Raw genomic sequence first — 71,674 nt, 5'->3', positions numbered from 1 at the left:
CACCAGCAGCCCTCACATAAATACTTCCACAATCATTAATATTTAACAACAGGATATTTGAGAACCCCTCAGATCAAATGCACTTTGATCTTGTAAACCCTTTATTACACAGAGAAATATTATCCCCACTTTATATAAATATGGAGCTGCACAGGTGGAAGAGCAAAGGCCTGATGCCCATTTATGGGCTTAAAGTCCCTCCAGTTTCACTGGGAAATAATTTTGCACATCTAGGCATAAGTGGCAGAGCTGGCCTGACACCTGTCCTGCTGCATGTCAACCTGTTCCCTGGCATTGGAGGAGCATCTCATGAGTCACTGTCACATGTCTAAGCATAAATCTGCTGGATGGAAGCTGATTCCTTACCTCTTTCCTTGCTGATTTGCCTAGAGAGGAGAAGTAAGCGCAGCTCCAGCTCTTTCTGCCCCAGTAGAAGACCTGTTCTTCAGCAGGGAAAAGCCATGGAAGCTCAATGGATAATCCAACCAGCTGAGAGCAGACACCTGGATTTATCAATGCCTGCTATGGCACTCACACCATAACCTCTTGAAGCAAGTCCCGTATTTTCTGGAATCTGGCTAAACTTACAGCTTCCTCCAGACTGGAGTGCCACCAAGTCTTCAAGAGCTGATGAGAGAAAGCAGGACCCCAGCCATGCTGCTCCCAGTCACTTTGGGCACTGGTGATGGGAGCAAAGGTCAGAAGAACCCACACTAGCTTGGCCTCCCTGTCAGGAGAAGCAAGGCTGGCCACCTAAAATCAACACGTTCATCTACCAGGACCACCCCTGCCCCATGTCTTCTGGTGAATATTTCTTCAGTGGGTTGATGTATTATCCACCTCAGGCCCCCTTCCTTTCTTGCTGCCACTGGGATGATGGGAGCTATCAAGTGCAACATGTAGACCTACACCCTGCAACATCAGCCCCAAGACTATGATGAGCACATCTGTGGGAGGACCTGCCTTCTCCTCCATCATCTCCTCCCGTTTAGGAATGCTGAAACCTCCACTGGAGAGGGAGGAATATACAAATCACTTTCTGTCAGATTCAGCAGATGGCAGCTACCAAAGCCCTCTGGCACCACAGTCCTACCAGGTGACAGTGAACTGCATAGGGAAATCAGACTTTGGACAAACCTAGCCCTTGCACCACAGCACATGTCCATCAGCTGTGTTTGAATGACCCATTCACCATCACATCAGCACGTGGAGCCATTTGGCATTAAGCAATTTTGTCCTAGAGTTCCACAGCCATGCTTAGAAGATGGCAGGCAGGGATGTAGCTTCAGTTGCTGTCATGCAGCCAAATCTCCTCTGAAGCAAACAACCCAGCAAGTTTCACATGCTCTGGAGTTTTGGAACAAAAGTTTCACACAAACGTAATTGTCCCCAGATTCCTAACACTAGTAAGTAATTATAATTCCTTAAAAGGAGCTATTTCTTATCAACCACTTCACACTGATACGTTTTCCAATGGGTGCTCATAATACACCTTTAGAAAATGAACAAGAACTCTACACCTTCAACATATAAGCCATTTCTCTTTTCCTTTCCATGTAGCTTGCCATATTATCATAATTAAATTTCAAGGCTCACGTCTGCAGTTGTTTTCCTTTACTGGTCTTTCTTCTCATCCAGTAGATGTACAGCTGAGAACAAACCAAAGTCACCCATCCTCAGGTTAACGGACTCTTTTCTCCGAGCAGGTGTCCAGACCTGCTGCTGAAAGAGAAAAGTACATGTTGTTAGATGACAGCATAATTGAGCCCTAGTCTCCTACAGTAAGTTAACAATAGCTCAAGTGTCTCCAAATAGGTCATGGCATCTCCAGCTCAGAGCCAACGGACTTCTCTACAGCTAAATAATCCATGTAGCCTTGTAGATAATCCTTGGCCATAATATTATACTTTGGTGATTTGTTTTTGGTCATGATTTCATAAGTCCCCAGGCTGCAGGCTGTAAATTTCCCTCTCAGACCCTTTCTCTCCAGATGCATACCAGTACAAGGGTTTCATGTCACCTAGGCCTCGTAACGCCGCAGCCAGCCATGATCATTTGGAGTCAAGGCCTGTACAGCTCTGCAGGCAGCAGCAGGGAGAGGGAGCGCACTTTGCTACGTAGCATGGAGATCTCTCATCCCCTTTCCAACAGGAGTTACACCTGGAAGAGGTCAAGGCTTGCTCTTCCCTGCTGACAACACTATGGTTTCTCTCTTCATCTGCAAAGCAGCACATGGGCTCTTCAGCATCTGACCTACAGAGCAATATATGCACTTCAACATGAGGTAGAGCTGCTGCACTTAACGTCCTATAATGCTTTCCAGGCGAAGGTAGGCTGAAAACACTCCTAACCATTACAGAGCTTCCCGTAAGAGGTGGGAAGCGGGCAGAGGAAACTTCCAATTCCTGCATACCCATACCTGATAAGGAACTGCATTCCACAACCACAAATAAAACAAAGGTACTGCCTTCAGCTGATTACAATTACTGGAGCTCCACTGAATTGAGCAGAGCCAGAATAATTTATGCCAGATGAGCATCTGCCCTCAACATATGTTGCATTATGGTTCATCAAGATGGTCTTAGTTTGCTTTGGGGGAGGAGTGGCAGGGGAGTTAGATTTGCTCCTGTCTAGGAACAATGGGCTGCAAAATCCCCGAGAGTGAGGAGGTGAGGAGGGAATTAAAGGCATTTTGTTATTAGACCTTATTTCCAATGATTGGTGTGGGAAGGAGCAGACTGTGTGGGAAACAGGCTTCCCTACACCCATTTTGGCAGATTTGATTGGCCCCTGACCAGACGTTTATTAAAACAGACTCATAAGCTGTGGTCTCACTAAAGAACAATACAAAAGCAAGCTAATGTTAATGCCTTCAATCTGTTCCTGCAGAGATTTCCGCCTCCCCATCTCCCTGATTATTAGAGAAGAAGGGAAAAAAAGGGAAAGAAAAAAAAAAAGAAAAACGAGATTGCATTTTCAGCTTCAGCTGAGATGTGTTGTAGCCTCCTGGAGTTTTTGTAATTAGAACAAAGGGTCCTCAGGACAGCAACTGTAATCATTCTTGAGTGCTCACCCAGTTTAACTGAGCCCAGGTTAGGCATCCAAACTAAGCACTGACAAATGAAGCACTGACAGAAAGAACATGAGACCTAAGTAAAATACTCCAAGGAAGGAGTATAAGGGCTTTCAAAAGAATATATCTGATACTTAAAAATAAATAAAATAATTAATGAACTCAGACCATTTGCCTCCACAAGCCACTAGAAAAGCTGTGCTACAAACACTTGTCAAGCGGAAATCTGGGTTGGTCTTCACTTAGTCTGCTGGAACTTAACTAATGGGAGCTTGGAAGAGAGGAAATAAATATTTTGGCAAGTGAAAACCCCAAGCAGGATATGCAAGAGAGCTTCGGGATGCTGATAATGAGTGAGAGGGTGTCTCAATCCACTGCTTTTGGGTTATGAGGAATGAGTCCCCAGCCCACTGCCAGAATGGGCCCACTTTCTACTAACACCTGAACCCGTCCCAGAATCCATCTCCATTGTGGTCAATCACCTCTGTTTTTCTCTGCCCTAAAACTTATTTCACTGGAACAAAGATAGTACTGCATACTTTCAGAAGATTCCTCCATCACTTCCCAGCTCCAGTGACAGCAATGAGCTTCTCATGAACAGTGTGCAAGCGATCAAGACTATGAAGGACTGCAGCCTACCTACATTTTGTTACAGGCTTTTCCTCCGAGGGGGGGCGGGGGGGGGGGGGGGGAAATAAATAAATAAAAGGGAAGCACTTGCTAGGGCAAATATTACTGAAAACTGTTTATACAAATAAATCCATGTGGCAAAGGCAGTAGTTAAACTAAAAGCAAGAATGATGTCAACACTGGAAGTCAGTTTGTTCTGAAGAGCAGTCACGAATGTTCCTCTGCTGTCTAATTGGGAAAACATTCTCAATATCAAGCACTGGCTGCTTCATCAAGTTTTGGAAGATGTGAGGGGCTGCAGGGCTCACATCAACACCAAGCACTCACCTCTATGAGTTAGGAGGCAGTGGCTTACAAGAGGATGTGGCTGGAACAGGTTTTCTGGTGGGTTCTGGGTTACTTTTCTGCTCAGTGGGCATTATCTACCACAGCATCAATCAACATGGCATCCTTGTCCTACAGCTGCCCTGCTTCCCTGTTTGGAGGGGCACAGAACAGCTGTACAAGACAAGTTCTCACTGTTGTGGTGCAATTTAACAACATTTTTATTTCCATGGTTGTTTTCATATATCAGATCTTAAAGGGTGACCTTATATCAGATCTGAGGGGAGACCTTATTGCCCTCTTCCAATATCTGAAACGTGCTTACAGCAAGAGTGAGGTTGGATTCTTCTCACTGGTGACAGGTGACAAGATGAGGAGAAATGGCCTTGAGTTGTGCTGCGGTAAGCTTAGGTTGGATATCAGGAAAAACTTATTTACAGAAAGGGATGTTAAGCACTGGAATAAGCTCCCCAGGGAGATGATTTGAGTCACCATCCCTGGATGTGTTTAAAAGCCATTTGAATGTGGTGCTCAAGGACATGATTTAGCGGAGGGTTGTTAGGGTACTATGGTTAGCTTGTGGTTGGACTCAATTTTTAAGGTCTTTTCCAACCTGAGCAATTCTATGATTCTATGAGTCTATAAGTTATCCTTATTCTAAGAGACACTGTTGTATCTTCCAGGAAAAAAATGCCTTCCATAATGTGTTAGGCCCATCGGAAAAGTAACAAAAAAAGGAACACAGGATCAAAAGTAGCAGTTGGTATGCCACACTTTAAAAAGCCACTGTGGTTTCAAAGCCACTATCTGTGACATGCCAGTGCCTTTCATTCTCTTAGCAGCCTGTATACCTGTTTTAAAAGCTTTTTCATCTTCAGGAAATTGTCATTTTTCGTAAGTCAGGAACAGTACATGCAAACAGACAGCTGACTGTTACCACTATGATTGTTTTTTTGGTCACTAGATCCCAAAGCCCAGTTTCCCAGGAGAAGGCCTCATAGTACGCATGCAGGTCCCAATCCAATACTGAAATTTCAAACTGGCTAGGCTTCCCAGACCCAGAAGCAGCCCATTTGGGGGGCATTTTTTCTGTATAAACTGGACTTCTCAGTATGATAAGGAAAGTTACCTGGTAGAAGAGCTAATGACTTAAATGAGGATGGTGGTGGAGGTGCAGAAATAGCTGTAAATAAACCGACAAAACACACTAGTCCTTGACAGTCTCCTGCCAGCTGCAGGTACTTTCAAAGAAAGTGTTGCTTTCCTATAATAAACATAGGTATTGTAGGATCACAGCTGCTGGTGGATAGTAACCAGACATACAGGAGCATCCAGATTGCTCTCAGCTGGGCGATCCAGACACAGATCTTGTATTACCAGATTACAAAATACAATTTCTACTCACTTTCTACAGGAAAAAAAAATCACATCCTAGCCACTGTATGTATTTTTCCCCCAGCCAAACTATCCAGTACTGTTTATTTATCTATTTATTTATTTTGGCAAAGCACAATAGATGTAGGAAAAATACATCTTACATAGAACATAACTTACAAAAGTAACTCCACTGAGTGCAAAAGCAACGGATCTTGACCCTAGAACACAAATCAAACAGATGCTAAGGTAAGAAAATGGGCTAGCTAGAAGTTTCAACCATCTTGACAATGTTTTACTAAGCACTGAGTAAAAAGCAAATCTGCTTAGATATTTTGGATGTTCCTGCATACTCCAGGTATAGCATTTAAGTCAAAATGCACAGTGTCAGTGCATTTCTACTAGTAAGATGAAAACTAAAGGGAGGAGACTGGCATGGATCAACAAGGAGATTATGAGAAAAATAAATGTACACAGAATGTGTAAAAGGTGCCAGGTCACTTGGGAGGAATATAGGAATGTCAGAGTATGCTGTGATGCAATAAGAAGGGCTAAGGCCCATTTGAAATTCAATCTGGCAAGGGGTGTGAAGGACAACAATAAGGACTTCTTCAAATATATCAGGAACAAAAACAAGACTATTGAAAATGATGGCCTGCTAGTGAATGGTACAGGGGTCCTGGTGACGAAAGATTCAGAGAAGGCAGTTACTGAATGCTTCTTTGCTTCAGTCTTCACTTCAGAGATGAGCCCTCTGGAATCCCAGACCCTGGACATCTGGGAGGAAGTTCAGAAAAAGGAAGACTTTCCCTCAGTGGAAGAGGCTTGGGTTAAAATTAATTTGGGCAAATTTAATTCACAGAAGTCCATGGGCCCCATTGGGATGTACTCCTGAGTTCCAGGTAAACTGGCAGATGTTACTGTTAGGCCGCTCTCCATCATTTTAGAGAGGTCGTGGAGAACTGGAGAGGTGCTTGAGGACTGGAAGAAAGCCAGGTTCAGTCACTTCACTTCTCAAAAAGTATGGAAAGGAAGACCCAGGAAACTGTATCCCTGTATCCCTGTATCCGTGTATCCCAGCATACATCCCAAGAAAGGTGATAAACCTGGCTGCCGTCTCTAAGCATGTGGGAGACAAGAGGATGATAAAGGGCAGCCAGCACAGTTTCACCAAGAGGAAATATTGCTTTACCAATCTGATAACCTTCTCTGACAGAATAACTGACTGAGTGGATGACAGGAGAGCAGTAGATGTTGTCTACCTGCATTTCAGCAAAGCTTTCAAGACATCTCCCATTAGATCCTCACAATTGTGCTCAGAAAATGTGGGTAATATAGGTGAACGGCAAGGAAGATTAAGAATGGCAAGACAAAGAATGTAGTACTGAGTCTGGTTGGAAGCCTGCAGCCCCTGGAGTCTGTATTGGGTTCAGTATTGTTCAATTTTTCATTAATGACCAGATGAAGGCACAGGGTGCACTCTCAGCAGGTTTGCTAATGATAGCAAGTTGGGTGGAGTGGCAACAGAGGACTGTGCTGCCATTCAGAGAGACTTCAGCAGGATGAAGAGATGGGCGGAGAAGAACATCATGGAGTTCAACAAGAGCAAGTCTCCTTTTCTGGAAATATTCAAAATCCACCTGGATGTGGTCCCAGGCAATGCATTCTAGGTGATCCTGCTTGAAACAGAGGGAGTTGCACTAGGTGATCCTAACTGTTCCCTTCCAACCTCAAGCCCTTCTGTGATTCTGTGAAAAGCCTCTTTACATGTTCAACAAAGCCTGGAAGGTTTTGCTTTCCATTCAATACAGAAACAGGCATGTTTATAAATCATGATTCCCTGTGCCACCTCTTCAGGAGAAGTTATGGGCTTCAGGCATCTTGCTGTTCTGCACGATCCGGTGCAGTCTGGCAGTTGACACACTAACTCTATGTAAGGTGTTCTGAAACAACTTAGGGAAGAGAGGCAAGAGTGGGCATTCCTCAGTGGCCAGCAGCAATTCATTTCTTGCTAGAAACTGGCTGTGGAGGCTGAAGGAGAGTGCTGGGAAGCAGCTGTTCCTGTGAGCAGGTTCCTGTTGCTTCAGCCTGACAATCAGGTGGCCACCCCAACACATTACTTCTTACCCTTTGTGCAACCAGGCATGTAATGGTAGGCAGTTTTCTAAACAGAAGGCAGGGTTAGGAGGACCAGGGAAGCTTCCAGCTGGTTACCACAGACAGGATGGCATCTGAAGTATTTTATAGAATTCTCCTCTACTAGAGCAGTTTTAGGGCTTTAGCCATCTTTCACTGTCTAAGAAAGTGGGTCTGCTGAAATTAACATATTGTTTGGGTGTTTATTCCCTGGAAGGAACTGTTTTGAGCTGTGGTCAACAATGGAAAATAGGATAAGAAGGGCTTTGAGTTTTACCAGTCTCATAATTCCTGTCAATATTTCAGTTAGCCAACCATTCTCTTCTTTTCATCCTTAGAAGAGTGCATTTCAGGATTTTTCAATTTTTCCAGCATCCTGCAGGAAAGAGTTCTTCATTTGCATAAGTAAAGTGCCAGGTTGCATCAATCCTGAAATGCTAAAACAGGCCATTCCCTCACCTCCAGTCAGAGATCTTCTCACAGGGACTGTATGACTGTCTGGCTGCAGACCGCAGCATCTGAGTTTTGTTGGATTCCCATTTCAGCCTGTGGCTGCACCTAGGATGAATTTTGGAGTTTTCGAGAACAAAAAAACTGTTTCTCAGAAAACTGTTTTCTCTAAACTCCTATTTTTGTTTGCCGAAGGATATTGGCGCTTCTTGAAGAATTGGATATATAATTAGAAATTAATGTCTACTGGCTTTAATGCATTTTGCCTCTTTTCTGAATCCTGAATTATCCACAAAGCTGTTACAAACAGAATAGAATGTATTTGTTCATCAAAAATGATTCACCAGTTTCTTCAGGGATTAATTCTCAGTTTTGTTCATGAGTGGCTTATTGCAAATAGTCATAAATTCTACCATGTTGGGTTCCAACCCCGGAGTGATCTTTGTCTGGACTTCAATGGAGCTTTGCATGGGGGGGGCCTGGCCACACAGATCTCATTGCAGGATTGGGCAATGGTTAGTTACATAAGTCATATGATGTTGTTTCTGTTCTCTGACTGGCTGACTTATGTAACTACAGAACAATAGCGAGTATTTGAATATAAAGGCAAAGATCGTGCCTCATATTTGTTCTTCGTGAGAATCTGTTTAAGGGCTAGATTATGCTGTCCGTGCAAGCTATGCAGATATTTTCTTTCACAGTCTCTTGGCTGGTGAGGCCATCTGGAGTAGGTGACACTAGAGAAGCAACTAAGATGCTCTGTGTGAGTTCATCTAAGGACTATTTGCAGACATTGGGCTCACATATTCTCCCCAGAAGCAGATGAAATAATATTTAAAAAAAGAAAGAAAGAAAACCAGTCATGCAAGTGGACAACCTAGTGGCCCAGGCCCTTGACTGCAATGCAACAGCACTGATTTACGCTTTATAGATATCTAGCCACTGAGTTTACTGTTTCCTTTACTCCACTGTAGAAGTATAAAAAGGCTGAAAAGCATGGCTGAGGATAAAAATGGTCAGCTTAGGGCAAAACACTATGAAATTCATGGGTTTATTTTTCCCACTTGTTATATTGGTTAAAATCTGAAGATGATTTCTACTCAGAGAGGGAAAATAGGAATCCATGGCTCCTGTTTTCAACTGATGTTCTATTTTTATTCATCTATAAGATTCAGCTCCAGATTTTATCACAGTCTCCAGGAGATTTTATCACAAGTTTCCAGTTCTAGTTTTATTTTGCTTATTTTTTTTTTCTCTTAAGGTCTCAGTTCTTAAAGTCATGTGATTACACAAACATTCCCTACTTCCAGTATCTTAAAAGTAATTTTCTAGTCGGCATTGTTGCAGAGAAAAGACTGAAAACATAACCCCTCAAGGCTGAGAAAAAGAACATACAGTTTACAATTTTTTTAAACCCCATGATTTCTCAATCTTATGTTTTCTGAGGGTAGCCTAACACATTCTAAAATCTCAAGGTTGACAACCTTGAAGCAGAATCAGGGGGAGATAGTTGCTTAGGTTTGCATTACATGACCCAGTAATTCTCCAGACTCTTGTGTATCATTACATGTAAAGGACAAGTACCATTTCTAAATCACTTGTGAAAGTATAAGACAACCATAGCCTATTCAAAGTAATTTTCTCATTTATACATGCTAGCTTTTAGCACAGTCCCACAGAACACATTATTTATGTGGTGAGCTTCAGTAGCTCAGAAAACATCACTGCAATCAAGAGTGTAAATGCCTGTTCTTATACTTTACGGTTTCCAGTGTAAACATGGATTTTGACCTGGACATTGACTACAGCAAGACAAAATTCAAGATGTCACAGCTGAAGCTCACATGCCATCTTATAGCTACTTGGAATCCGCTTTATAGTTAATTTCTCACCCAATCAATTCCTACATTTTCATTTTATAACCTGCAAGCAGAAAGCCATGTGCAGCAGGTTATATCTTGGAATGTGCAGCATAGTTGTTGAAGTGTTTCTCTTCATTTCCTTGAACACATATTGAAGGCACTCTCATGTTCTGGAACTTGAAATTTGCTGAGAACTTGTTCTTCAGTATCTTTTGTTCAGGTGCCACCAGTCTATTCAAGCCATTTTGCTGGTGGCAGAAAGCACAATTCAGCTAAACAGTGGGCAGCTTCAGCTTAGCTTAAGAGAAGCCTGTGCCAGTCAAGATCAGAGTGAACTGTGTACACTGTGGTCTGAGGACTTTCACTGCTAAATATTAATAGAGCAAATCCTGAGGATCACAAATGCTACTGAAAGCCTAGATAGAGATCACAACGTACCATTTGAAGGGTTGAGTGCCTGCCCTGCCTGCTCCTTTGAGGATCTCTTCTGTGTTGTACTTGCTAGAAGTAGCACCACTGCAATGGAAAAGAATGTAAAGCCTTTGTCAGGTGCCTTAGGCCCTTTGTACTAAAACTGGTCGGTGGAGATCACTGCATCTATGCGTGTTCCAGAATACTGTTATGTGAATGGGTGAAGAAATTACTAACTGCATTTCGTCATTGCTTGGACATGCAGTCAAGCTACAGCATCTCTACCAGTTGACTGCATGCACTGGTAGAGTGACAAACATTGCAGAAAATGATAGAAAATGCACATCAGCTAAAGCCTTCCTGAAAGACCAAGACTGCTTGTGAGGGACTACAAACACGTTCTGCTGACGTGCCATCCTTTGTCAAGTCACGATAACTCATGAAGGCAAAGTCCCAAGGAAAGATACACAGCTGGCACTGTTCAAAGGAGACTATCATGTGTGATGGACTAGTAAGAGTGTTGATGGCGGGGGAGTTGCTCAGTACATTGCTTCTGGACACCTGTGAGACACTATGCAGAAGAATGAATGGCTTATCCCACCTGAATGCTATTTTAATAATTTTGAAACATCTTCCTTAGATGTCCCCTCATTATTCCCGTAGTTAGAAGCTGATTAATGACATGCCTCTCAAACACATATCTGGGCACATGTACAAAGACTTTTTAATAGTCCCTAACAATGGCCAACAGCTGGCCACAAAACCAGATGATTCTCCACCCTCATAAAGCCATGCTCGCCAACAATAAAAAATCCTTCTGGCTACTAAAAAGCCTGATGGAACAGATGAATCTTGTTATGAACTGGTTTTTATAAATAATAATTAAAAAGAGGAAAACATTTCAGCTTGTGCATTTGCTAGGCTAAGAACAGACAAAGATTTCACATTCTGGAGCAATCAACTGCAGAGGTCTAATTTTCAGAACTAGATTTAATCCTCCAAAGCCTTCTTTAAATATACTGCTGGGTTGGGTTGTAGGGGTTTTTGTTGTTTGAGTGTGTATTGGTTTGGTTTTTTTTTTTTCAAATATTGTTGCAGCCCCAGTATGGCACTTTGTCTGTCCTCTGAGACATCAGTAGTGTGTCTGTGCCACTTGCAGACAGAAATCTCAGGAGCGATCTGAGAAGTTTTGTCCTTCTGGCCCTGCTATAGCATCAGGCAAGCTGTCAGGAACATCAGGCTAGTAATGCATTGTGCCCACATCCTGTCAGCAGCATGTGCTTGCCACAGTGAGTGCCTGGTTTTCTCTCTGCCCCTAAGGAGACAGCAAGGTGAGTTTGGAAAGCTGCCCAACTCAGTGGCTGAGGAAAAACCCTGTGAAGCAAGAGACGGGGTGCCAGGCCAGTCCTGTTCTCCCTGCAATTTGCAATAAATTTCTCAGCTGGATCTATTAGCTTTGCATCCGTCATGGTTGCATTGTTCCTGGAGCAGAGCTGGCCACCTCAGGTTAGCACCAGGAGCCCAGCTACACACCTCAAGCCATCTGCACAGACAACCTTGACCGTGGTGGCCCAGCTTCATGCAGGAAGCTGCAGCCATCCCAGGATCAAACACATATCTCCACAAAGAGCACCTTCTCTCAAGTGCAGTCCTTCTGTTCTGCTGTCAAAGGACAGAGAGAGAGAGAGAGAGAGAGGCTTCCCTTCCCTTCTTTTTTTCCCACATCTTCGATTTCCTTGTCTTCAGTTGCCTTCCCACCCATTTCTCCTGGAGCTGGCATGCTGAGCCACAGAGAGGAGCAGTGGCCAACCCACTTCAGAGTGAACAGATCCACACATACACAGCAAAAAAGTCTGTAAAGGAGCTCTTTTTGTTTGTTGTTAACAACTATTTAACGTCAAGGCTAATTCACAAGCTTAATAAAAGCAGGCTTTGTTGAAGATTCAACACCTTCAATTACAGCATTAAGAGCTCACAATAATTACTCCTCAAACCTTTCAGAGATCCTTCAACTGAGCCTCTGAGTGAGGGGGAGGGGGACAGCCTTGACATCCTTAATGTCTTAAAGATTAAAAATACAAATAAACAAAGCAAGTAGAAAAACCCTAATTCTAATAATGATGACGAATACAATGTCAGGCTCTCATTAGACAACAAAAAACAGCAAATGAAAGAGCAGCCTAATTCTCGGTTAGTCACCTTAAATATGACTCCTCTGCTAGTGAATTTCTGTGGGGATAAACAAGGGATTTTCACAGCCCAGGTATTCACAAAATGAGATTTCTGGAAGTAGGAAAGCAAGGAATTTGAAACCTTAGAATAAGCTTTATTTTTATTGCCCTGGTCAAGATTTACAGAAACTTCAGTCTCTGCTTCACCAGTTCCTGGCATAGCTGAGCTCAGCTCTTCACCTCATCACATCATAGACACTTTTTGGTAGGAAAATGGGAAAATGGCTGATTGTTTGCATTCCTGGAACCACATAGGAAGCGGCTGATATGGTGAGAAGAGAAGGCAGGGGGAAAAGACTTAGCTCCTATGGAGAGTGTTTCTTCCTACTTTAGAGGCTGGGCAAGGTTTTTTAAGGAATAAAAATAAGCAGGGAACAATTCAGCAGAGTTAAGGCATGGGTAAGGGTGAACAGAACCACCCTTACCCATGGAGAGCAAGGGAATTTTATAAACAGTCCTTTATAAACAGAGAGATTAGGTTTGGGGTACCATTCCTCAAGGCTTAATCCAGCTCATGTAGCTTTTTCAGAGGTAGATCCAAGGGCTTAAGCATTTGACAAGAGTTAAGTGAGGGATTTCCTGCTCAGTAACAGGACTCTGTAGGTCTAATTTCAGGTGAGCAAGAGATCCTGCAGCATACAATGCCATGGCTCATTACAGCTGCAGTGCCTTCCTGAAAAGCCTTAGCATGAAGTAGATCTGGATCACCCCGAACTGCAGGAGACATTTCAACCTCTGCACTTTCAACAGTACCAGTAAGTATTTCAGATCACATTTTCTCCCTCCTGCAGAGGATCACCACTCTAAAATTTCTTTCAGCTTATGAAATGTACAGCTATGCTCTCTTTTTAAAACTCAAAGACATCTTGGTGTTTAGCACAGCTCGTAAATACCTTTCCCCTTTTTGAGTTCATAACAAGTCTAGTTCAGGAGCAGAGCAAAGGAGTGACAAATCTCCAGGCCAAATGAAGAGCAAGAGGCAGACTATTATGTTTCCCTTGAACAGCAGTGAAACAAATAGGAGCAGTTGCCTGTCATCAGTGACAATTTCTCTGAAGTTCAGAACGTCTCACTGAATAGACACAAAAAGCATACAACTCAAACACTGACTGTGCAAAGGCTATGTTCAAAGCAGAGGGAAGCCCCACAGCCAGTGCTTACCAGGGCAGGTTCCCCATAGCAGCCACCACTGCTTTTTTTTTTTGCTTCCTCCCCCCCCCCCCCCCCAAGCAATAATACTCCATTTTGTTCCATGTTCCATGCTGGCATACATAGGCCTTTTTTTAATACCAGTTGACCCAGTGACAAAGCACCTGTGTGTACAGAGAGGTTTACAACGAATAAAGATTTACTCTAAAGTATCCTAGAAGGGATTTCTCACTTGCTGTGTGTATGCACTGGTGGTACATAAGGGATGAGCATCAAGCTTGTGATGACAAGATTTCTGAGCATGGGTTAAGCAACAAACTTCTGCAGAAGTATGCAGGAGCTCATCAAAGCTGTGCTGTTCACCCAGCAACCCAGCAGACTTAGGTGAAGGAATTGGTGTCAGCTGCAGAAAGTGAGAGCTTTTTCAGTTAAGCACTGAGTATTACCTCCAGGCCTGTGAACTGTTCATCAGGACAGCATCGTCTCCTCTCTGGTGGAATCAGACACCTCACTTTTAGATGATTCAGCACACTTACAGGGGTGATTCTCACTTTCATGTGGTTTCAAACAACAAAATGGGGGTGGTAGTACATTGCTCAGCACTCTTGTGTTCTTCAGTCGTTACTCACGTTTCCTCCAATTGGAGATTGGTACAGCACTTAGGACATGCAGCTGGGTTGCTCCAAAGGAGAGGGAACTTCTGACCTGTGCCAGCTTTGCAGCATTGCAGCTTTGGTGTTGGGGAAGATGCCTCTGATGTCCAAAAAAAGGAGGAAGTGGCAAGGTAATGCCCCCCTGATACAATCTCACATGAGCTGGTTTACAGCCAAATCATGAGCATCAAAATAAAGAGTCAGCTAGTTGTAGCTGCAGATACCCTTCAAGTTCAGTTCATGCTTATTGTTCGCTTGCATCATTCTAAATTAGGTGCTGATGTGCTTTATTCACACTGAATTAACTTCATGTGCTTGCTTGCTAACTTCCTGCTTATCTGGATACCACAGATGCATATGCCCAATCCAGTTAGGGAGAGAATGAGAAACACAGTGAATGCTACACCTTTTAAGTAAGCATAATGAATGACCAGAGATGTGGTACATATCTGTGCATGTGAGGGAGAAAAGTGAATTAAATGAAGGAAAAAAAAAAAAAAAAAAAAGGAAAAAGGAAAAAGAAAAAAAAAAAAGAATATTGCTGACTTCCTCTAGCTGTTTAATTAGAAGTAACAGCACCTCTCTTGCAAGACTTGCACAGGGCTTCCAAGGTGAAACTCATCCTTTAGCAGCAGCTGGAAATTTCATGTCAGGTTAAATAAGGAAGAGTTGTTTTACACAGGAGCGGGTAGGAATATGGAAATTTGGCAATAAGCAGGCTTCTGCAGGCTGTGCAAAGCATGATGAGTGGCTAGCTGAAAGACACGGCACTCTGTAATGAGCAGCTCTAGCTCCCAGGTCTTCCAAAAAACATACTTAGTGGAGAGTTTCATAATTTTCCACCATGTGAATAAACTAGTTTGGATCGCAGTGAGGGAACAATGCTTGTGTGAGATTGGGAGTGGCACCATATGTGTCTGCAGTGAAAGGAACAGGGTCACACTCAGAGGCTTAAACGATTCTCCAAATGAATCAGAACTTGAGGGATGACAGAAGACAAGTGAAAAAGCTTTGAACGGGGCCAAGGAAGATGCAGAGGGAATATGAATAAAACAGAATAGAAATGTTGTTGTAAGCTGTTACTAACAACATTTTTGTTTTAACTACCAGAAACAATCAGAAATACATTTAATGTAATATATATGTATTTTGGATACATAAGCAATCAGAAATGCATAGATTACACATAGCTTGCATAGCATATATTATAAATTTCTGCTCTGTGCACGTGGGCAGAAGCAGAATCTTCACGCAGAATTTGCCCTCTGCCACGCGTGGGGCAGGACAAGCGTGCCTTACAGGACTTGCGCTGGGCAAGGGCTGGCCCTGCAGACCTGGGCATGGTTTCCATGCTAAGCCGGGCACGCGAGGGAGGTTTCCCATGGCCGTGGTGTGCTGCGAGCCAGAACAGGAGGAGCAGCCCAGATCTGCTTGCAGAGAGGGGAGTGAGAGGCTGGTGGAGAGGGATCCCCACCGTTCGTTTGTGTTAATTTCACCTCCTCCGCCCCGCACCTAGATAAACACAAGCAGTGCTGCCAGCCTCTAATTACATTCTTATAATCCTGTCAGGTCGCGAGGATATGATGAGCTCTAATTGTGGAAGAGCGTTTAGGGAGGCTTGTAATTACACAGTCATTAAGCCGCTTGAGCACACCACGGTCTCTTTTGCAAGGCTGTGTCAGTTGGCTCCCTCCCAGCTGTGGCACAAACGAAGCATTAAGCTGGCAATTAGCAGTCAGCAGGTACCAGGCAGCAGCTCCGCACTCCGCCAGACAGTGATGCTGCTCCTTTGCAGGGCCAGAGCATGAAGAGAGGCTTTCCTAGTGCTTCCCCTTGGAAATGATGGCCTTTGCCATCATACTTCTGCCCAAAATTTGCCCATGCATAGATTTATTCTTTTTGTCCCTCACGGGCGTAAAATAGGAATTACAAGACAGACCAGCTGAAAAGTTAGCTTCTTGTCACGAAACAGTTTCAGACATCTTGAAGTGGGATGTCTGAAGTTGGAAACTTTCCCGGTGCTCTAAGAAGCCCAAAAAGTTTGCCTGAAGAGAAGCAGACAGATGATGGGAAGTAGAAAGCTCTCCATCGGAGCCATGCCAAGGGAGGGACCCAGCACTAAGCCTGGGGAGGAAGGGTCTGCACAGAGAAAAGCAGGGACCTGTGGCAGCTCTCACGCTATGCTGCCCCATGAGGCCTCCAGACTCAACGCTCTGCCACCAAAGCCTTCCTGACAGACTGTTGAAAATTGCTTTGTCCTTAAAAACACTCGAGGTTGGCTGAAAGTGGCTATTTTATTATTTTTTTTCTTAATAGTCCTTTCGCTTTCTACGAGGAAACACTCCCCAGTCTTTTTTTAATCACTTCATTTATTAAATGAAATGACTGTAGAGCAAACAAAACAAAACTTCTCTTGCCTGTGTGGGAGGAGTAGTGAAGAGAGGTCATTAGAACAAACTCTCCTTCATCTGCATCTCAGAACTCGTGGCAAACTGTAGCCTGTGGGTTTTACTCAGCTCTCTTCCTTACTTTGAAGATGAGTTTCATAACTGTTCACCTCCATAAAGGTCAGTTATGCACACAGGATCCAGACGGCCCAATCCAGACTGGGATGGAAGGAGGTCTATCAGGGTGCATATCTCAAGGACTGTACAAGCAATGTGCAGAGAAGCACAGCAACATGCAGAGTAGGAGGATTTTCCTAAGGTCCACCTGGCCCCAGGACCAGTCTATCTGGTGATGTCAAATAACACAACTGTGACACTTGAATATAGTGGAATCAGATCAGTTTAGATGCCTGAATTAGCCTCAAAGATTTGGTCAGAAGGTGTTCCAAGCAAATTTTTGGCTTTCAGAGGAAGGGAATGCCTTGGCAGTTGCTACATCCAGAGCACATGATTTATGAGAGCAGACTTAACTCTGAATCGCTTGCCTTTCTGCCACTGCTGAAGTATGATGCCAGCCCTTTGCCTTAGCAGAATGACAAGGAAATGCCACTATAGCAATGTGGGGCCAGAAGGCCAGGCAGGGGTGAGGTGACAACCGTGGGCACCCTACCATCCCATCCATGCCAGCCACCTCCAGCCCCGCGTGACAACCTGACATCAGTGAAGGTGAGCAGGGAACCTGGGATGCGTCCACAGAGGGGACATGCCTTGGGTATCAGCTCTCCCATTCTGCCCAGCAGCAGAGCACTGCTTGCATCCAGTTTCACTGCACATCACCACATCATCCTGGTGGGTGTGGGCAGCAGGACACGTGCATGGGAACTGCTGCTGGAGAAGTTAGAAGCAGTTCCCTGCCAAAATGGCAGTATGCCCCATGCATACCATTCAAAAAACACACTCAGCCAGCCAGTCCTCAGGTAAACCGAGGTTACCCTTTATCCTCACTGTTCCCCATGTTGAAGCTGTATGTATGACTTCAACAGCCCTGCAACACAGGAAAAGTGTCACGTCACTTTATTTGTTTACTTTGTTATCACTAGAGCTGCCTCACTGAGCAATGCCAGGAGGAAAGTCCTCTTTTCATGCAAATCTGTTATGAACCAGAACATAAAGCTCATTTAAAAAAAAAAAAAAAAAAAAAAAGACTGCATGCAATCCAAACTCACAGAACAGAAACAGAAGATTGCACAGTCTCCTGCATTATTCCTGCATGTGTAAGAGTATTAAATTGACTGGTGACAAACTTTAACCAGAACCACAGAATTACTCAGAGTGGCTTGTCCAAGCATGTAGAAACTGTGGTCAGAGAGTCTCCCGATCAGTGGAGGAGATGCCAAGGAAGACAAGTCTTTGCTGGTCCTGCCTTTATGTGAAGGATTCTCTTACGAATGATTTTAATAAAAACTTAATTGATTGTTCTGGAATCCATCAGGGAAATAAATGTTTATGGCCCTGCCTCAGTCATCTAGGATATATTCCACAAGGCACTTAGAGGTAACCATGGAAGACAGCCAGACTCATGTCTGTCATATGATGATGAAGTCCATTAATCTCACACGAATCAAGCACGAGTCAAAGAGAAAGTGGGATCTCTGTATTTTTTTAACCAGCCAGGAGCTGGAATAATCATACTGTGCTTGTAGCACCTGACCAGCATTCAGATGTCAGTTCAGATCCTGGTTCTGCAACAGGTTTCCACAACTGCCCTGGAGCATATCACTTCAGGATGTCACCACTGTGCTGATCAGAGCTTTCAGAACCCCTGTTTCCCGGGCACTGACAGAAACAGGCAAATACAAGGAAGACATGACCATAAAAATACAAATTAAGATAAAGCCAGATTCCCCTGCTGCTTAATCATGTAAACCTACAAATATAGCTTGATGACAGTGACTCAAAGGAAACAATGACCATATCAACATGCTTAGATAGATCTGAACCATAAACGAAAATAAATCATCTACTGACATTCCTTATCATCTCCCAGAGTCTGCTGGACAGCCACCTGTACCTCAGCATATCTGTTTCTTTCAGCACACTCAGCATCAGGAGGCTCTGCTGTTCCCTCGGGGGCTCCCTGGGCCATGGCATCAGCACGTTGCATGGTTTCCAGCCATGGCACTCACTTTACCTTGGAATTTAGGGGCAGGTATAGATCTGAACTATGTAGCAGAGCATGGCCAGCAATGAGGCTCACCTCTCTTTACTTTTTGCCTCCTGATCTGCAGCTGTACCTTGGGGAGAAAACAGAAGGACAAATGTCATTGCTTGGAAGCTCATGTTGAAATGACCTTAGGCTGGAAGGTCACTGGAAGTTTGAGCATTTGACACTCTCCTTCATATTTACCTGGAGCTACGGCACACACATTATTTAGTTTCCTGAGAAAGGCAAATTCTAAACTTTATTACCAAGATTCAGAATATGTCCTTAAAAGAAAAGAATGAACCTCCAGAAATTTTCCAGAATTTTAAATTCCTCTTTTTCTCTCTCTGACCAGGGGACAGCATTGCTGAGAGTTGAGACATTTTAAAAATAATTTTTATTTAAAGAGAAACAAAAATCAACCCTGCACTCCCTTGTGATTAAAACTATTAATAGTGACAAGCGTGACATCATGAAGACTTGCACAGCAATTTTAAAGAGGTACAGAGAAGGGTGTTGCCTGCTTTTTAAATGATAAATCAACACCACCACAAATAAAGCCCTGTTCCTTCCTTGGAATTAAAATTCAGTAGCAAAGGAGAAAAGGAGCTCTCTGAAACAAACTAGCCGATCGTGGGTTCGGCCAGATCTGGTCAGACCTGAGCCAGCTGGGCTGCAAGAGCTTCAGCCAGTGCTGGCAGGCTTGCTTGTGACAGAGCTGGGCTGGCCCTGCTGCAGCTCTCATCAGCACAGCCTCCATCACCTGTCCTGGGTGACAGCACCCTTCTGAGGCAGGCTGGGGGTCAGGGTTTGGCTGCCCGGGCATTTCAGCACTGATGCCTAGGAGAGCAGGGTGCTAGCAACTCTCAAACCACACGAGACCCAGCTCCAACCATCTTTTATCTTTGGCCATCCTTGCATTCTTTGTGTGCCAAAGAAACTTGCATTTTTGTGGTGCCAAAGAGGTGCGTTCTGGCAGTGTTTGACACCATGGGCAGAGCATGAGCTGGGACAGAGGACTGGGAATGAATTCACTATCATTTTCCTATTTCTTATCCCTTCCCACCTCTTTCATCTCACCTTTCCACATAGGAAAAAATAATGGAAATAACTTTTCTACCATTTGAAGAGAAGAGTGAGGATTTTATTAATATATATATATATATATATAATCCTGTTACAGAAAATAAAATCTATTTCTGTCCAAAATTAGGTTCTGCTAGAAACATTTTTCAGCAGCTGTGGCCCATAACTAACTTCTCCCGCCTACAGCATTTTTAGCCATATTGGCCAGAAATGTGTGTGAGCATAAGAATAATGTTTCAGCAACAGCACTGAGTCTTTCAGGTTGAGCTACCTGTGAGATGCCCTACTTCCTCAGAGCATTTAATGTGATCCTAATTGGGTTATGGCAACTGTTGACAAGGGAAAGCCTGGTGAGACCTCAGTAATGAGTCTGAAGTTAGAGGAACAAGGGACTCCCACCTAGGCAGGTGTCCTGCTCTTTGCCATGAGCAGTCTTCTGCTTTGCCATATTCACTTACTATATCTATGCATCTGGCAGAGAGCAGGCAAGACCACTGACAAATGTTAAATGCTCGGGCTGTTGTTAAATGGATGACTCTGAGAGCTGAGTAGAAGCTTGCATTGAGGGTTCAGTTGAGTCGAGAGCCGAGTTTAAAGCCTGAGCTTGAAGTTTTTGTTGGACCGGGTCCAGTGCAACCAGGGAGGCACAGACAAGGACTGTATGCTTCAGCTCTCACTCAAGCACGTGGTGAAGCCATTGCTCTCCTTCCCTCCAGAACCATCTGTCACTCTGTGTGCTCATGCCTGCAGATGAGGACAAGTGTAGAAGGGAGAAAATGAGGCAGAGTAGACATATACAAATAAAAGCCACAGGGAGACAGTAAAGGCAGGAGACACCCTGAAGACAGAAGTCTGTGTGTCTACTGCCAGTCATTATAACAATACTGGCCATCAAGTGCAGACACGATTACTCCACTGTCTCCCGCCTGGCTGCCCACACAGCCAGGACTTTAGTCCCACACATCAGGAGAGAGTCAAAGACATTGAACTTGGACCTCACTTTTTCTGATAAGGAGAATGTGCGACAGCCAGACCAAGGCTAGAAGCTTGCTACCTTTTACACACTGCAAGTAATCCCAGCTTCATGCTGATATTTAAAAGATCTTTGCCCTTTAGCTTGAACAGGAAATCTTAAAATAGAAAATATGCAGCTTAAAGGAAGGGGTGAGGCTCACTTGAAACATAAGAATGTACATTGGGATAGGAAACAACAGGTTGTTAAGAAACTACAATTCAGTTGTTACAAAAAAAAAAAAAAAAAAAAAAAAGTGAGTCCTAATATAGATTTATTCCCCTCCTCCTTTATTAGGGATCAGCAAAAATTATTCAACTTTTTCTTTTTTCAAGGTTTTGACATAAACAGAGGGAAAGTAGCTCAAAGGCACAGAGGAAAGAGAGAGGCTGCATGCAGCGTTGCATGGACAATATCTGCTTTCAGGTGATGTCAAGCCATGCCACAAGCCCAAGGGCTCTACTAGCCAGGTACAGGTCAGTCCCAGCCCTACTGAGGGAGGAATATTGAGATTTTCAGATCCTCAATAGCTCCTTGATTCAGGCACCCTACAGCTAAGGCTGGAGTTGTTTTCAGTGTGGAACAGAGACGAAGCTGTTACCACGCTGAGCTTTGCTGCCTTGAGGATAAATTGCAGCAAAGCCAGGAGAATCTCCAGCAGCCAGCACTGGGCTGAGACACCATTTTGCCTCCCAGGACCTGCCCTGGCATCCAAAACCCTTTTGCCCTTGGAGCTGCTCTCCAAAGGTAGATGTCCTCCTGAGAACTGCCAGAATTGTGGTACCAGTCCAAGGCACTTGCAGAGCTTGATCCAAAGGCTTGAGCTCCTGACATGCCATGTACAGCGATTGCTCTGCGCATCCCAGACGGCACCACTGACGCCAGGTTAAACTTTTGCCTGCCCCAGTTCCTTGCTTAGTAAACATTTTCTCTCTTTATTATGCTCCAATGTCAGATGGCAGGAGAGGAAAAAATTAACTTAGTACTATTAGCAGTATTACAGCCCTTCAGCCTTGCCCTTTCAGTCTAATTAGGGAGAGCAATTACCAAGACATACTGTGTCCACCGCCAGCTGCACTCCCCCTGCACACTGGCATGCAAAGTGGGCAGCACATGCATGCAAAGCCTAATCGAGGCCTGCAAACAGGGTCTAAGGGCACAGACAATATCTCTCTTCCCTCCCATCACTGCCCAAAGCATGAGTCTCAAGGGGAGCAAAGCTGAAGGCGCAAGGCACTTTGGGTGAGCAACAGCAGCGCTGGTATCTAGCAACCTCTTGCACTCCTTCCTCCTCACTGTCATGACAGTGGGAGACTTCTCCTGCCTTCCAAAGAAAACCAGATACTGTGCTAGACTTTCTTTGGGATGCTGAATTTTCACAGCTTCACCAGCTTCCAGCAGGAGCCCCAGCCTTAGGCTGAGCAATGTGTAATGGCAGTCAGCTCTGACCTTTAAACGGAGACCCAAAATGTCTTTGTGCCACCATGTCTTGTTATATGACCTATACTATTTCCTATAGTATATACATATAGTATATATATACTATGTGACCTAACACTATTTCCCAGTGTGTCTGACCCTGATGTAAGATCAGCCCTTCTCTTGCTTACCCCAGTGCTACAGTGGGGTAGGCAGGGAATGTTTCTCACCAACATTACGGCCAAAAAAGTACAGCAGTGAAGTCAATTCTGGGGAAGAACTAAGGAACTGCGCAGAGCCAGCTGCGGGTTCCACAGCAGTTCAAGCAAACTTAGATCTCACTGTTCAGGACCCACCGCAAGCAGGATGGTGATGACAAATTGGAAGAAATGGTTGCTTTTTGGAAGGTTAGATACACTCAGCTGCATTTCCCCACCACCACCACAGTCTTTGATTACTGTCTCCATAAGCAGCCTGGAATGAGTAAAGATGAAAGAAAGGAAGGGCATCCTTTGGCAGCCCAGGCAACCCACAGCCCAGATCTTTCTTCAGCTCTGAAGCTGGAATTGAGTCCTCCAGTCCCATGCTAAGGTGGATTTATCAGGAGGTTTCTCCATTTCCTTGGGCTGGACTCTTGGCAATCACAGGGGCTGTTCACTGCGTCTGCTGTTAATTCAGTGGTGGCTGGAGAAGGAGCAAGGAAAAAGCAATAAAATACCATCAATGGGCCTTGGCACCTGCCATTGCAATAAAAGCACTGCCAAGGACGCTTTATCAAGAGTTCATTTGCATGGACATAAATTGCAAGATGCTCCTCAGAGTTCATCTCACCCAAGAGAGAAGCAGACTGCCTATCTTGGAAAGGTACTCAGTTAAGGACTGGAAGCAGGTGAATCTTGCTGGAGAAATAACTGTATAAAAAGAGTCAGGTGTTCACCACCCTTTTCTCTCTCTCTTCTACTTCCACCATCAGCAGTGATTCCTCATCTAGGCCAGTGAATAAATAGACCAGGGTAGTTTCAGTACATATCTCTTCCATATGCCTTTCCAATCATTTGCTGCTGTTCCTTCACCTATCTAAATGATACACAGGGTTGTCAAGTGCAAGTGCATCCAACAAGGAGAGCATTTGAGGAGCATCCTCAGATTGGAGATCATGCTGTAGGGAAGGCATAGTCCTGGCTGCAGCACTGGAACTGATTGCTCATTGGCAGTGGCACTAAGTCCAAGGTTGTAGAGCATGGTTTGTATTAACTGCAGTTTATGGACAAATCAACCCAGTGCCTGGATAGAGAGGATATGTCAGTGCTATTGTTCCTTTGCCTTCTTGGTCACAGAAGGCATCTCCTCAGGAACATAAAACATACAGGAATGGACATGAGTGGATGGGATGCTTCATGCTGTCAGCCTTAGACTGGCACCTGTACTCTTCGGACAAGTGGTCACAAAGCAGGGATTTCTCACTCAAGTATTGTGGAATAATTCAAAAGCAGGTGTGTTTTGGCTGCAAGCAGAGATGACTGAAAACATTCCAGCTACCTTGTAGTAATGTGTACTCTGCTAGTTTGCACTAAAGCAAACTCTCAGCCTCTCGTCTGAAGCCAAATATGTTTTTTCCCTCCAAGGGATGAAGTAACCCATCTTACGGCATTATTGCCTTACAGCCTGTAGTGTTCTGTTTTATTTTACAGATTGTACAAGACAGCATTATGTTCTCACCCACAGTAATAAAATGTTTGCTCCACATTAGAAAAAAATCCCAAACTGCTTGGTGTGAACACAGACTGCCTTGAGCAAAGCTACATCTAGACTGCTGGGCGCCCTAGGTAAAAGTTAGGACCTTTCTTCTGCTTGTGCAGTGGCTGATTTGCCCTCATCTTTTAGCTTAGTTATCTTCCTTCATCCTGCGGCAGTGACTCTATCAGTGCCTAGCACTAGCACCTGGTCTTGCCTTAAGCAGGTAATTTAAGCTGCTGTTGTTTGCATTAGGTGCTAGTGACATACTTCCAGAAGCCATGGTTTACATTGGCAGACATGTCTCATTCTTGGGCTTAACTCTCTACGTGCAAAAAAAAAATTGCAACCTGCTGGCCTATGGGCCTGCACTGAGGAGATGGGTCAGGACCTAATGAGCTGCTGGGAGCAATAAGATATGCACCTATCTCAGAGCAGGCCCCTGTCAGCTGACCCACTGGTCTGTAGTGAGGCTCGTTCTTCTAGGCAGCTGACCGAGTGAAAATGCCTCCTGCTTAAATGATGGTTTTACTGCATGGCTGGATAGTCACTATGGGATAGATTATAGTGCTGATCCTCTCCAATTAATTTTATTAAAGAGCAGAAATCGCAGACCACCTAACCTCCTGTGGGACATAGGTGGATGGATTTTCCAATGTAACATCCCCTAAGTACTCAGCATGGCTTGAAAATCTGGCAAAGATGTGCTGGTAGCCTCAAATAAACTGTCCTCCTTTGGAAATCCAGCTGGGTGGGTTCTAGACACTGTCAGAGTCAAGCAATGTAGAAAGGGAGTGTGAAAGTCTAGTAAAGAAGTCACCCTTTAGAAGGCAGAGGTCTCCCGGGAGAGAGACATTTCTACTACCATCACTGAACATCAAAGGGCTGGAAGGAAGACACTCCCGCCACATAGAGATCTCACCTGGGCTAGGTTGTGCTCTTTCAGATCTTCCAGTGTGGCAGATCCCTGCAGTCCCTGAAAAAAAAAAAAAAAAAAAAAAAAAAACAAAGAGGACAGTCGAGAGAGATAAGACATGAAGACAATATATTTTGGAGGGACAAGGAAGCTTTTAAGTCAGATGAAGAATAGCGAATTTTTTTTTTCTTAATTTAATGCAAACCTAGCAAACTTTATAAAGATGTTTCAAATTCATTATAGAGTGGGTTCATTTTTAAGCCAGATACATTTTGGGAAGCCATTTTTAAAAATGAATAAGATGGAATACAGAATTCTTAAAACTTTTGATCAAAGGTTTTAAATAAAGCCTTTGGTTTCTTCTAGTCTACCTGATACGATAATTATGATCACAGTAAGTTGGTTAATAGATCCAAAAATGATAGAGATGGCTATTAAAAATACAGCTGAAGTGTAATGCATAAGAGAAAAAGCTTGTAATGCAATCAATGAATAAAGTAAATGAAATGTAAGAGACATTCAGAATAGGTAACTCTGAAGCCAGCATCAAAAAGGAGAAATATACATGCACCACTTTCCTTCAGTCATTCTATAATATAGTTCAACTAATTCCATGTGTTAAAACATAATGTTTCTCAAGGAACCCTGCTTTTTCCTCGCATACTTTGTATTTCTGTCCAAATCTACCTATTGCACCAAAGCTACTCAAAACTTCACTATCAGGTGTTTGAATTAAACAGTGCTGGAGCTGTTGACCTACCTTGCTTTCTGACAGAATGAGTGCTGATTACAATACAATAATAACTGGTTTAATTATCAACCAGCTTTTACAAATGTAGCCAGTACACACAGTTTTGATGGGTTTAGCTGTATGAAAAGTATGAAGGGTGTGGTTATTACCACAACTCTTCAGGGCAAGGAAAGATCGCCTTGTGAAACGCAAATGAGATCTAATTGCTTTGGGCTTTGATTTAGATACATTAAGAAAAATCCTATCAAAGTTTTGCTCTCAAAATTTTGAGCAAATTGAAATTAGAAAGAATTCGATTACAACTAACCCAAAATAAAACATCCCTGCCTTTTTGCTCCAAGGTTATTGAGACTATTCTTAAAGGAGTTCTACAATAAAGTCTATTCAGATAAATGCATCTTCCAGTAACTATAGCTCAACGCAAAGAACTTGATGAAAATGCACTGAAGTCATTAAGTGGTTTAGTTTTGTCTAGTCTGAAGAAAAAAAGTCTGCAGGCAGTTTCCTCAAATCTGTCAGTTAACTTTGGGATTCTACTGGTAGGACAGAGCTGTAAATTGTCCGTAGTCCTCAATCCGATAGTCATCAACAGCAGGTAAGCAGTACAACAAAGTCACTCTGGATCACTCTCAATTGCAGTCAACTGCACCTCTGTTTGTGGAGCCGGTGTACTCAACAGAAATCTTAGTTCAGCTTGTACAATTTTGACAGCCCTACAATCTGAACCTTTGCCTACAACATTAATCCACCAACCTTTCCCAACAGATTTGAACAGCAAAGTACTTTTTTGCTGAATCAGTGTACTGTATCATGTGGCCACATCATTCTTTATCTGATATTAAGAAACCTGAAGAGCTGAATTTGCTGCATCAAAACACCACCTTGGAGTTGATCCTGTTAATTTAGTAGAGTGGAGTCTTCATAATTACATTTCCCTATCTTGCAGAAGTTAAATGCCTGGTTATTTGTCCCCTTGCAGATATCCCCCTCTGCTCTACAGGCAATAGCTGACTCATTCCCCTGCTTGTCTAACTAGTTAGTATAATTGAATCAAATCTAGAACACTTGTTATCAGCAGATATCAGCCTGAAGTTTCCTGCTTTTGGCCTGAAAAGTGGCTTGCGTGCTGATATTTTTTCAGTTTTTCTAGCTTATTTAGTTCAATAAAATGGATTACCTCTCACCATAAACCTTACATTCTTAGACCTGCACAGCTAGTTACTTCCTTTGAAATAACAAAGCAGCAGAACCTGTGCTTTTACTGCAAAGCCTCCTGATATAAAATAAGTCTGGTGTCTTTCACTGATGCATATCTTTGTATCATGTCCTCTAGCAAACAACACAGCCTGCAGATCTGAGCTGTACAATGCTAGTTTGATGGGCTATACCAGAAACTTTCAGCCATGGAACACTCACCAAGTGACAACTGTCCCTGAGGGCAACAGGGCCATCATACAGGGCACAGAGGAAACCTTCTGAAAAGTGGAAATAATGATGTGGAAATAACAGTTAAGAGTTGGCGTGGGGTTTCTAGTGTCTTTCTAGAGCCTGGTGGCTTGATGCACTCACAGACTGTTATGGAGGAGACGTAAGGCCTTCTAGAAACTCAGCTACAGACTAGATGGGTCACTCTCAGGCACTTCTGGTGAATGGCACCAGATACCTCTGTACAAACAGCTGACTTTCCTATCCATCATCCCTGCAGCCCTCAGAGGGTGTGAGCCTTTCATCACTGCTCAGCCTCAGTGCAGGAAATCACTTCCAGCACTTTCTGTTGAGCCATTCACTTCAATTGCCCAGGAGTGACTTGTGTTCATTTCTCATTCTTGGACAGCTGCATGCTAGTTATCATAAAATGACTCGCAAGAGAAGTCTGCATGTGTTTTGCATTGCCTTGTGAGTTACACTGATATGAAGCAGGTGAAAACTGCTCTCATGTCATCTCCATCCATTTAGTACCAGTTCACCCAAGCTGAAAGGTGCAGCATAGCTTTTTTTTATTAATAGCTTCTTGTTAGAGTTCTATGGCAACTCCAAATGTCTCTACCTAGCATGGACTAGCTCAAGCTGTTCCTGTGGACAGCAGGTCAAAGTTTAAGATCCCGCCAAAGAGTCTTCTGACTACTTCACTGAATGTTTCTGCTTACATATCCTCACTGTGATAATCCTTTCCCTTTTCAGCATGTAATGTCTGTTTACCAAGTATCAGTACACCATCTTGCCTTTCAAACTGAAAATGCCAACAACATCAGGTCTTATTTTCAATTTTCCTCAGGGAAATTGATAAGCAATTCCCACCTGTTGCAGTCAAACATGACACATGAAGCACAGCTTCAAGGAACAATGGCAGAGACCATGTCAGTGCTCTGATACACAAAAATAGTTATACTGCAATAAGACATTTCTACTGTGGCAATATTTCTGTCTTTTCAGATCTGTCTTTTCAGATGTAGAAGACCAGCTTTGCTTGTGCTGAAGATGGGTAAGTCAGGTCATCCATGATCATGCAAGCTCAGGCCTCGTGTTGCTGGCAGGTGATGTGCTCTTAGCCATGCTTGGGCTCCCAGCCATGTTGTGAAAAAGGAATATTAATGTAATTTAACTAGCTATTGTCATAACACCTTGATCCCTATCAGTCTTCTGAGTCTACTATTAGCTTTGTAAATTGATACCCTTAGAAGCCATATCAGAAGGGATTTCTGGGGACACTGTATTAGACTTGGCCACTCCTATTTCCTGGCAATGACTGCCACTGTTTAAAGCAGTCCTACTCTCTTGCAGATACCTTATTTCCAGAGAAGAGAGGGATTCACCAATTTGTTTCAGCAGCTGCTCCCTCTGCTTACTTGCCTGCCCACTCCTGAGAAGCCTTTTTGCTTCAGGTCAGGGATCAAGACTCCACTAACAGAAGTGTTCCCAGCCAGTTGCAGTCCAGCCATGGCTTCTCAGGGGACAGCACTGCCTGCTATTTATTCAGACATTTTGTTCCCAACTTTTATTGCTCTGTTTTATATAGTAGGCGAGGTCAAAGCCTTTGCAATATAGAACAAGATTTGTCTCTAAAAGAGCCAGCTCTGTGGAGCAGAAGAATCAGGTCAAGAAAAAGAGTGCAGTGTTTTTTACTTGGCCTGCTATTTTAATTGCAGAGAATTAAATAAAACTGAGGGGAGGAGCTAGTACTTTCTTTCTTTTTTTCCCATTCTTTAATTACATACAAAAAAACCCATTGTTTTGATCATAAATCACTGATCCTGAGGCTGCTTTGTGGATTACTACCAATCTCTGGTTTCTCAGAGATTAAAAACACACAAAGCAAATTGAATTAACAGTCATCAACATGAATGATGTTTTTTTTTCTAAGTTAGGCAGTAAAAGAGCCATTTGATTTTAACTCATTTAACCTGCTTCCACCAACACAGCTCCCCCCAGGTAAATACACTTACCTCTCTTTCATCTTCAAATAAACTGGTTTGGCCCAAGGAGGCAAACACACAGATTAAATCCAAGGGTTGAACTACAAGTGCATCCTTCTGCAGAATTTTGTACAGTCTCCTTCTAAAATCCCTTCAGATATGTCATTAAAAGCAGCACTACAGACAAGTCCATTAGGGGCCCATCTTCCTTCTACTCTGAGGGCTTAGATATCAGAGAGACATCAGGATGAAGAAGGCATGCAGGAATAGGTTTTTACCACAGATTGAGAGTCTATATGGACCCTGTAAGCTCCTCCAGGTTTCAGCAAATAGGCATCACTGATGGATGCTCAATGCAGCTCAGCATGATTCTTAGTACTGGAGATGGCCCAAATTCAGAGTTTAAAGTCAAATCTACCTCCGTATATTCCCAGGAAAACAGTATCTTGGGTTTGCCTCAGAAAACCACCAGATATCTTCTGCCCAGTATGTCCCAGCAGTGGAAGCCATTGAATTTTGGCTGGAGCTGCCAGGAACAATGCTGTCTGCCATTTGGTCTCTGAGACTCTAATCCTAGCCTGCAGTCCTGACACACTGCTTTTAATTTAAAACAATCTCCTGATAAGGTTCTGATAAGACAAGGGAAAAGGAGAGAGGGGGAAAAAAAAAAAAAAAAACCACAGATTTTTTCATTTTGGAAATAGCCCTCTTCTTTCTTCCTCTTTTTCAAATGTTAGCAATTTAGGCCTTCAGAACATTTTAAAGTATGACCTGACCGAGCAAGGTAGAGTCCTGAAGTCTCACCTCATCCTGAGATGAAGTACATGACAATATGAATCTCTGAACATTTCTGTTTCCTGATTTTCCTCTAGTAGCACAACAAAATGGCATCAAACTGTTAACTCCAGGAAAATGTGTTTCTATTTTATGAGAGATAATAGATCACTTCTAAGTCTTTATTACAAGACTAGTCAATCATTTTGCATTGCTTCAGAGTTGCAGAAATGAATGCGTTATCTATTACTGTGTCTTAAAATAATTTACACTATGTACTCTTGATAATACAAGCCTAGTATACGTGGTAGTCAATATTCTATTTATGGCAAAGGTTGATGTACTAATTTACAAACTACCTAAAATGCTGTAATCCAAAAAGTCATTTACTAATTAAAGTCACAGAGACAAGACTTGAAATGCACTATAGGAATATCAGGTGTCATGACACAGTAGTTTATGAAATCCCTTTTACTTCTCAGAGAAGGGAAATTTCAGAAATAATAGACTTTCTTGCCAGGTCATTCTCTATGAAACATTACAGCTATGCTATTCTCAAGAACAACCCTGCAGTAATAAATTAGTTTATTCACAGTAGAAAAAGAAAATAGTTTTACAAAACGTTCACATTGGAGCCTTTGCTTTAACTCATCTTCAGAGAATACTGCCAGTGTTTCTAGCCTTTTATTCCAACTTGCCAGGCTGTGATTTCCAGCCACCAAGCTCAGACGTGAAGGTTTTTACTGCTGTGAGACTTCCCAAGTTTTGTGCAAGGGAAAGCTGCAGGAACAGGCTTGCAACAGTGTTTGCTTATATTTTCATGTATTAAAAATGACATGCTGTACCTGGCAACCACTCAGGATTTGACTTCAGCTGTGAGCTTTCAGTAATTAACTAGCAACTGTGAGGTGACTTAAGGACAGAACAACAGCTCGTACTTTGACTCCAAGGTATGACCCAAAACCTAACTGTTCTCATCCTATTCACTGGGAGGGAATAGTGTTGAGTATCATATGTCTATGCCTCAGGCACAAGTGAAAAAAAGAGCTTTTACTACATCCCAGAAGGCCATACAAGTGTGGCTGAATTCATCAGTCAGAGTATCATATGTTCAGATGGATTTTCAGGGGATCTGACCCTACATTTTTGTGTTCAAGGCAAATAAGACACACCTCTTTGTGTTGTTATAAGGCAAAGCAAAGCCAAATATATCTTACAAGAGATGTTATAGAAGCATCCTCATGTGCTTTTCCTCCTGAAAGAGGACATTAGAATCACATCATTCCATAGGAATAGAGCTGGTTTATGCCAATAAGGAAGCTGGGGATCCTATCTTTGTGGCACCTTCCTACTGTCATACAGCTTAAAGATCTACAACGAAAAATTGCTGCTGCTGTCGGTGTGCCTATCTAGCAATGGGGATGCTCTTAGTTCACTGCTCACCATTCATGTGCTGGAACTCAGTCATAACTTTATAAATGAGAGGCCAGAAAAAACAATGATCTCCAGCTACTTTGTGCCACAGTGGCATCATGAAGCTGCCAGCTCAGCTGGAAGGTTAATGGCTGTTACATTCAACAGCAGCAAGAATATGCCTGGTTTATGGCTGGCAAAGGTAACACTGTGCCAAAAGGGGTAAACAAAATTCACAGGGAATTTGAGGTGCCATATATATTCTGGTCTGCTTAAGCTCTTCTGTTCCACATATGTAAAGAATAATTATTTTTCTAAAAAATACGTTCAGTGTTGTTGGCAATACTTGGAATGCTAAAGACTCAAAGAATGTGGAAATTCCCATAAAAGCATAGCACTGAGAAAGAGCTCAGATGTCTCAGTAGTGGGAGGGAGTGTGAAATTTTGCACAAGAAACTATTTCTTAATAAAGGTGAATCGGGTTTTTTTATGGCACTTAGAAGGGGAGCATTGAAGTCCTACATTACACTTTTCCATTCAGACACCAAAAATAGAAAGCTAAGTCATTTTGCAGAGAGTCAGCAATCCATTTAGCTAAACCAGTCCCAACCTAACGATGAGTACAAAGGGGAAATCATGTTCAGCCCTGTTTCTGCTGTGTTTGAACAGTGTGTTGCAAACGTGGAACCGCCAGTACAGTGCAGTTCGCTTCACAGGATTTTGACTACTTTGCCCATGAGATGTTTCATTTTATAGGCTTAAGATTCCCTGGGCCAGGTCTGGCAATGGCGTATTCTGGCATCATGCTTTGGCAGCTAATAGACCTAATTCTATCCCTCTGGGAAAAGGACAGCTATCCAATCTAATGAGTATTTCTCAGTAAATTATTCCAAATTCAAAATACTTCAGAAGTACTATGATCTTTTCAGTTGTAGAATACAGAAGAGAAGAAAATATGAACTGGATCAGACACAGGACCCACCTAGATCTGTGTCACATTTCTGAGAACAGGCAGTATGCTGCACACAGGGAGAGAAAATAGCACTCAGGTCCCTGAAATACCCTTCCTATTAGCTTTGAAAGGCCATACTTTCAAAACATACCTTGAAACGACTTCTTGGCAGATGCAAAAATCATCACTAAAAAAAAAAAGAAGAAGAAACTGAAAGATTAGATCTAAATTGAATAGAATATATACAGTGTAATCCTGAGACAACCAGTGGTGTGATGTCCCAACAGAAAAAGAAAACTAGAGCAGAAACACTGTTCCCGAGGAAAATGTCAATAGGCAAACCAGCAGTTGATCAGGAAATAAGCCAGGATCTGCCAGTAGTCACTAGCCCATACACACTCCTGCACTGCAGGAGAACCACTTTAGCACTTGTGAAGAAGCTCTGTTGGCATCACTGGGCTGGTGCTGGTTACTGTGGGGCAGGGATTTTACCTCTGGGCCTTTGGTGAGTGAATGAAGGAGTTCCCTCACTGTCACACTGCCAAGATGAAAAGGGAGAGCAGGAAGGCTCGGAGGGATAAGGTGGGTGGAGTAGACTCAGTCTTACGGAGAGAACACACACTGTAAAACCCAAGAAAACCTTTTCTTTTTCCTCACTGCACTGTCCTGTGCCACCCTGCCCAGGAAGTCCCTTCTGCCAGCACCTGGCATGGCAGAAGGCAGGAGGCTGTGCTGTGTGAGACCACCAGTACCTGGGCACTGGAGAAATCTGCTGGCCCGGTCATGTTTTCTCCAGGTCTTTCCCCACCAGGGAATGGCACCCTCCAGTCAAGACCCCCCCTGAGATCTGCACCATTAGCTCCCTGCCCCAAAATCCCTCATTTTGTTTGAGAGAGAGTATTTGGCTTGGCTCAGGCAAAGGTTCTCTATCTTATTTAAACAGTGCATTAAAATCTTCCAGATTGTGGGAATCCAAATGCTGGGCACACAACCGAGCAAGGAGAAACAAACATGTGTTTGTTCTTCACATGAGGGCTGAGTTTCTGCCTTGCTTAACAGTACTGGCAATAGCACTATGCTTAAGGCATAATCCCCACATGAGTGGTGGCCAGGGCCCAGCAGCAAGGCCGTCCCTCATGGCAGCCAGACAGTGGCAGGTGTGACGTTGCAACTGGTCATCCCTCCAGCATCTCCCATGAGGGAGTGGGCATACAGGCGCCCTCACTCACTGTGCAGGTGGAACACCAAGGATGTGTTCAAGGGACAAGCAATTCTCCTTCTCTCTCTCCTTCTCTCCTTGTCAGCTCACCCCAGACTCTGAAACTCAGCCTGGTCCCACCTGTGGTGAATCATGCAAAGCAATAAACTTTCTCCTAGAAGGTGTTCTCAGTAAAGGCCTCCAAATAAATCTTCCTGCAGATGAATCAAGCTACATAACACAGAAGATCCTGTTAGGCCTTGCAAGGGAGCTGTGGGAGAAAAACAAGAATGGAGCTGACTGATTTCAAACAGAAGAGGAAGCATATCTCTTATCCTCAAATGCTGCTGCTCTCCCAGCATCTCCGACCACAGCAGAACCAGCAGAAGAAAGGAAGTTAAAAAAAAAAAAAAAAAAAAAAAAGCCAAATCTGAAGAAATTAACTTCTCAAATCTAAATACACTAAATACTATAAAAAGAAGTTCACCCCTCTTATCACATTTGGCAACAGCAACAAGGCTGTGATATTTCATCCCTGGTGCTTAGCATCTTTGGATGAAATCAAGTATAGAAGGGATTCTGAGGCCTTGTCATGCAAAGCAGAGTTTTGAAGCAGGTTTGTCTTCACTCCTCCTGAAGCATCTTTGGAAACTAATACTAGCCAGATTTCTTTGTAGTTTGTTGTTTGTTTGTCTCATTTCTTCAAAGGTACAGTTTTTTCCAATGTCAATGAATCAGAGCATTGGGAGAATATCTCCACATAGTAAAAGCTGGCTTCCAGAGCACAACAGCACAATGAAGATTATGATTTGTAAGGCATATCTACGGCACTGCTCATTGCCAGCCAATCCAGAATGACAATGTTGGTGATTGTATGGTGCTCTATAACAACTGTTCTAGGAGGGAAAGAAGGAATGAAAGACAGGTAGTGAAGGAAAACATTGCCACACAGCCAATGGCAAAATCAAACCTTCCTAGGGCCTGACAGGCTGGTTTGGTATAGAGAAAAGACCTTTTGACCACAGGGAGTGAAAAACTGTATTTTCTGCCAAGAAAGTGCCATTCCTGCCCCGAAACTGAGATGTTTTGGTACTGCTAGCCTAGAATCACTGTCTGGTCTCATCTTCGACCTCTTTGATGGTCTTCTCCAGCTTAAGCACCCCATCAATTCCAGGCCAAACGTATCCTGCATCACTGCTGTCTCGCAGCAGAGGATCCCTTGGAAAACAACCAAGCCACCTAAAAATTCACTTTCACCCAGCAGCTTCTGCCAGACTTTAATGCAATCTGGGCCCTGGAAAACACAGCTTTACTTGTTTTAATTAAGACCAAATCCCTCCACCCAGACTTCCCTCTCTGTCATTCTCTCTCTCTCTCTCTTTCCCCAACTATCTGACGCATTTTTGCAGACATGTCATCAGACTCCAGTTCAAGGGAGGGGAACGGCCATCTAGTACAGCGTCTTGCATCAGTATCCCACCCTTCTCTAGGGGAACTGACATGATGGACTTGGCAAGCAGTAGAGGGACCTCAGTGTGAGTGATGGAATATGTGTACGTGTCAGCATGTATGCGCCTCAGAGGGAAAAGAGAAGGTGCACAAACATAAACATCCCCATACGAGCCCCAGCTTCACCCACTGCTCCAGAATCAGGCAACTGCTTCCCAAGCACCAGCTGGTACTGATCTTAAAGGCTGACGTGGATATGAGATAACATGCTCCTTACTGATAACATCACCAGCAGCAGCCAGCTCTCTGAGTGCAAACACGTGAATTTCTAATGATGCTATAAATTGCCGCACTTACAGAATAAACCTAACAGTATTTTGGAGTTAGGAACCAGACCGCTTCTTTTCCCAGCCTAAATGCAGCCTAAATGCACACAGCCTCCAGACAGCTTGAGTCCCTCCCTGTGCCTCCATTCTCCATTGAGCCAGCTCAGCACTTTTCACGGCTAGGTGCATCCACAAATGTGGGTGTTCAGGCTGAGATCCTTGGTGGGAAACAAGGTGAAATCAGAGCTGTCTTCCAGTGACAATACAAATGTTAAAACCTACACCGTGCACTCAGCAGGCAGCGCCTGGGTGCTCAGCCTATTAAAAATCCCAGTTGTTTATTTAGCTTACTAACAGTGACTTTAAAAGCTAATTTTAGACTCCTACCTTTGAAAAATCCTCTCGCCAACCTTACCGCATTTAAGGTAAGGTGGTAAGGTAAAACACACATTTTGCCATTTGTCTTGTGCTCACATACTTTATTTAAAAACATCACTGTTTTATTTTAAGACGTGGGAAATACCCATTTTTAGGCTACCCATTAATTATCAGAGAGTCATTAGTAAGGAGCTAATCATTATAGCAAATAATTCAAAGGTGTGTAAGTCTAATTAAGCATGTGTGTGTGCCTAACAGTTTCCGGGGAATGACACATATGCATGCTTTGCAATTCCATCAGATCTCTGAGGCTTGCTGGAGTGCAACCTGAGAGTTTAACTGGGGCCAGACTCTCAGCAAGGCCAAAATGGCCAGGGCCCAGAGGCTTTAGTGGAATAACTGTGTGGACCTCGCCCTACTTTCTTCCTCAAAAGAGTTCTGGGTTTACATTTTGAAACTAACAAGGAATAGAGTTTTTTTCTGCAACTAACTCAATTCCAGTATAACATAATGCTCCTTGTTATAATTAGTATTGCCTATTTCACTGAGTTCATTTTAAGCTGTTGCTACATCTGTGCAGGTTGAACAGCATGGGTAAGGTACAGCTTGGATTGCAAGGAGGTAACTTTCTGGTCAGCCTTAGCAAGGCTCCAAATCAGAGCACCACAAGCACCCTCATCATTCTTTGCCTGTTTTGTCCAGCTGGCAGGTGTTTGGGGGCAAAAATAATCTTTTTCCATGTGTTTAACTACCACCTATATAAATGCCAGTCCTCCAGCCACAGCGTATTTACATCTACTTCTCCTCTCCTAAGTGGAGACCAGCCAGGGATCTCACAAGGGCACCCTGGAACACCATTCCTTGTTCAGAAATCATTCTGGATCAAAAGGGCTCAAGCAATCTACTGTGCTGTCTGGCATTTTGAAGCTTGCCCACTAGTAGGTGTAATAAATAAGTATAACTCTGCTTATTAACTCATAAAGAGAAGACCATGTGTCACTGCATCATGGAAATAGCTCACAGCCTTTTGCCTGCTCTTGGCTTTTATAGACATGCAGCTACTCTTGCATGCCTATAAAAGCCAAGAGCAGGCAGACTAGCAAACCCTCAGTGTTGGCATAAGGAGGGTAAGTTTACACATCAGTAAGGTGATGCTGCTCACTAAATAGCCCAGTCCAGTAGCACCCTATCAAATGAAAACTCTGATTGCCAATGCACATCTTCATCATGCCTTCAGAACTCTTACAGAGACACTTTCCTTAGCAAGCCAAGCCATGTCTCCATAAGTGGAGGTGATGGCCCAGGAAACTGAGCTGCACAGTAATCTCATTCTCCTGCAGTGCTGCTCTGTACCATACGGCTCTGGTAATGGATACAGTGCAGGACCAGAAGCAGGAAGGCATCTCAGGGCAAGCCATGCACAAGGTGAAAAGCACTGCCTCAGAGACTGAGAGCATTTTCTTTTCAGACACCTCACCTGTGAGAACCGGGAAGGGGCCTCCAAGAGACATGTCTTAAGGAAGGCTGCACTTCCCAATTCAAGAGGCAGGCAGCCTCCTACACAAGTGGGAAGATTCTCCCACATGGCAACCTTGTCCTGTTCCATGCTACTACAGACCCAGGTATTTGGACACAGAGTGTCCTTGCTCTGGGTACATGTAGCTCAAACTGTGTGACAAAGGCATTTTGTGTCAGGGAAGAGCCAGGGGACTGCCTCTCCCACCTTGCCTGAGGTCCTCAGCAGTGTTTGGAGAGAGTCAGGAGTAAGACAGTGTAGTGCTGGCAACACAGACCAGGTCAACAGGCAGAGCCTCGTTCTTCCACGATGCCAGTCCTCAAGGTTCAGTCCAAAACTCACTGAAGGGTTTTCCATTTTACAGGTACTTTAGTGAGAAAATCTGGAAGCAACTTTCTGACCTGAAACCTCCATTTGTGGAAAACAGAGTGTAAAGGATGAAGGAGAATTTAGGTAAAACACAGACAAAGAAAAAGCACACCAGGAACTTGGGTCTGTCACTTTGGAGAGTCCTTTGAAAATCCAACCAACTTTTTTTCAGAATTAGAAATGCAGACTTCAACTTGCTATTGCTAGAACTAAGGCCAAGTCATCAAACAACACTGCTATAGAAGCAACTCTAATACTCTCTCTCTAAGCATTACAGGAAATACTAGATACAGTAGAGCAACAAAGAAATTAAGTCTATCTAAGCTGTGGCAGAAGGATCGAGTGATCTTGCTTCAATGGTGTAATAAAGACATGGCACCTTGCTCCTATTATTACAGCTCTGGTCCAAATGCATGTGCAGGGCTTCTTCCACCCCGATCTCCATCTCACTGCCCTTTGCCTCTGCTTCTTCTTCTCCAAAAGGAGGAAGAGGATCCTACAAAGAGAAAGACTTAGTCATCTGAAGTCCTCTAATATCAGCAAATGCATAGAGCTGCAGTAAATCCAGCAGCACAATTAAAAACCGAAATGACGCCTGTAACTGAATATCATGACGAACATAAGCATGCCATTGCGAAAATATAGTTTGCGTGCCAGGTACATAATTACAGACGTGCTCCAGTCTGGGAGCATTTTATGTAGTGTTGATAAGATAGTATAAACCATAAAGTTAACTGTGTCTCCACTAACTGTTAAAAGGCTACTAAGGAAGAAACTGGGTTCTTTGACCCCTGGTACTCCGGATGTCTTTCTAGATTACCAGAACAGTCTCTTCCAGCATTTAAACCTTTGTGTGACCATACAGAACTGCCATGCACAGCAATCACAAGAGTACAGCTTAAGGATCCTTTTTCCTGCTCAAGAAAAGCACTCCCACTTAACAAAATGCATAGTCACACAACATCAGTATGGCTCAAGCACATGCCTGACTGTAAGTATGCCCTCAAGGGTCTTTCTAAGAAACTATCAAGCCTTTAACCTAAGTAACTTAAGTTTGCTCACCACAATAACACATAAATGAAACAGCATTGCCCTACACACCGAAAACAGAGCTGTATTTGAAAACCTTGTCAGTAAAAGCCAGAGGCCAGCACAGACCTGTCAGTGCAGCCCCAGGGCTAGCTTCATGGCTTTCCCTTTGGAGATGAGGTTGGCTGGGCCAATATAAAAGTGGTACCAAAAAAAAAAAAAAAAAAACCAACAGAAAAAAAGAAAATGGGAGGAGAAAGCAAAGTAAAACAAAACAAAACACAAGATTAAGAAAGAGGTGAAAGAGAAAGAGAAACAATTAGGAAAAAGTCAGAGGCAGCCAAAGAAGGGTGTTGGCTGAGGAAAAGAAAACAGCTGAGGGAAGTGTATATGGTGCTGTGTCAGGACAAGGAGAAAAAAAAGGCAGATAGGCTGTTCCCTGTTTCAGGAAATGATAAAAGATTGAGGAGATCTCAGTTTATTTCCTGCTTCTCTCAGAAGCTAGATAAATTCGCTGACTGTGATTAATGAGCGACTCAAATGTTTCATTTACCTGTAAAGCAATTGTGATTTAGAGAATTAAGCATCTGTAAGGATCTATTAGCCTATTTCCCCACTAAGGAAAGAGGGGAAGGAAGGGGAATGTTTTAGTCATACTGGAGGGATTTTGGGAAGATAAATAAATGCCTACCTGGCTACAGCACAGGTAGCTTCTAGGGATACTGAGTGATAGGGGCAGGCACTGGGGATGTATTCTAAGGGGGAAATCTGGTCAACAGCTAGCCTGACCTAGCACATATGACCTCTGACCAAAGTGTCAACACCTGCAGAATCACACATGTTTATCAGTGCAGATGTAGGCACAGAGCAGGGTACAGTAATAGGGTGCTCTGGCATCCCCAGTAAACAATCCTTTAATTTGTAAAAGGAAATTGAAACACACTTGTAAACAGTAAAAAAAAAATAAAAACAAAACATTCAGAGACGTCTTACTGTTTGCTAAAGAACTCCTGTTTTCTTGGATACTATTTTCTTTCACAGTTAATATCCAGCTGGAGGTTTTTAGTTCTGATGTAATCAAAACTTTCACAAAGTTTATCAAAGAACAGGCTCAATCTCTGCCCAAGACATTCTCAGAAACTAACAAGAATTTGCAAAGAAAAGCAGGGGAGAACGTTATGATACCCAAGTAGAACATATTTCTTACTCTTTTCTTATCATTTTCTAGGTATGTTCTTTATTCAAAGCTAGTCTCCTTATCACTAATTCTGTACTGCCCTCAGAAAAGGACAGAGGGACAGAAAAGGGTTAGTGGTGGTGAAGATCAGGACATCAGGAGTGGACCTTGACCACTTCACAAGGGATGGATATGCAGCAGAAATCAGGCACCAACAGCTAAAGTGATTTTCTTGACAGGGAATAACAGACACCCCCAGACATTCAGAAAACTGTAAATCCCAGGTGCTATAACATGCCAGTCACAACTGAGCTGTTTTTAAAGTAAGAAACTTTCCTCAAGGAGACACTGCTTTGCGTTATTTTCTAATTTACTGTGATCATCTTCCATCATGCGTATTCCCTCCCTTCTGTTGTATATTCCAGCCCTCTCATCAGATGTTTTGTTCCAGTCAGAGACTCGGGAGACTTGTGTTTCAGATCAGTGACTGGAGCTTGGACAAATCATGTGCTCTCTACTTTTTCTTCTCCAGCCTTTCATATGTTTTGTTTTTGTTTTTGTTTTTCCAATTTTAACTTCCACTTTCACTGTGTTAAGAGACTGTCGCTGGGGCTCTCGTACTTGAGTGGATCTTGCTCCTGAAAGTGGTATCTGCTCACAGTCAGACTTCACAATGTAACAGATGCACCATTTTGGTACCATTCCTCATGGGCTTCACTGCTACTTTGTTCTAAATGTCCCTTTGAAGTCCAGTGCTTTCAACTACTTTTCCATCAAGCTTTGCTAGAGCTAAACTTTCTAATGCTTGTATTCTTTTAATCCTCCAAGGCTACTCCAATGTTTCAAGGATCCAACAATTTTAAATTTAATTTTCTTTCTGCCTAGCCTTGTAGTCTGGTGCCCCTTAGGAGGATTAAACCCTTACTCACATAACCATCTGGAAGTCTCCCTGTTGACTGCTCTTCAAAAATAAGCCCCCAATCTCCCTACCCTAGACAAAAGAGTGCAAATTTCTGCCCCGAGACCGTAGGCAAACTCCTTTTTGTTTTAGAGGCAAAATCCAGCAGCATTCAGCATAGCCATGGTTACTTAGCTACAGGAACAATCGCTTATATTGAAGCTTTAGAAGGAGGCTGAGAGTCTTTGAAGTACTCCTGGGTAAAGATTTATCCCAGGAAGCTTCTGAGCCCTATGCCATTACATGCAAAACACACTTAAACTAACAGCATGGGAGCACTTGATGACGTCAGTATACTGAACACTAGCATGATGTTTCTTGTATCTGTTGCTCTTGAAGACAGATTTGCCATAAATATTCACCGTGAGGTCCAAGACTGGCTTACTATAACATTAGCTGTTAAAAGACTTCACATGGTGGTTATGCTAGGTGATATTTTTTCCTGAATTATATGTAGCATGATGCAGCACATGAATCAAACGGCACAAAAACATTCCCATCACCATACTGTGATATAGTGTCACACCTCTAACTGTCCACAAATACTTTAATTTATGTCAATTTTTTCTTCCAAATTTCCTTGGGAGAGAGATTGTTCACAAACTCTAGCTTTGATGCTTATTCATTAGTGTTAGCATTGAGGGCCAGCCTGGATTTAGAGACATTTAACTATCAGCACGAGAGGAACAGAAGTTTGCTATTATTAGCAAGACTGATTGCAATGATCTTTGAAAGTAAGGGTTTAAGTTTCATTTCAGTCTCTATTAGATCCAAGTCTGTAACAGTGAGAGAGAAACATAAACTATACAAGGCTTTTACCAAGAGTCTGGAGCAAAACTGCCCCCAAAAAATGGAGTTACTCAAAACCTGTGCTTTAACCAAACTGTTAAAATTTGAAGCTCGGATATGAAGACTCAGTCCAAAGCCAAAGACCCCTGTTTCCTGCCACTTTTCAACCCTTGAAAAGTTTGGGGGCAATCATCTCTCCCGGCACAGTTGATTTTGGAAAACACAGCTTTAGCCTTTGCTCAGTCCTGCAGTTTACAATACAGACTGGCCTTTATCCATCAAATGCACTGCAGCATGCTCACGCCCTACATGTCCTAAAGGGGCTTTTCTGAACTAGAACCAAGTAGTGTCTTAGAACTCAAGATGAATGAGACAGCTAATCTGTCTTACAGATTTTTTTTCCCCCTCATTGCCCTGTGCGCTCCTAAAACTAATAGAATAACAGTTGTGTGTGCATGTAAGCAGCCCTGAATCAGTGCTGTTCTGCTGGGTTCTTATGTTACATTCTTTTGTGCTACATAGAATTTCCACTAGGACATTTTGTCCCCCAGGCTTCATCAGCCAGTCTATTGCATCCACTCCCTGCCCCTCCTCCGCGTCCTTCTTGTTGCGTAATGTTAGCCAGGATGTTAAATTAACTCTCTTCCAGATGAGTTTGACATAATCTTATTTGCTTTCATAATGTCTATGCCAGTATGCAAATACATTACTCAGCACTATTGACTTTGCACTTTCACCAAACTATTAGTCTTTGTTTTTTCTAGTGATGGTTCACTAGATATCAGATAGGAACATTTCTCCGCCAAACTGCAGAAGACTCATGTCTGGCAGGAGAAATCTGGTGACATTAAAAAACTAATCCTGGCTGATATTTGTTAAGGTTTAGGGCCAAGTGAGGAAAATATCTCGTTTCCCACCTCCTTCCAGTGGCCTTTCAGTATCTCACTCTTCTCCCTTTAAAGATACCGGATCGTGTATTTGTCTTGTGAGGCAAATCTCAACCACCTTCTACTTATCTCTAGGATATAGGCAGCCACAGTGGCAGCTGCAAGGACAGACTTTGCATTCAGCAGTGACAAGATCTCTATGTTCAAACAGCTTCAAGGCTCCCAGGTTCAACCGCAGCTGTCTCCTGTGTGTCAGGGCAAGACGAGCTCACACATCACTCTCTGTTTTTGTCATGAGAAGGACAAGATGCAGAAGTCAAAATAATAGCCAGATATCCAAGAGCCTCATGTCCACATGAAGGTCTGTCTTGTGATCAAAGGGCAATGTTACCGTGGTGGAGAAGCCAGCCCTGGAAGTGCTGCCCAATGCACAGGAAGCAATGAGCAGTGCAGATGTCCATAAGGAGAAAAGCTAGTCCAGGCATCTATCACATGACAGAGCTAACATTTGGGTGAAACCTGGGTAGGCTGCATCTCTGAAACCATGGGCTTATGGCTGGTGTGCCAGTCTACCTGAGGAGCCCAGACAGATACAAGCACATTGGCATACACACGCTAAACAGGAAAAGTAAATACTCTACTTCTAATGAAAGCTAACAGGATTTGTAATGGTCCAGTGTTATGCATAGTAAAGAAGTAAGAGAAAAAAAAAAAAAAAAAAGCTGGATAAACCTGATCAAAGCAGATTTTTGTGCTTTGTATCTGCTGTGGAATACACTTTGACCTACTACAGACTTTCAAAGTGCGAAACTGTGCTCAGAGATGCATTTTGTATTTGATCCCAACACAGCTAAAGGCACCAGAAGAATTGAACACAGCACTTCCAGAGTGGAAAACAAAGGCACAGCAAGCAAACACAAGGAAGTGAGAAGTACAGCTTAAATGTCAGAGAACCAAACTGCACAAGTTGCCTTTTTCTTACTGCTCTGATGGATCTGGGGTTGATCACGGTCCTGCTGGGCTGCCCATCTTCTAGCAGAGGCTGATATATGCTCGTGGGTTGCTGTCTGCTAGCAGAGTCCAAAGCCCCTGCAAACAAATTGAGACACAAAGCAGTGGGCAGGTGTCCACAGGCTGCCTTCACAACTCCCCAGGCTCAGGCAGCTCTCTGGCTGTGTGAAAGAAGAAAAGCTCATGTTGCCCTTATTTATTTTGCTAACACCTCAACAGGGAACCACCAACATATGAGAATAGATGAAAGGCTCTTTGGCACAGTGAGAAACAGCACCCCAGCAATTCAGTAAACACTTTGATTTCAATAGAGTTGTGTTCTAACTAACCATATCCTACACCGGGCTATTCGTAGCAGAGTTAAAATAACATAAGACTTTTCACCTGGCATTACCATTTCTAGCATTTTTAACTGTTAACAAACTTAGAACTAACAATTCTTTGATGCTGACTTGCTGCATTTCTTCTTCAAATGAGAGAAGTCGTCTTTTTTTTTTTTTTTTCCTGCAGGCTCCTCTTTTTCTTTGTTTCAAGTATGACTGCATTTAGCATGGATGTTTCTGATACACTACCATGCCAAGAAAAAGTATTATTTTCTTTCATCCTTAAAACCATCCATACTCATACTAAACAACTGAAACTTGGCATGCTGATCAGTTTTCAATAAAGACTACATGTGCTTTGCCAAGGAAGTATATTTAACTAGGGATGAACTATCTGTTCTGGAAAAAATATCAGACTTGTATGGTGTGTCTTTTTCATCAAACCAAGAGCCTTAGTATCGTTTGTCATATGAATGATTTGTGAAAGTGAATTCAGCTTGGAGGGGAAAAAAAGAAAAAGGGAAGAAGTGTGGTCCTCCTCTATGCTAGTTACCCTGAATTAGTTAATCTGGATTAAAAAAATATCTCAGTGGAGAAGGGGTGAGAAATACTTTAGATGTAACTGCAGCACAGATGAAATGTCCCCAGTATTAGGGGAAATACAGACACAAAATAAAGGGGGTGATCTTTCTTTAATAAAGCAAATATCCATAAAGCAGATTTCAAATGCTGTATATTAAGAGAATCAGGAAACATTTTTATAAAGCACAAAGCTTGAGAAAGGAAAGCAGAGATCATCTGTTCAGCTAACTACACTGTAATGGTCTGGAAATTCCAATTCAGCTACAGCCGTTTCAGAAGGGCACTGCCAAGGCATTTCATTTAGTAAAATACTTTATTTCAAGGCTTCTAATTAATTGCAGTATTGAACTAACAAAAAAAAAGGGAGGGGGGGCACTACAGGGAAGGGAAGGGAAGGGAAGGGAAGGGAAGGGAAGGGAAGGGAAGGGAAGGGAAGGGAAGGGAAGGGAAGGGAAGGGAAGGGAAGGGAAGGGAAGGGAAGGGAAGGGAAGGGAAGGGAAGGGAAGGGAAGGGAAGGGAAGGGAAGGGAAGGGAAGGGAAGGGAAGGGAAGGGAAGGGAAGGGAAGGGAAGGGAAGGGAAGGGAAGGGAAGGGAAGGGAAGGGAAGGGAAGGGAAGGGAAGGTTCCCGTGGCTTTTTATTCCACTCCGCACTTGCAGCTCCAGACTGCTTCTTGCCTAGACCTGGCAGCAAATGTTCTCCTACTGGCAATCTGTAGCTGATACCCACACATTGCATCACTGAGCAACAATCCCGAGTAAGAATTAGAGATATCTATGAACTGCTAAGCAGAAGCACTTTGTAGGTAGTCACAATGGGAAGCAGGGACAGAGTCCAGCCAGGACTTCTGTTACTCCAAGCCTCAACACCTTTTAACTGCAGTGCTAGTGTTTTCTGGTTTTGGAAGACATAGCCATCAAAAAACTCTCTAATATATGAATTGGACTCTAACTCCATCAACAAGTCAAAGTCTAGAAACTATACTATAAGTTCCACTCAGACTTCAAAATTCAATACTCAAAATGCTATTTATGTTATATTCATTACTCAGTTCCTAATAAACATGAAGAAGTTACTGTAGTGGAGCATCCATTAAAGCAGTGTCTTTGTTTCTGTGTAGTCTTACGTACATAATCACCTCTAATCACAGCTGTTCCAGTCATTCCATTAGAAAAGTAAGGTATGGAATCAAAACAGTATGACCTTCACTTTAGCATCAGTTCTGCTAATGCATGGACAGAGCACAGAGGTGTTTATAGGTCTACCATGGTATGGATGACAGAGCTAGGCTTATCTCCAGTTCTTTGCTGCTCAGTTTTTGGAACTAATAACACTACCACTGAAGTCAATGACAACCAGCTTGACTGCCGTCTCATACTCATCATTACAGCTGTACTTATTTCAAATTATTTCAGCCTAAGATCTATTAGGCAAAACACCATCCCATTCATTTTGATGCCTTTTGCATAAACAAGTTCCTATGGATTCCCTGCAAAAATCTAAGGGAAAGAAAACAGAGTAAGAATGTGATATGGGACAAAAGGCCTTTCAAGAGAGGACAACAGTGAGTGAAGAAAGGTGGACTTCTTAGCCTTTCTCTGACAGTACTGGAATTCGAGTGTCTGAGTAAGTATACTCCCCACCACAAATGGCTCATTCCTGGGGTGAAGTCATGAATCTATGCTTACTCTAACATCTGTTGACACAGAGATGATTGTGACTCACAGATTCTCAACACCATGACTTGATTGCTGCAAGATATGCTAGAAAGTTCGCCTCTTCTTTGGAATTTCAATAAAAAGTACTTATTCCCATAATAGGTGCCCATTTCAATTTTGTCTATTATATTTAAATGTGCTCTAATTGTCATGCAATCACTTTCCTGCAACAGTAAAATCTTTCTTCCTTTCCTCACAATACTACACATGGCACAACAAATCCTAGGAATATTAAGATCTAGAAATGGGATCTAAATTAACAAATAAATCAATTAGAGTTTGGTAAACATTCATCTATCAAGCCATGGTAAGCTGGTGTATGTGGTCTTTAGTTTACCTTAAGAAAGAAAGAAAAAAAAGAAAACAATCTCACTTTGACTTAGTTCAGAACTCAGTAAGACTAATAATGCAGGCTGTGATAAATCAGCAGACATTTTATCTCAAAACAGTGGTATATGCGAGTGGGAACTGGGTAACCCTGCACAGCTAATGGAAAGTACCACAGAGAGCTGCTGAAACCAGATGGCTTTCCCTCATGTGCTGCTCTTTGCTGGCAAACAAATGCCGCAGCAGCAGCATGGATGTTGCTCCCAATGGCAAAATAAATGCCTTTTTAAATAGCATAGCTAACACAAGTTTGGCATGAGCTAACAAACTAAGGAAAAATAGTTAGCACTGATAGAAGCCACATTTTAACCAATGTGGCAGCGCTAAAATTATCTTTGATTCCCAAATGATACTACTCATTCGGTCCTTGCCTTAAATTTACAATGAATAATTAAATATTCCCTTACAAGTATTTACATCTGCTGTGTTATGTTTTTAACTACTGAAGCTGCCTGCCTCAGGTGCCTCTGACACGCTATAGCCTTGAGCACTGGCAAATAAAACTAAATAAAACACTGGCCATAAAACTAAACAGATGTCCTTTGGAGTCATGTTTTCAGCCACCTATGTCTTAAGGTGCTCCGCATGACTCTGCAGGACACAGAAGTTAGATACGTACCTTTCACATTTGCATTGGCTGTGCAGAAGAGTCACAGCAGAAAATCCTCTGCTGAAACAGTGCTGCTTAGGAGAGAAGTGAATTAATGACCCTGAGAGCAGCCTGTTGCTGCATAGTCCTAGAAGCAACACATGACTAAGTCCCTTTGGTAACTGCTGCATTGAAGGCTATGAACAGAGCAGTCTTGTTAACTACCAGGAACAAAATAAACACAGTCCACAAAGGAGGGGATTGGAACAATCTAAAGATGTAACACAGCAGCAGAGGGAAACTGAGTCAAGGAAACTGCAGAATGACTCCTAGAGACATTTCTTTATCATGAAGTTTGAGGTTAAAGAAAATTCTGGCAAACAACAGCTTTTGGGTCACTGTAAAGCCACAGACTGACTCAAGAACCAGGACAGGGAGGGAGGTCCTTTGTCATGATGCATCTCCTTTCTTCTGCACTCTTTTTGCACATATTACTTCCACTATAACCAAGAAAGCAGTTGACTGTGTAACGGCGCCCCAGATTGCTCTTAAGAAACATCTTGTGCAGCCTTTCGATGACTGACACACATCAGATCTATCTTGGTAGTCATACTGTAAAACAAACTTCTGGCTTCCAAAACCTTCAGCACAGATGGAGATGTTACTACTCATATCCTGTGTGCAGTAATCTGATTGTTGAGATTTAAGCCAGTCTTTTCCAAAGAGAAGGAACTGTGGGTGAATAAAGCCAACATTACTTGTTGGGGAACTTGTTACAGAGTACCAGAGGTGCTGACAGCCTTCATCAGCTTCACCAGGCAGTCAGAGAGAGTCCTCTCACACAAAGTTTGAGGAAAAAAGATATGATATAGGGTAAGCACTTTCTTGAAGAGACACTTATAGCTATCAGAAGAGTAGAAACTGAAGAAAAATTGGAGAGGAGAAAGAAGTAAAGAAAGCATGGACCTGGGACAAACTTGAAATGTGAAACAAACAGGGCAGAGAGGGAATTTTAAGAACAGACTATACCTCTGTGACGCAAATGTGAGCATTCAGATGAAGAGCATGGGACTTACACAGACATCCTTTGTTGGTGAAAGTCACTAGAAAAACACAGAGCAGAAGAGCTTCTTTTCAGGTGATGAAGCAATGTTCCATAGCTACACACACACAGATTTGGGCAAAAAAAGTGTCACTGGCTGCTTTTAATCACAGCAAAGCTCAACTCACTTTTCAAAATGAGTGCTAGCTCTGTAAACAAGAGCTGCCAGCACAATGGCATGTCCTGAGGCACAGGCACTATTCTGGAATGCAACCACATAGCTTCATTCAGTCTCCAGCCTTTATCAGCCTTAAGCACACTCTATGGACACTGAGGGCAGAGTAATTTAGTGCCCTAAGGAGAACTCCAGGCTCTCTCTACCCTGTAGGCATATAGGCTCCTAGCAGGTGCTGGTTGCCTTACTTGGAGCCCACACTTCCCTGTGTGTAACATGATGGCCTGCAAGGCTGCATAGGAGGATTTATCAATAGGAACACTCTTTGGCAATCAGATTTCTGAGGGTAAGATCATACATTCAGCTGACAGTGAGCACGTCATGGCTCATGGGATGCTAGCATCTGAAGTTTTTAACTAGCATAAATACCCTACTGTATCTTAATTGTTTATGCATTTATTTGTAGTCTTGCACCAGTTCTGCACTACAATTTCACTAACTTATATATGGAAACTTTCAAGAACTTCCTCTTTTCTTTTAGGTTTAGCTGTATCATTTATTCCCAAATGGACGGTATTAGGCCTTCTCATTAAGAAAGAAAAAAAAAAAAAAGTGAGGACGTTAATGTTGCATAATCAAGCGCACAACATTGTGTGCTAACAAATTTGATGTGACAGAATTGAAGTTGCCCATGCCGCCGTCTCTTGGCCCCTTTCCTGTGCTACAAGATTGCCAGTCACTTCCCTCAGTGGCTCAGCTTTCCTGGTTGCTCCAGGCAGATACTGCTCTGTGGCAGACAGGTTTTGCCCTCTCCTAAATTCCACCTAGGGCTTCTCATGGGCTTGGTGTCCCCGCAGACCCAAAGCTTACCGGTAGGAAAGACTTGGCAAAGAGACTTAGGTGGAACTCAGACCAGCTGAATCCGGAGCCTAATGAGCAGCTATTCCTTATTTTGTTTCTTCCTCATTGTGCAGAATGTGGCCCCAGGCCTCAGTTACTGCACGCTATTCAATCCCTGCTCAGAATGCAGCATTATTAATTTCCTCATGTTTCCTCATTACTAATTTCCTACGGCACTCCTCATCCTCACATCTCAGTGCCCTGAAAACACAGTGTGTACTGCGAGGCAGCCTATGAAGCAAGCAGTGGACTTCTCCTGCCCAGCAATGACTGCAGCTCTAAGACTGTTGCACAGGGACGTCCAGGCCAGGCATCCCTGAGGTGGTTAACATAACACACCATGTGCCAGAGAGGGTCCACCCTCGGGTACACCGCTGTCCGTGGCAAAACTTCCCTGACAGCAACAGAGCCACCAACAATTGCCTTCAGCAATACCATCAGAGCAACATTATGCAGAGCCCATGTTAAAAATCTGAGAGTAGTTACCGTACTGCTCTTATTATGAGAGCAAGAGACTGTTATCATAGAGTAATGGGCTCCTGCTGGTCCACTAACGTAGAAGCAGTGCTGGAGTCATTTATGGAAACAATATGGAAGCCTGACACTTAATCTCAGAGCAGGCAGCATTGACCCCTTCTCTTAGTGTACTCTTACAGTGTCTTTACTCCTGTTCAAATGCAGAGAATATTGATCTAATCATTTCCTCCACTGGGCGCTGGCGCAGTGGAACAGAAGACTTTCTTGACTTCAGCACAACAGATCGTCCAGAAAGACACTTCAAGTGAATTAACTGTCCAGGTCAGTGCATCTCTGCACTGCAGGGGAGGAGCCGCAGAAAGATGTCAGAGGTGTTGTTTACTGCCTTGTGACTTGCAAGCTCATTAGCACAAATACAATTTAAATACTTCAGGTTAAACTCAGAAGCACTTTACTGCTAAGCTCTCTCTTTCTTCTCACGCAAATGCAAGTCCATTATGTGCTAGAAGCACATATCTCATATTTTCTCATTTTCTCATATCTTCCACCTTAATGTACATTTTGTGAGGAAGCATGTTATCAGCTCAGGTTACACTTCTTAGAAGCACCACTTTTACTCTAACAAAAGAAACCTGGAACTTAACCATGGGAAGAGGGCTTGGAAAATCCACTGGCAGCAGTGAAAGCTGACTTCTCATGGGTGGTTGCTGAGATTGCATTGCTAATTTCAACAGTTTCAGAGCTTCCTCGGGAGCAAAATCCCACCATTTCTTGTGTTTGTAAACTAAAATCAAACAGTACAAGTGCATTACCTTCCCAAATCTATAGGCAAATCTGCCGATGTCTTGCTGCTGCTCTGCTTGTTACAAGCTCAAGGAAGCTGAAATGCGTGCAAAGCTCTCACTTCAGTTAAGCACCAGTTAAAAGGTGAGGTAGCCTTAAAAAGAAGAGCCTGAGATTAGAAATGTGGGAGAGACCTCCTCTGAAGTTTTTCCACAGGGATTGAGGGACTGGGAGATGGCTAGAAGAGAAATACCCATTCTTGTAGCAGGACAGAGATTCTTCTAGGGAGGCAGATGAGTTATAAGCTTCCAATCCTTTCCAGAGGGTACTGGACAGCAGTGCCTTAAGAGTTTCAGATGGCTAGTAATGGAAGAGCTATGGGTCCCAAGGGAGGGTTCAGGAAGGGAGATTAATAGCAATGCCAGTACCTCACTTCTTCTTCAGAGACATCACCACAGAGGAACTTGAGCTTCTCACACATACATCTCCCTGTATCTTCCGATATATGTCAAATCTATCACCAACCAATGAGCACCATCTTCTAATCAGGAAACATTCATTTTTCAAGCTTTCTCTATTTTCCCATGACTTTTTCACTGGCTCTGGGAAAAATCAGCCTCATGCACACAAAAAGTGGCAAACAAGTAAACAAACAAGAATTACTCCTCTTTGCTATATGCAAATGACTTTACCTGCAGGGTCTTTAGAAATGATGCTCTTTGTGCAGTCCTTGTTTGCTCTGGCCATGCTGTAGAATACACCTCTGTAAGTCTTCAAGCTTAGGAAACAGCTAAATTCAAAAGCAGGGCAAACCCATTAAAGCAATGACAGATGGGACAAAACTATTCAAGGAAAAAATATAGAGCCCTTGCTATTCAAAGAACAGTTCAAATCATTTTGCCTCTTAAAGAAAGACAGCAACCCGTGGACTGATTAAAAAATGAAGGGCTGCTTCATGTTGCTGTGTCCTCCTGGCCTTGCTCATGTAGGGTAGTAACTCAGTTACCAACAGGAAAAGGTGGGGCTTTCAAAAAGCATGTGGGTGCTTCCTTTCATGATCCTATTGGATTCTACCAGCAAACAGGTGCAGTGCCGAGTGTGATGGAATTGCTGCTTTTCAATTCCACAATGAAAAGTGGAAAGTTCATGATGGGCTCACCCAGCTCTGTTCATCCATGGTATCCCAGAGCCAGGCCTAGCAGCTCCTGGCCCTGTGGTCTATCTGCTGCAGTGCACTAAGGAGATAACCAAGTGCAACCTGAGATGCCAGGAGACCATCTTCATAGAGTCATACAATCAAGTGAGTTGGAAGGGACCTCTAAAGGCCATCTAGTCAAACTCCCCAGCAGTGAACAGGGACACCTACAGCTAGATCAGGTGCTCAGATTCCCGTCCGGCCTGACTTTGAGTGTCTCCAGGGATGGGGCATCCACCAGCTCTCTACTCAACCTGTGCCAGAGTCTCACCACTTTTATTGTAAAAAACTTCTTCCTTATATTCAATCCAAATCTCCCTTCTTTTAGTTTGAAATCATTTCCCCTTGTCCTATCACCACAGATCCTGCTAGAGTCTGTCCCTTTTTCTTCTATAACTCCCTTTTAGATGCTGAATCACATCATCCCAGAGCCTTCTCCTTCTCAGGCTGAACAGCCCCAGCTCTCTCGCCTGTTCCTATAGGTGAGGTGTTCCACTCTTTCCATCTTCTTGCCTGCCCTATCGTGGTATGTGCGGAAGTCTGCAGCCCCTGGCTGCTCTTGCAGCCAATCAGAAGTGATATGCTGTGCACCATGGCTCCTGCTTTCCAGATTTGGTCCTTAGATGAACAGGTTGGTCTTTGTCCCAGGTAAAATCAGCACACCTCCTTCTTGTAGACATCGTTTAATGACGGGTGCCATCCCCTTGCACCTGTCTCTCCAGAAGTCCTTGCTCTTTCACCACCTCTTTTCCTCCTCTTGTCAGGTTCACATACCCAGGTGACCCATCCAGCACCACTCAGCCCAGCCACCAAGGTCTGGCCATGCTCAGCCCCATTAAAAACCCATTTCACTCTGCTCGACATTGGCAGTGAATTATCGCTTGTTGCTGATGCAAGCAGTCAGTCACAGGCACTGACTGTTCCTCAGGCAGGCGTGCAGCACCGCTGGCAAGGCAAAAGCAGCCCCGGGATGTACAGATGCCAACACACACAGAGCGGCAAGCACTGCAACAGGATGCTTCCTTCTGCCAAGGCACAGCAGCAGGTTCTGGAAAATTGTCAATGTGTGTCCCCAGGCGAGGGGGACACAAATCCTGAGTTAAGCAATCCCCAAAGTCAACTTTAAACAGCACAGAAATGTGCTGTGTTCTAACTTGGAAGTTTCAGAGAATTGGGAGAGTTTGGAGGAAAAAAAGGAGGGCTGGAGAAGTTGGCTGGGCAGAGGCAGCAGTGTTAGAGGAAATTTGCCTTAGGGAAACAACGTTCAGGTTGTTTTGCGGACTGGGGAAGCACTGCCTGTGAGCAGCTGGTGATTTAATGCCCGTAATTTTCAGAGAGGGCCCTGAGCATCCTCCCAGCACGGCCCTCCACCTCCCCTCACTCATGCTTTTAGTTCGGTAGTTCCGGGCCCATCTTCTGCCCAGCGTTGGACTTTGTGCAGAAAAATACCCCTATCTTCCAAGTGCCAGCGTTATTAATAATTAACATTTATAACGCTGCAAACTGGAAAAACCAGTTGGCTAAAACAAAGCCGGGCACTTCGTTCTTATTTTAAGGCTACACTGAGTCATCCCGAAGCGCTCGGATCGCGTGTGCCAACGCCGCAGGGCCGGGACTTCCCCCGCGGGCCAGATCAGCCTCGGGGCGGCTGAGAAGCAGCGGTGCCGGAGGGACGGGGCTGGCGACGGGGCCGGCTCGCCATTGCCCCCTGCAGGAGGCGAGGGTGGAAGGAAGGGGGGAAAAGTAGACCGAGAAGGCGAAAGGGATAACGAAGGCACCACCGCCGAGACGGATTTTCATTATCTCCGCGACTCCGGTCTGCGGCAGTTTTTGTACTTTATTCCCAATCGCGTCATATCGCGCCGCGTGACGTCATATCGCGGCGGCCCACGCCCGGCCCCACCCCGCCCCGCCCCGCCCCGCCCGGCCCCGCGCGCGCGCGGGTATTCCCGAACCTCCCCCCTGCCCCCTCACTCCCCGCCGCGTTGCCGTCAGCCCTCCGCCTGCGTCACGGGGGCGGGGCGGGGCGCGGGGCGGGGCGAGAGCGGGCTCCCGTCTCCCCTGCCTCCGCCTCCCTCTGCGCCGCGCGTGCCGCCCCCCCCCCCCCACGTGTCAGTTTGTTTTCTCCGTCGCTACGGCGACGGCGGGCGGAGCGCGCGTGAAGTGAGGTTATAAAAAGGGCGGCCGTGGCGGACTCACGGCAGTGCCGAGCGGGGCGCGGCGAGGACGGGCGGCGGCGGAGGCGGCAGAGCGCGGGCCGGCCCGGCCCCTCCCTCCCCACCGGCAGCACCGTGCCCCGTCCGTCCGTCCCGCCCGGCTGCCCCATGGCCGCGGCTCCCCGGGAAGCGCCTCACGCCGCCGCCCTGCCGGTGCCAGAGCCGCGTTGCCGGGCGGCGGCCGCCTCCCCGCGGCTCCGCTAGCGCCCCGCGCCCGCTCTCGCCTCCAGCCCGGCGGCTCTGCGCGCGGGCGCGCGGCGCGGATCGCCGCTCCCACTCCTCTCCTCCTCACTCTCCTCGGCGGGACGACGGCGGCGGCGGCTCGGCGGGACGCACCGGAGCGGATGCGGTGGGTGCCCGGCGCGGCGCCCGGAGCGATCTCCGCGCCGCCGCCGCCGCCTGACGCGCCGCGCTCTCCCCGCAGGCAGCCCCCCGGCGAGTGCGAGATGGCGCTCAGCGGCACGCTCCTCCCCTCCATCGCCACCTTCGCGGCGGGCGCCGCGGGCCGCGAGAAGGCGCCGCGGCCCGCGGGCCCCGGCAACGTGAGTATCGGCGTCGCGCCGGGGCCGGAGCCGGGGGGGGGCGGCGGCGGCGGAGGTGGCGGCGGCGGAGCGGGGCGGCCGGGGCGGGAGCGGCGCGGGCCGGGCCGGGTGCTGAGCCGTGCCCGTGTCCCCGCAGAGGTGGCGGGAGGAGCTGTCGCAGCTGAAGCGGCCGCCGCCGGCGCTGACGGCGCGTCCGGCGGAGCCGCCGCCGCCGTCGGACCTGGAGACCGCGCCCGCCCTGGGGCCGCGCCGCGAAACCGAGGAGTTCAATGAGCTGCTGGATTTCGACTTCATCCTCTCCAACTCCCTCATGCACCAGGAGCCCGCCGCCGCCGCCGCGGTGGTGGTGTCCCCCGCCGCCGCTCCGGCCCCCGCCGCCAGCCCCTGCCCCGCCGGGCCCTTCGCCTACCCGCTGCCCTGCGCCGAGCCCGGCGGACTCCTCTACGGCGGCGGCGGCCGCGACGGGGCTCCCGCCGCCGCTCCCTTCAACCTGGCGGACATCAGCGACGTGTCGCCCTCGGGAGGCTTCGTGGCCGAGCTGATGCGGCCCGACCTGGACCCGGTGTACCTGCCGGCGCCCGCCGCCCTACCGCCGCTGGGCAGCCTGCAGGGCAAGTTCGTGGTGAAGGCCGTGGGCGACTACAGCCACCCCGGGCTCAGCCCCAAGAGCGGCCCTCCCTCCGCCGCCGCCCAGCCGCCCGGCTCCGAGGGACCCGGGGCTCCTTACAGCCCCCTCCAGCCGCGGATGTGCCCCAAAATCAAGCAGGAAACCAGCTCGCCCTGCACGCTGGCCCCGCCGCCGCACGGGAGCGGCCCCCGAGGACCCCCCCCGCAGCACGACTTCTCCATGGGCCGCCTGCTGCCGGCCCGGACTACGCCCTCGCTGGGGCCCGAGGAGATGCTGAGCAGCAGGGACTGCCTTCCCCCCGCGCCGGGGCTCGGCCACCCGCCGCTGCCTCTGCCCCCCGGGTATCCCCCGGCCCCCGGCTACCCCGCCTTCCTGCCCGAGCAGCTGCCCCCCGGCACGCTGCAGTACCAAGGTGAGTCCCCCCGCCGGCGTGGCCCCGAGGCAATGGCCGTGGCCGCGCTCACTCCTCCCTCTCTGCCTGCAGAGCTGATGCCGCCGGGGAGCTGCCTGCCAGAGGAGACCAAGCCCAAGAGGGGACGGCGGTCGTGGCCTCGAAAAAGAACAGCCACTCACACCTGTGACTATGCAGGCTGCGGCAAGACCTACACCAAGAGCTCTCATCTCAAGGCGCACCTGAGAACCCACACAGGTGAAGCCTGCATAGGGTCATCGGGGTGAGCCCCCTTCTGGCAGCAAACAGAGGCAGGGGGAGTGCTGAAATTACGAGTCCTGGCTGTTCTCTGCTGGGTTTTCCTGGGTGCTGTTTCTCTTGCCTTGGCCATGTTATGTCCTAAGTAGCCTTTGCTTACTGGCCGGATTTTTCACTTAATGGTACACAGTTACTCAGGTGTGGAAGCAGGTGGGCTTCCTGCAGAGGATAAAGTTTGTTGCTCCTCTTCAGTAGTGTGGCTGGTTAATAAGCAGATAGCTGAGAATCTGATGGGATTTGTTGCCGTAGATAGTGTTAGCCCACTTCTGAAAAAGGAGTGGACTTCTCTCTAAGGTTCTGCTTTCTTTGTTTGTGGCTGGGTGCTTCGTGCACACCCGTCTTGTTTTGGCTTACTCCAGCATGAGAGAGCGTGTCGCTGACATGCTTTCAGCTTTAACAGCTCACTGAAGCCTTGACACCTCTGCAAGCTGCTGTCCCATGTCCAAGTGAATGGTGACAGGCTCCGTGCTGATTTGATTGAGGTCTCTAGCTGCGTTGGTTGATGTCACTGATGCCGCGGTTGGTGCCGCTCCTACGTGGGAAGAACACATCTTCCCCTGAGCTAGCAGTGATGAGATGGAGCTTAACAGCTCATTGGCAACTGCTAGAATTCAGATAAAATCTGCCAAAGTGCGTATCTGCGCCCAAGTTCAAACTTTAACCTTGCAGCTGAATGCCATATTGCAATAACTGAGCTTGTGAAAGCAGGTACATCATGCACGGTTTCGCCAGTGCAGGCATTCCGTAACAGTGATTAAATAACCTGGGGAATTTGCATAATTTAAATACTTGGTTTGTGAATTTGATTCACAACTTTCTCCTGACTAGGATACTGGAAAGGGAGAAACAGTAACTGAGTGGCTAGGCTAACAGCAGCAGGAAGAAAAATTGGTCAAAGAGCGGTTCCTCCCATCTGCCCGAGACTGTCAGCGTGGTCTCCAGGATGTGTAGGACGGAGCCTGTAATTGTCAGAGAAATTTGTTGTGCAGTCAACAGAAGTTTTGCTGTAGTGAAGACAGAAAAATCGAGTTGTTAATCAACCTGAGCTAATGAAAACAGTTTGCAACCGGTTTTTAATTCTCAAGACCTACAATTATCTAAAGACATTATTTTTCTGCTGAGCTATTTCTGGTTGATACTTGATCATGTAACATTAGCCAGCAAAAATAAACTCTTACTAAGAGAACTCCTGTGTTCCGAAACTGTTTGACACAAAGTGAGCCTCTTAGAGAAGATTTCAGCAATGTTAATGGCTTATAATACGTGGGAAGTCTTGACAAGACTGTCTTTTTCTGTTAGTTAGCTAGTAGTTCACAACTGCTTCAAGCACTTTGTTGTGTTTTCTTTGACACTTTGATTCTTCTTAAAAGTGTTAAAAGTGGTGTAAAACAGAGGTAGCCTCCCCCTCTCCCCCCCACACACACTGCCACAAAAAAAAAGAAAGCATGACTGATATGTTTGGTTTTTTTTTTAAGGTGAGAAACCTTATCACTGTGACTGGGAAGGCTGCGGATGGAAGTTTGCCCGATCTGATGAACTTACTCGTCACTACCGAAAACACACAGGCCACCGCCCTTTCCAGTGCCAGCGGTGTGACAGAGCATTTTCCAGGTCGGATCACCTCGCCTTACACATGAAGAGGCACTTTTAATTGGAAGCAGTGGATCTTTCGCTAACTGCCTTAAAGATTCAGTATTTACAGCACAAGGACTGCTTTCCGCCAGAAGGGGAGAACCCAGTTTAAGCACTACAGAGAATCATGGTGAAGTCTTCCAAAAAGAGTGGAAAGAGGGATAATTGCATATGGACATTGCAACTTTTTTTTTTTAACATACGTTTTAAAGAAAACCAAAAACATTGGGGTCAATGACTGGATCTTCTTCTATCATTCCATTTGTAAATCCAACTTGAATTATTTCCGGACTACAAAATGCCAAGGAGTGACTAGAAGTCACGGATATCAGGGTTAAACAGACTGTGTGTAGTTCGGAGGGTGGGGATATTACACGGGGAAATGACATTCCCTTAAATTTTCTTTCAATGCAATGTTAGATGTAAATGTCATCTTGTACTTTCCTTTTTTCTTCCTTCCAAAAGCCATTACAATGTTAAAAGAGGAGGAAAAATTCAGGTACAGAGTTATGTTTTAAAAGCCTATTTCATGGTGCTTAGTGACTGTTGGGTTTAGAGGTACCAAAAACAGGAAGCCAAAGTTCTCAAACTGCTGCATATCTGACAAGGAAATATTTTTGTCTTCCGATCACCAATTATGACCTAAATCAGGTAAATAATCCTGGTTTATCTTTTTTTTTTCTTAAGAAAATAACTTTATGCAGACAGTCTGTAATGCACTGTGGTTTCGATGTGCAATACTTTGTACAATGGTTTATTCCCAAATATGCCTTAAGCAGAACAAATGTTTTCTATATAGTTCTTTACATAATAGATATGTAATATAAATTTAAGCAAACTTTTATTTTGTATATTTGTAAACTACGAAGTAAAAGGAACATTTTGGAGTTTGTATTTTGCATATTCAAGTGGAAAATAAGTTTTAAATAAACCTATAATATTTTATCTGAATGACTGTTGTAACTTTCTTCTGTGAATGGATATGTCCACAGAAAGGTTAAGTGTTGGTCAGTGGTTGAGTTTCCTAAGGGAAAGGGAGTGGTGAAGACTTGTGTTCTCAAGACACTGAGAGGTAGGGTGGATAAGTGCAGTGCTTGTCTTTTCAAGGGGAAAAATGTGTACAGATGTTTTTTGTTCTAAATACTGAATTATCTGCATATTAGAGAATTAAAAATTTTTAAGGTAAAAGAATTGCCTGCTAGAAGATGTATGTCTGTTTGTCTCATCAGACTTTGCATGCTCAACTGTAACATTTTCTAACTTTACTTTCCTGAGCTTCTCAGATAGGCTAGTGGTAACTTCTGCTTTCATGTGAACGAAGGGAAATCAGCTGAGTGAACATCGTAAAGACACTAAAATTAAGAAATAAAGTGCATCATGAAACAGCTTTTAGCAGTGAATTACAGGGAAGTTTCACTTAATTTGAAGTCTGCTCTGCCCTGGTAATTTCATAAGCCAGCAAAACAGTATTTGAAGAGCCAAAACTTCTGTAGGAATGGTGGTACACATAACGTGAGTTGGGAATGTTGACCATGCAGTCTGCAAATTGTAGCTGTACGCAGAAGATGCGTTGTTGCAAAGTCTCCAGAGTACCTTCAACTGCAGTTGCTTTGCTGCTGTTAATGCAGTGAAGCCCATTGCATGCCTTGGGTAGTTAACTGCTTTTGTTGTAGTTGTCCTCAGGGACCTCACTGCTCTATTTTCTCCACAAATATGTAGCAATAAGATGATTTCAACATGAATGCTCGCTGAATAGGACCTGTTTTTCTCACTACTCTCCTATAAAGAGAAGGCAGAAATGATTCTTCCACTAAGTTTTAAGTGTTAATCAGCTAGCAGCTTGGTTTTATATGATGCCTATTTTATATATATTTAATGTTGAATGAAGCTGAGCATGGAAGTAAATTACAGGCAAGAGCAATCCCTATTTTTTCTTTTCCTTTTTTTTTTTTTTTCTTTTTCAGCACTGGAAGCAAGAGTTGTGATATCAACTTCTTGTTCCCAAATGCAACATGAAATTACATACTTCGATGTGTGTTTTGTGTGGTGACTGGTACCTTTTTGTTCTAAAGCCCTCCAAGTCACATAATGATGCTGAAAGTATTTCTCACCCCTTATCTCCCAGCCAGGCTTTGTTCAACTGAAATCTATCTTTGTTGGTTTGGTTTATAGGTAGCATGGGGAGTAAGGAATGTCTTGTTTGGTTTGCAAATAGCAAGTATTTAAAACTAATTTAAAGTTATGCGTCATCCTTTATCTGAAGCTTCTTTCATGTGAAAACTTTTTAAAATTAAAACCGTCATTTCTGACCTTTTCTGTTGCCTTGCCTGTGGATTCTGGAGGAGATATCCAAGGTCAGTGTTGCAACTGACACACTGTGTGCCTGGAGTGTGTTGTCTCTAGTGTTGGCCAATGCCTGGGTAGCTGTAAGATTGCCTTTGTATGAATGCTGTTCAGAATGCCTTAAATCTGTACGTTTATGGCCTAACACATCCATATGTACCGAAATCTGCAGTTTTCATTTCAGAAACCTTTTTTCTTTGATTTTCGAGTGTGCTGTCATTATAAAACCTTAAGAATTTCATACGATGATCTAGCATGCTGTAATGAGCATCTGTTAAAGCCAACTTCAGTTTCTCTTTGATGGTTTTATAGACCCTAGGTTTATAGTTCCACAAACAATAGCATTCTTGAAATAGGTCTTTGTTCTCTTCTCCCACATGTGTTTTTTTTTTTCTTGTTCCTAGCTAAGCTGTCTTCATGTATGACTTTCTTTCCAGAGCTGAACAAACACAGTTTAAAAAGAAGTGCTACTGTTACTTTAACCGTTTCCAAAATGGATCAGGAGTCAAAAGACAATTTTTGCAGCACAGTATGCAGCTTGGGAAAGGCAGTCCTTGTTCTTAAGGAGGTCTCTTGGGAAGTACTTAAATGAGCAGTCACGGCGTGTCAATAGCATGGTGTTTGCCATCTGCTTCATTGTGTCTAGTGTCCTGGAACTGAACTTAGGTGCAAGATCATAAATGGATGCAATGGAGTAATACATATCAAAAAACGCATCTAGCAAAACATATGTAAAACACCAAGCAGCCTTGTAAGGTTGTCTTGTTTTTCAAGATTTGTTTAGCACTACTAAAGCTACGTTCATGTGCTCTTTCACTCAGGCTTGGGCACTTGAAAGCTGTGTCTGGGTTTATTTGGGGTGGCCTCTCTGACATAGGGTGAGCACAGCCAGAACTGTCCCCAAGCATTACTTTAGCTGCAGGAGGGAGAAGCTCCTGTGGCAGAGAAAAATCTCTGCAGTCAAAATGCAGCCATCCTTAATTCCACCCCCCCCGCCCCCCCAGCCCAAACCTCTCTCCAGCATGTTTAGCATGTGGAGATGGAGCTTTTTCTAAACAAGATAACACATGTCTGCCTACTAGGTGCCAAGTATTCAAAAGTGGCATCAGAATAAAAATCTTCTCAGAGCCACTGCGCCGCCGTGCACTTGTCTGCTATATGCTACAGGCTGGGAGTTTGTGTACTTCAAACTTGTAATCCGGTAGAAATGCCTTCAGCTCTCCCCTGTCGCATGAAGCTGTACTTTGAAAAGTGCTGCCTCTCGCTTGTGGAGTTTACCAAATCCTGCTGCTGCTGAAGTCAATTGTGAATCTCACCAGGATTTATATTAAGCTGATATGAATCAGTGAATTTCATTCCCCTTCTCTTTAATAAGGGGAGATCTGAGGCTCTTGTGGTTAATCACCTCGAGTGCTAACGGTTCTCTGAATTAGTTTACACAGGTTTCCTATGGGAGTGTGCTCAACGTTAGAGCTAGCCTGCTTCCACTGAAGTCCCTGGCAAGCACTTTAACGGCATTTGAGCACCAACACTTCCAAATCAAGCCCATTGCAAACTGTATTCGTTCCTTGGGATTGTGTGAGCTTAGTCACACAGTAGGATAGGAGTATGTTGCAAATGCACACAGCTTGTGGAGACCAGCGTTTGTGCTGCAGGGGTCTGGAAGTGGAAGGAGCACTTTGAGGAGGTGAGCCTAAGGCACAGCAAATGAAACTATCTGGGTGAGGAAGAGGAGCACTACCACCACCATGAATGACAGTGTGTGCTGCCTCATGTTTGCCAGGAAAGCTCACCGGATGAAGTGCTCAGTGCATTGAGCTTTGGAGACCAAGAGGAGCATGTACATAAAAGAGGGGAAGGCCCATCATTCACCAAAATTTAATTGAGGTCACATTGGCTTGGAGCCACAGGGTAACACACCCACATTCCCTTGTCTGCAGTACACCGGGATGACTCACGTTTCGTTGTCTGCCCTGCTCTCCTTACCAGGGGACGTTTCCATTGCCACCAAGGGCCTTGCCACTGAGTGCTGAAGTTGTCTCTGTGGCACGGAGGTGGGCGGTGGTGGTGTTTCCGCAGCCTTGTTCTCCACCCTGGCTGCAGATAGGTATCTGTTAGACTCCTTTTCACCTTTGGATGCTTACCTGTGAGCCCTCAGGGTTGGAACCTTAATTGTGTGAAAGGCAGGAGGGGAAAAGCGGGTTGTGCGTTATGAATGCTTCTATATTTAGACCATGCATGCCCTAAGTTTTATAGAAGACAAATGTCCGTAGTAGTTACTCCTGGGAGGCACCTAGCAGCGGGATCTTTTTCCCTGCAGTGCTACTTTCTGGACTCATGAAACTGTGATTCCTTTCTAACAGAGACGGCCATTTTCATATGAGCTTGGTCAGCATGGGGCAGCATTGTGACTTTTGTTAATGAGAAGTTTTAGGGAAAACACTGAGCTCCTTTCACTAGGGAGCTTGTATGAGCAGAAGTGTAATCATGTGCTGCTATCACCTCAGCCATCTTGCTGCAACTCTAAAAAGTTTTGCATGGTTTTACTTTGGGTACAACGTGCTTGTTTATCAAGCACAAGCTAAGGCTTGCTTAAATCTTGCCATTCAAGTTCTCTGTTATTAAAGTTTCAGGCTATATTCAACAAAATGATAGAGCTTCCCTGTATTTGTTTCTGAAGACCCTTCATTTTAGAAACAAATATTCCAAAGGATTTCCTCCACTGCTGCAGAAATTAGAGATCATCTGATGGACTACACCATACTGCCAACACAGGAATTCATTTGCTGGATGCTTCCTCGGGGTTTTTTGGTGTCAGCACATGTACATCCTCAGTGCCTTCATGGCTGGCAGGAGCACTGTGCTTCCAGCTCCTGGACAGCCAAGGGAAGGCCAGGGGGTAGTGCTGGCTATATGCTTCCTTCCACGTAGAAATACTGCAGACAGGGCTTTGCTCACATGTACAAAAAGCTGTTTTTCGAGGTTAGTGCATGAGTTTGATTTGTACATTGGGCCCCGGGGAGGGTTTCATGGGCGTCAATGCTGTTTGATGTCCAGTTCACATCTAGAATCTTCCAGCACGAACGATTTCCTTGGGGCCTAGATTCCATCATCATGTTCTTTTCTGATAAAATGGATATTGTACATTAATATGTTGATAAACTACTGGAGCAACATTGACGATGATTACTGAAGCGTGTTGGAATTCACTTTCTAAGCTCTGGATGAGGTTTTATTCTGTGTTAAGGCTCCAAACATACTGAGTCAATAACGCTGTTGGCTACTTGAGGAGGCTACCCAAAGGGATGTGTTTGTCTTTGCACTACGATGTACTAGGTTTGGCTGTCCTTTTTCAATTTCTGGTTCACACTATTTCATCAACAGTCTCCCTCTCTTGACAAGGAATGGCTAAATTTGTTGGCTCTGCAGCAGGTTGTTCTTTGTGTTACCAAATATCAAGCAGTTTTCCAGTGGAAAGCAAAATATTTCACTGCTTTCAAGTTTCCTGCCTCCCTAGTAATTGCTCACACTCTCTTCAGCGCTAGAGAATATCATAATGACCCTGTCACCTGTCAGAGATGTTTGACTACCTTCCTTCTGTAAACACCTTCTAACCAACATTCACTTTGACAAAGTTCCCATGTTCACAATGTAAAACTTACTGGCAGGGCTCCGTATGCAAAGAGACCAGCGTGCTAATTGTCATGGTTGGGGCAATTGGGTTTCCTCTAGCTCTCTGCTCTCTGAGGAGCAGAGGGGAAGGCAGACTCCAGCCCAGCCTGGCTGCTGCTGCCCTGCCTCAGTGCTGGCCAGAAGCCTGGCAGTGAGCATAGGCAGCCCAACCATGGGCAGAGCTGGGGCAACCCATCCTCGCTCTCCCCAAAGCTCCCTTCCAAGCTCAGATGGTTACAGCTTTGTTTCAGCCCAGAACCTTGAGCACTGTAGATCCCTGTCCAACTCATGCTGGTTTTATGCTGCTTGCTGTTGCAGCTGCACAGATTCTGCTTACTAAATAGTTGATCCTTTTTTGGAGCCTTACTGAACTTCTGGCTTCAGAGACACTGTGGCAAGGAGTTTCACAACTATTTATGAGCTAGCCTAAAAATAAAGGTGGGGGAAGAGGAGAAGAAAGTATTTCCTTCCTTTAGTTTCTGAGGCCACCACCTACCAGATTCCTACTGTTTCCTCTTTTCAACATACTACATGTGAGACAAAGGAAAAGGGTGTAAGTTCCTGCTCTCAATCATCCTCAGTTTTGTTATTTGCTGCCAAAGGCTGGAAAGATTCAACTTCAGTTGTACTTTCTAATGGGAAGAGAAAGTAAATGGGAAGAGAAAGTAAATACAAACTTTTTACATATGTGCACTTTTACATATGGATGAGTTCTTGTCTACTGTACATTGGAAGAATGCCAGGAGAAATTAACCTAATATGATATTTCAGTCAATATTTAAAATATGCCATGGCTTGTTGTTGTTGTTTTTTGTTTTTTTTTTTTTAATTGTCAGAACATTTAAGAAGCCCTCAGCCATCAGTGTTTTTTGGTTGTGTTTTTTTTTGTTTTGTTTTGTTTTGTTTTTGTTTAAGGATGGTTAATTCTTCACATTTTATTCAAAACAAAAAAATAACTTTTCATAATTTTCATTATATCCATGCATCTTTGCAAGATGTGACACCATTAGTCCATTAGTTACAGTACATTCCCTGTCATGTACCCAAACATCCAGCTTGAATTACTCATTATTTATTTGTACACATTTATTACTAAGGCATTGTTAGTAATTGTTGGGTTTGGGTATTTGCTTTCATTTATTGTTACGTGGACAGGGAAACTGACCACAGCAGTGTTCACTGGAGCAAATCTAACATTTCCAAGATCAACTCTCACTTTTTCTCTTTGATTACACTTGCGGAATGCTTTTCCTGAATGTTTTTCTCTCGTGTGTCCCTGGTTTTGAAGAGCAAATGTCAAAAAAAAACTAGAGTCCCTCTGTACTGGGAACTGAAATCCACTCCAGGTGACAGAATTAGCTTTCTAAGAAGTGATCAAGGTGAACCATAGCTGTCTGGGAATCTGACTGCCTCATTAGCAAACCAAATTCTCATGGTTACAGGTAAATCCCCTTGGTGGGATGAGGTTAGGATTTATGCTGATTTGGGGCTAAGCAAATGAACCACATAGGCAAATCCAAAGCATTATAAAAATAGGTAGCACTTTGAAAAAGCTTAAGATCTGAATTTTCATGGTCCAAAATTGGAAGCTCTGTGTGAAAACAGGAGGACAGGTCTGGGGGTAAGGAGAGCTGAGGAATGATTCAAGTACTGCCCAAACCACTAGGCAAGTCAGAGGTTTTCTCTGGCTGGGCTTCACCTAGCATCTTAATCCATGCAAAAAACAAGATGACAGGGTTTACATTTCATAACTTTGCACAAGTTAGTCATTTAAATAAATACTGAATGTCCATTGGATGCTTCTGAGTAAGGAGTGCAGCAGCACAAGTCAAAAGGAGATAGATCTTCATCTGCAGGTGTGCATCGCATAGAAAACTTGACATATGGATTTCCTCCAGCCTGGGAAAGTCACCCGGCAAACAGCTCTGGCTTCTGTCACAGCTGCTGCTTTGCACTGGCTGGCAGCTGGAGGGGAGGTGATAGTAGAAAAACAAACCTCCCAGGACAAATACAGCAATGCTATGTTGGTGCTGCCGGCTCTCTTTTCTGAAGCAAGACTGACAGCAAGTACTCAGAGAGATGCTTGTGGCTGGAGGCATGCAGGGTTCCAAGTACAGGGCTTTTGAGAGAATGATGTGAAAACAGGAGAGAGGTTGGGAGGAAGAGAATTTGCAGACAGCCGAAATGGCTCAGCAATGCTAGAGGGAATAATAGAGCGACAGCTGTTCTGATTTCCTCCCACTTCGTATATAAATGAATCAAAACCAGAGCTGTTTTGAGTTGGAGCAAATGATAATTCTTTGAAGTACACTGAGTCTGCTGCTGTTGTTCCAGCTCCCATCTCTTTGTTTCTTTTACAGCCTTGCCAGTTTAATGCAAGAGAACCTGCAGTTGTGCTGTCAAGCCAAGATAATATTTTGCTGGGGAGACAGTTTTCACTTTGCAGCTGAGTACTGCTCATGAAGATCTAGCCTTAATCCTGCAGATTAAGTGAAGTGACAAACCACATTGCTGCACAGAGGAATTGAAATGAGGGGTTCAAAAACATGGCCATAGGAATTGGAAATCTAGTAGCAAAGGGGCCTCACTCAGCAACGTGGCAGGTGCTCTCCCCATCTCTTGGATGCAATGGAAAAGCAAGACATGCATCACCATTCTAGCCCTGTAGGGCTTCATCTTATTTCCCTTTTTGCAGTGAGGAAATCATATAACACTGACAGGATTTTCAACTTGGGGTGTGTGCAAAAACTCGATTTTTTCTCTGAATTCAAAAGTTCAAGATGTTCCCAGCACTCTGAATCCTTATTACTTTGTATGCACAAACAAGTTATCAGGTGATAAGGATTCACAGCAGCAGCAGGAAGGAGAGACTGGGGAATGCAAATAAAGATGCACCCACTTCACAATACTTGGGGGTGATAGAAGGAGCAAGTCCACATATGAAAACTGGATTCTAAAATCACAGTGTCAAAAAGAGGCTGTGTCGGACTTTTGTTTCTCTAAAGTGAAGGACTGTGAAAAACTACAGGCATGATTTTTGTACTGTTTGGTTTTGTTGGTGTTGGTTGTTTTTTTTTTCATTCTCTGTTGCAGATGTCTGGGTTTACTCTGTGTTTTTATTTATTTATAGGCATTTCTATGGCACTCATCACCATAGTATCTGGGCAAATCATCTTTCCTTTCTTGTATCATGTAATTAAATCTATACAAAATACATATGTTCTTGGCAGAGGAAAAAGAAAAAAAAGTTAAGCTCCCCTTTTGGAAGGGATTTGCGCCCTGCAATTAAACACTGCTTTTGCAATGCTGTCTTTCCACATACACATGAGTGAGGAAAAATATGATTTTGCTGAGTCTGTACCCCACACACCCACTATCCTGGCACAGGGCTGTTGCAGGCATTGTGGGGACTGTTGGAGTTGGCACCTGCATGGGGACCCTGAGGCATGCTGCTGCCTCCTTCCTTTTTGCACTGGAAGTTTAAGCAAAGGCCTGCACATCGCACCAACCCACTCGCCCCAATGGAAGCATCAACCTGGCAGTGCTGCAGCCAGCTTCCTCCCTGTAGGGAAGCAAAGCTGCTTCTGTACAAGTGCAAACACCAGGGACAAGCTGGCTGTACACCAGCAGAGGTGGCCATCCTACAGGTGGGCATTGGCATGCTAGGGCCTGGAATGGCACCACATCAGTGCCCGGGGCAATAGGGTGGCCCTTAGAGCCTGCCTCCCTCCAGTAGGGAAGCTGACTACTCTGGGCCACCAGAACACCACTTCAGTAGGAAAGTGAAGGAAGTTGGTCAGTGGGAGACCCACACAAGTGCCAACTGCAGCCAAAATGAACACATGGCACATTCATGCTGGAGGAAATGAATCTGTCCCTTTCCTTTCTGAGAGCAATTCGTTGCCTGCATTTCAGAAGGAAGTGGTAACGGCTCTGCTTCGATGCATGAAGGTAGTCTGATAAAGAGCCCTTCTAGAGGCAAAGCTGTTGGCCACCCTCATAACTGCATATACTGCGCATACTTCATAGTATCTTCAGCCTCTAAGACATCCAAAACCAATTAGTCACTTGTGAAAACCTTCAGCTGTGTTTGTGTTCCTCCCCGCATTCTGATCTTGGCAGGCATGTAAGTAACTCAGGGTTTGTTCATCACACCTCAGGGACTGCTCACATGTTTTATTACCTGGCTGAATCTGGCCCTGCAGAGACACAGCTGTCCCTACTTTCTGAAGGCCATGTGAGCAGAGCTTGGCCCATCTGAAGAGCCAGCAACAAACAAGGAAGAGTAATTGCCCTTCTCCTGGGTGGGAAAGCCCATATGTGGATTTGGGGGAGTGAATAACCACAGTGCTAATTGAATGCCGAGAATAATCATTTTTCCAGATGCTTGGGTTGTTGGGTTGTATGCGTTGCTTGTTTTGTTGTGCTTTTTTTTTTTTTCTTTTTCCTTTCCTTTTAATGTTAATGTTTTATGTAAGGAAAAGAACATGAAATATTGCTGCTAGAACATGAAAGAAAGCATTAATATGAGGTATCATTTGCTGGTACTTGGAGACTGGATGAAAGCATTCTAGCAAGCATTAACAGATCAGACCGCACTTTGCATTCACATCTGTCTGGCTCGGCAGTACTGCGGTATTCCAGAAGACGGTTTTAGATGAGGTGCTGACTTCACCCTGGGTCTCTTTTCTCCGGACAGAGCACGGCAGTGCAGCGAGAACATCCGCGGAACCCGGTGGCGCAGGCTGCAGCCGCGCGTTGATTAACGGCGGCGTGGTGCCCCCGTGAGGACTGATTACGGTGCTCGACACCGTTCGCAGCCTACCAATACTCTCTAGCCGTGCTGAAGCTTTTTACGGAGATCTACTCTCTTTTCCCTTCGCCACTTGTCGCACATTCAGCACCCGCTGACCACGGCCTGAGTTCGTCTGAGGATGGGGGCTTCGTCAGGAGGCTGGGCTCACCCCGTTGTTTTAGGTCAGGATCAATCTGAGTAAATGAATCCATGCACTGAGCTGGTTACAAGGAGTAGGCAGCGCCGGAGAAGTCCCTGAGAAATCCTGTGCAGATCACAATAGCACAGCACAGCTGCCTCTTCCAGACTTCGGAAATAAGAAGCTTAATACAGCAGTACTATGCCTGCATAAACCGATGCCACACCATAATTCTTAGCTCTATGCTTCACCCATGCAAAAGATCAGAGACTCTGCACATCACCCTGCAGGATTCCCCCTAAGCTTGCATTCAGGTTCTGTTTGTTCACATCTCCTTCAGCCATTTCTTGATGGGTAAAATAAAAGTTGTGTTTTCACCTTGTCTCTCCAAAACTGGCCAAAACAAGAAGCAGGCTTGCAGTCAATTGGAGTGTGTAAGCCCGATTATGTTTTGAGAGGAAGTTAAAAACAGGTTAAGGCACTACTATGGGACTCCAGAGACCTGGTTCCCAACTCTGCCACAGATTCCCAGTGTGACCTCAGGCAAGCTATTTCCCTCCCAAAACACTTTCATAGTCAGAGAAGGCAAAATCCTGCTTCATGTGAGTTTTGCCTTTGACTGCATGGAGCCAGATCCCACCCACGCATGTCAACTTAAAAATAAAGCACAGGCTTAAGCACCTTGCTGAATTGCTGCCAGAGTTTCCCTGGGTTTCAGTTTCCTACACCTAGAAGAGGAACAAAGATCACTTCCCTATTCCCACTCACTTTGCATGCTTAGGCTGCAGCCTGTTTGGCATAGGACTGACCATAATGACTAGGACCATGCTTACACGTCTGCCTGTTTCCCTGGCAGGCTGCAGCTCAAGCAAGAACTAGTGCTGTTTGGGGCTTTATTTTTGGCCCTGCGTAGTTGATGCTGTTGCACTTTGCTAGCCTCTTTGTGCTCAGAGCAGCTTTCTCCTCAGCCATCGTGTGTGACTGGGAACTAATCATTTGCACACCACTCTACTAGAGAATAAATCAGGTGTCTCTGCCTGGAGAAACTGCTACGCTTCTAGTGAGGGGCTCCACTACGTGTAATGGCTCCTAGCCTTTTCCCCGAGTGCCTGCTGTGACAGCAGACAGCTAAGTTTATATAACTGGCTCCTTCGAGAGCACCACCAAACAGGATATTCCTGTTGGCGAAGAGCTGCCTGTTTGCTTAAACCAACAGCTGTAGGCTTCTGCAGCCCTTTACAGGTACAAACAAGGAACCACACCGATAGCTGAGGGGAGGAGGGATTACTACACCTAACAAGAAGTAGACTTTGGCATTTACATGTATATCACGGATACGTCCTAAAAGGTAAACAAATACTGCATAAAAGCAAATTTGGCTATTCAAATGACCTGATTGTTCCTATGATGATGATGTCTCCCGGCATGTATTCAGTAACACACTAATTGACTTTTCATGCAACAGGAAGAGAACTTTTCACTATCTGTTTCAGGACAGTTTCTGACGGCACCATCTTTCAAGCTTTGTTTATTTATTTATTTTGGAAACCGCTTGAGTGAAAAACAGATTCCAGTCCTGGCTGAGGCCTGTGCAGGCACTGAGGCTTACAGGACCGCACGGTGAGCAGCACTTGGCCGCGGCTGCTCCTGCAGACCCAGGCCCTCCTCGTGCCTGGCAGGGCCAGGCGTATGGCAGCCGTATCAGAGTGGCCTCTTCTTACACCCTGAATAGGCAAAGCAGCAACCAAACGAGCCTCAGCAAGACAGGTTCTCGGAGGCTGAGGTACACATGCACGGCTCCGACCTGACGGTCACAGCCAACGCCAAGCCTGTGAGTGTGGCAGAGGCCCTCCAGGACATGCAGCGAACTACTCACCCTCTACACTGAGTTTTTGATTTCACTATTAGATGCATGTTTGTCTGGTTCTCGTGAAGAGGAGGTGAAAAAGGGCAGAAAGAAAATTGGCCGTTCAGTGTAGCAGCCCTCCATGCTGCGGACATGCATTAGAAAAGCAAATGAAATTTTTTCAGTCGTTGGATTGATAAAATGGTTATTAATGGTTTCATAGTTGTGAGAATATCTTTGTTCTAGTCATATGTCAACAGTCAGCACTGAATCATAACCGGCAAAATAAATACTTGTGGTAAAATAACCTTTGCCCATACATTTGAGCTAAGTGGGTAAAATGAACCCAATCAACTAATTTACTTTACACTTGGATGCATTTATGAAATTCCAGGAACTCATGCTGAATTTCTCCCTGTATTAATTTTTTAATGTGGTTTGAAGGTTATCTTCACGGAGAAAATTGCACGAGGAGATGATCTGCAGAGATCTGAAAAGCACAGTAACAGTGGACTGTGAGGTGGTAGGAGAGCCATGGTCACACTTCTGATCCTTCACTGCTGGCGTCATACTCAGGTCTTCAAAAGCTGCCTGGACACGGTCCTGTGCAGCCTGCTCTGGGAGGAGAGGCAGGAGCCTGAGACAGATGAACCCAGAGGTCCCTGTCAGCCTTAACCATTTTGACAGCACTTCTCTGGCAAGTGGCTATTTGAGCACTACTGCTGAGACGTTTCTCCAGCCAGTACCCAGATGCATAGGTAGCTGAGTTTCACACAGTCATGCTCACAGCACACAGTAATGTGGTAATTCAGACACAACAAATGCATGTCAGCAGTGTATAAGCAGAAAACTGGTTTTTGTCTGCCTAGTTGTAGGGGTCAGCCAAACTCAACAGAAGGCCCAAAATACTCCAATCAGCATGCAAATGTTTCAGCCCCAGTTTACAGGACTTCAAGTTGGATATTAAGAAAAATGGCATGGGACTAAGACAGTCTTCCTAGGGAGCCAATGGGGTCACCAATGCTGGAGGTGTTGAAGTAAAGGGCAGATGTCACACTGAGTGACATCATCTAGAGCAGTCACAGGCAGGGTTTTTGATTGGACTGGGTGATCCTATTAGTCTTTCCAACTTTAACAATTCTATGATTCTGTGACTTGAAGGGAAGGTGGCAGTAGCTTGCTTTTTAGAAGCAGACCCAAAGACTCACAGCTATTGAGGCTGAGACAGAGAAGAGCATAACTCATCTCTATCCAAAATCATAGGATTTTCTTATAAGTGGAGAAGACCCACACTGCTATTGCCTCTACTGCCATGCCATAAAGCTTGGAAAGAACACTGACCAGCAAGGAAAAAGCATTTAGAAAGAAAGGGAAGAAAATAAGAAATGGGGAAAAGGTATAAAGTTTGTCAGTGACTTCTAAAGTCATCCTAAGGGACTGCAAACAGGAGCCCAGCTTTAAAAGATGCAGTAACGTTTCTGAAATTGCAGCCCCAACTGTGTAAATGGCAAGAGTTGTGCACAGTCAGTGTGGCTGTAATATT

General features: G+C 44.5%; 1 protein-coding gene and 2 long non-coding RNA genes across 3 annotated transcripts in view; 1 reads left to right on the top strand and 2 right to left on the bottom strand.

Moving 5' to 3' along the window:
- The window catches only part of LOC149912754 (uncharacterized), a 6,005-nt gene extending 3,542 nt beyond the window's left edge, over positions 1 to 2,463 (bottom strand). The window contains exons 1-2 of the long non-coding RNA XR_016461700.1: positions 1,999 to 2,463; positions 1,597 to 1,722 (exon numbers count right to left, since the gene is read on the bottom strand). This is a non-coding gene — a long non-coding RNA (uncharacterized LOC149912754). The remainder of the gene's footprint in view (positions 1 to 1,596; positions 1,723 to 1,998) is intronic.
- Positions 2,464 to 36,809: 34,346 nt separating this feature from the next.
- LOC149912753 (uncharacterized) lies at positions 36,810 to 52,589 on the bottom strand. Its single transcript, XR_016462049.1, has 3 exons — positions 50,444 to 52,589; positions 43,412 to 43,518; positions 36,810 to 38,085 (listed from the first exon to the last, which is right to left on the bottom strand). It is a non-coding gene; the product is annotated as an uncharacterized LOC149912753 (long non-coding RNA).
- A 1,461-nt stretch (positions 52,590 to 54,050) lies between these two features.
- On the top strand, positions 54,051 to 58,287 carry KLF4 (KLF transcription factor 4). The gene is made up of 5 exons (XM_090131795.1): positions 54,051 to 54,174; positions 54,250 to 54,367; positions 54,504 to 55,407; positions 55,480 to 55,644; positions 57,180 to 58,287. Exons 1-5 carry the CDS (start codon positions 54,170 to 54,172, stop codon positions 57,353 to 57,355), a joined length of 1,368 nt encoding a protein of 455 aa, XP_089987921.1. The 5' UTR covers positions 54,051 to 54,169; the 3' UTR covers positions 57,356 to 58,287.
- The last annotated feature ends 13,387 nt before the right edge of the window (positions 58,288 to 71,674 follow it).

The sequence above is a fragment of the Phasianus colchicus genome, chromosome Z (assembly GCF_987193195.1).
Source record: "Phasianus colchicus chromosome Z, bPhaCol1.hap1.1, whole genome shotgun sequence".
Taxonomy (NCBI): Eukaryota; Metazoa; Chordata; class Aves; order Galliformes; family Phasianidae; genus Phasianus; species Phasianus colchicus.
Note: the sequence above shows the minus strand (reverse complement) of the source record. Positions and strands in the feature narration are given on the sequence as shown.

What these genes read in the sequence shown, in the direction of transcription:
- KLF4 (XM_090131795.1), top strand. An exon ending in CGGCACGCTGCAGTACCAAG is followed by an intron (nt 55,408 to 55,479) that starts GTGAGTCCCCCC and finishes CTCTGCCTGCAG; the next exon opens with AGCTGATGCCGCCGGGGAGC. An exon ending in GCACCTGAGAACCCACACAG is followed by an intron (nt 55,645 to 57,179) that starts GTGAAGCCTGCA and finishes TTTTTTTTTAAG; the next exon opens with GTGAGAAACCTTATCACTGT.